Genomic DNA, 72,089 nt, shown 5'->3' on the forward strand with positions numbered 1-72,089 from the left:
TAACATAGTATAAATCACGGGGTCAGAGAAACCTCTTTGACTAAGAATCAAGCGTTCAATCTCCATACCTTTAAATTTAAGGATTTGAGATCCTGATGGAAAAAAAGGACCTTGCGACAGAAGGTCTGGCCTTAATGGAAGAGTCCACGGTTGGCAAGATGCCATCCGGACAAGATCCGCATACCAAAAACTGTGAGGCCATGCTGGAGCTACCAGCAGAACAAACGAGCATTCCTTCAGAATTTTGGAGATTACTCTTGGAAGAAGAAACTAGAGGCGGAAAGATATAGACAGGATGATACTTCCAAGGAAGTGACAATGCATCCACTGCTACCGCTTGAGGATCCCTGGATCTGGACAGATACCTGGGAAGTTTCTTGTTTAGATGAGAGGCCATCAAATCTATTTCTGGAAGTCCCCACATTTGAACAATCTGAAGAAATACCTCTGGGTGAAGAGACCATTCGCCCGGATGTAACGTTTGGCGACTGAGATAATCCGCTTCCCAATTGTCTATACCTGGGATAAGAACAGCAGAAACTAGACAGGAGCTGGATTCCGCCCATACCAGAATTCGAGATACTTCTTTCATAGCCAGAGGACTGTGAGTCCCTCCTTGATGATTGATGTATGCCACAGATGTGACATTGTCTGTCTGAAAACAAATGAACGATTCTCTCTTTAGAAGAGGGCAAGACTGAAGAGCTCTGAAAATTGCACGGAGTTCCAAAATATTGATCGGTAATCTCACCTCCTGAGATTCCCAAACCCCTTGTTCTGTCAGAGACTCCCACAGCTCCCCAACCTGTAAGGCTTGCATCTGTTGAAATTACAGACCAGGTCGGAAGAACAAAAGAAGCCCCCTGAACTAAACGATGGTGATCTGTCCACCACGGCAGAGAGTGTCGTACAATCGGTTTTAAAGATATTAATTGAGATATCTTTGTGTAATCCCTGCACCACTGGTTCAGCATACAGAGCTGAAGAGGCCGCATGTGAAAACGAGCAAAGGGGATCGCGTCCGATGCCGCAGTCATAAGACCTAGAATTTCCATGCATAAGGCTACTGAAGGGAAAGATTGTGACTGAAGGTTTCGACAAGCTGATATCAATTTTAGACGTCTCTTGTCTGTCAAAGATAGAGCCATGGACACTGAATCTATCTGAAAACCTAAAAAGGTTACCTGAGTCTGAGGAATCAATGAACTTTTTGGTAAATTGATCCTCCAACCATGATGTTGAAGAAACAACACAAGTCGATTCATATGAGATTCTGCTAAATGTGAAGACTGAGCAAGTACCAAGATATCGTCCAAATAAGGAATACCACAATACCCTGTTCTCTGATTACAGACAGAAGGGCACAGAGAACCTTCCAAAAAATTCTTGGAGCTGTATCTAGGCCAAACGGCAGAGCCACAAACTGGTAATGCTTGACTAGGAAAGAGAATCTCAGAAACTGATAGTGATCTGGATGAATCGGAATATGCAGATATGCATCCTGTAAATCTACTGTAGACATATAATGCCCTTGCTGAACAAAAGGCAGGATAGTCCTTACAGTTACCATTTTGAATGTTGGTATCCTTACAAAACGATTCAATATTTTTAGATCCAGAACTGGTCTGAAGGAATTTTCCTTCTTTGGTACAATGAAGAGATTTGAATAAAACCCCAGTCCCTGTTCCAGAACTGGAACTGGCATAATTACTCCAGTCAACTCTAGATCTGAAACACATTTCAGAAATGCTTGAGCCTTCGCTGGGTTTACTGGGACTGGAAAGAAAAAATCTCTTTGCAGGAGGCCTTATCTTGAAGCCAATTCTGTAACCTTCTGAAACAATGTTCTGAATCCAAAGATTGTGAACGGAATTGAACCAAATTTCTTTGAAAAAACGTAATCTGCCCCCTACCAGCTGAGCTGGAATGAGGGCCGCACCTTCATGTGGACTTAGGAGCTAGCTTTGATTTTCTAAAAGGCTTGGATTTATTCCAGACTGGAGATGGTTTCCAAACTGATACCGCTCCTGAGGATGAAGGATCAGGTTTTTGTTCCTTGTTGTGACGAAAGGAACGAAAATGATTATTACCCTGGAAAGAAAGGGAAAGCAGAGTAAACTTAAAAGACAGATCAGCATTGCAAGTTTTAAGCCATAAAGCTCTTCTAGCTAAAATAGCTAGAGATATATACCTGACATCAACTCTAATGATATCAAAGATGGCATCACAAATAAAAATATTTGCATGTTGAAGAAGAATAAAAATGCTAAGAGAATTATGATCTGTTACTTGTTGCGCTAAAGCTTCTAATCAAAAGATGAAGCTGCAGCAACATCCGCTAAAGATATAGCAGGTCTAAGAAGATTACCTGAACACAAGTAAGCTTTTCTTAGAAAGGATTCAATTTTCCTATCTAAAGGATCCTTAAAGGAAGTACCATCTGCCGTAAGAATAGTAGTACGCTTAACAAGAGTAGAGACAGCCCCATCAACTTTAGGGATTTTGTCCCAAAACTCTAATCTGTCAGATGGCACAGGATATAATTGCTTAAAACGTTTAGAAGGAGTAAATGAATTACCCAAATTATTCCATTCCCTGGAAATTACTTCAGAAATAGCACTAGGGACAGGAAAAACTTCTGGAATAACTACAGGAGATTTAAAAACCTTATCTAAACGTTTAGATTTAGTATCAAGAGGACCAGAATCCTCAATTTCTAATGCAATTAGGACTTCTTTAAGTAAAGAACGAATAAATTACATTTTAAATAAATATGAAGATTTATCAGCATCAACCTCTGAGACAGAATCCTCTGAACCAGAAGAACCATTATCAGAATCAGAATGATGATGTTCATTTAAAAATTCATCTGAAAAATGAGAAGTTTTAAAAGACTTTTTACGTTTACTAGAAGGAGGAATAATAGACATAGCCTTCTTAATGGATTTAGAAACAAAATCTCTTATGTTATCAGGAACACTCTGAGTATTAGATGTTGACAGAACAGCAACAGGTAATGTAACAGTACTAAAGGAAATATTATCTGCATTAACAAGTTTGTCATGACAAAACAGTACAAACAACAGCTGGAGGAACAGATACCATAAGTTTACAGTAGATACACTTAGCTTTGGTAGCTCCAGCCCCAGGCAGCGATTTTCCAGAAGTATCTTCTGACTCAGTTTCAACGTGGGACATCTTGCAATATGTAATAGAAAAAACAACATATAAAGCAAAACTGATCAAATTCCTTAAATGACAGTTTCAGGAATGGGAAAAAAATGCCAGTGAACAAGTTTCTAGCAACCAGAAGCAATAAAAAATGAGACTTAAATAATGTGGAGACAATAGTGACGCCCATATTTTTTTTAGCGCAAAAAATGACGCCCACATTATTTGGCGCCTAAATGCTTTTGGCACCAAAAATGACGCCACATCCGGAACGCCGACACTTTTGGCGCAAAAGAACGTAAAAAATGACGCAACTTCCGGCGACACGTATGACGCCGGAAACAGAAAAAAAAATTTTGCGCCAAAAAAGTCCGCGCCAAGAATGACGCAATAAAATGAAGCATTTTCAGCCCTGGCGAGCCTAACAGCCCACAGGGAAAAAGTCAAATTTTAAGGTAAGAAAAAAATTGATTTATTCATATGCATTATCCCAAATATGAAACTGACTGTCTGAAATAAGGAATGTTGAACATCCTGAGTCAAGGCAAATAAATGTTTGAATACATATATTTAGAACTTTATAAACAAAGTGCCCAACCATAGCTTAGAGTGTCACAGAAAATAAGACTTACTTACCCCAGGACACTCATCTACATGTTTGTAGAAAGCCAAACCAGTACTGAAACGAAAATCAGCAGAGGTAATGGTATATAAATAAGAGTATATCGTCGATCTGAAAAGGGAGGTAAGAGATGAATCTCTACGACCGATAACAGAGAACCTATGAAATAGACCCCGTAGAAGGAGATCATTGCATTCAAATAGGCAATACTCTCCTCACATCCCTCTGACATTCACTGCACGCTGAGAGGAAAACCGGGCTCCAACCTGCTGCGGAGCGCATATCAACGTAGAATCTAGCACAAACTTACTTCACCACCTCCATAGGAGGCAAAGTTTGTAAAACTGATTTGTGGGTGTGGTGAGGGGTGTATTTATAGGCATTTTGAGGTTTGGGAAACTTTGCCCCTCCTGGTAGGAATGTATATCCCATACGTCACTAGCTCATGGACTCTTGCTAATTACATGAAAGAAATGACAATTATGCAGGAATTATTCCACAAGAGGTATATCTTTATATGCTGTAATAAAAAGATTTTAGCTTAAAGAAAGGAAGCCTTAAATGTATTTATAGATGGAAAACTGTTTAGATTCACATGTAGCTTTACACTTTAATTAAAAAAAGAGTTATTTGTGTTGGAAGAAGAGAAAGAATATATTATTCAGCTGCAATGAGAGTAAAATCTGCCAATTGTAATGATACATTAGACAGAATTGTGTAGTTGTTAATTCTCAAAGCCTTACCAGTCAAGGTGATCACCAAATTTTTGCTTTTTACTGAAAGAATATTTCTGCCCAAAACATCGGCTTGGTATTGGCAGCTATAATTGCCAACAGATTTTTTGCTAATGCTGTAGACACCATGAGACAGAGAGGTCTGCGCATCAACATTTATAGACACTATTTCTTCCTCTTCAAAATAGATTTGGAAATGAGTGACAGAATAATGAGGCAATGCGGAGCATACAAGCTTAAGGTTGTCGCCCACAAGATAGATGGGAAAACCACTTTGTTCCTCAAGGTAAGGTCCAGGAAGTGGGTCTGAAAGAAAAATATTGATAATCTAAAACAAAAAAGCAAAATTAACATTTTATTTCAAAACAAATGGAAACATCTTTAATACATTTGGGTGTACACCTACCAATAACATTAACTGTGACAGGTGGACTTGGAAGAGACAGTATTTCCCTATTGGCATTGTTTATGCAGTAACTACATGAATATGTTGTTTTATCTTCATTTAGATAAGCAGATATTAGATATGGATCTTTCGTATGTATTATTTCCCCTTGCTTGAAAAATGTAAATCTTACTACTGTAGATTCCTCTGGCACAAAACATGTCACGCTAATATTTTCTCCTCTGATGTAAACAAGGTAAGAGGGATTTATGGAAATGGAAGGAGCAGGTGGAATGTCTGGAACACAAGTAAATGTGTGGTTATGACAACAGCTTGCGACTTGCAGACCTCTAGGGGCCAAACATGATCAGGGATACATTAAAGGGACACTAAAGCCAAAATTAAACTTTAATGATTCAAATAGAACATGCAATATTAAACAACTTTCTAATTTACTTCTCTTATCTTATTTGCTTTGTTCTCTTGGTGTTATTTGTTTAAAATGTATGTAGGATCAGGAACAGCAATGCAATTCTAATAGCTAGTTGCTGGTTGGTGGCTGAAAAAATATGCTTTTTGTCGTCATTGGCTCACTCAATGTGTTCAGCTAGCTCACAATAGTGAGCTGCTGTTTTTTCAACAAAGCATACCAAGAGAATGAAGTAAATTTGATATTAGAATTACAACAGAAAGATGTTTAAAATGGCATAGTCTATCTGAATCAGGACAGAAAAAAAATCAAGTTTCTTAATATTTAGTATGTCTTCTGTATGACTGAAGTTTAATGTCATAAAATATCTATTAAATCAAATAATTACTATGGTACAGTTTAAATAGTTTTCTTGTTTCTATCAATAGAAATGATATGAGCATCATGAGCACAATTTAATCATTAATCTAACAGACTTACCTACAACAGGCACCATGACAGGGAGGCTTGGTTGTGATTTTACGCTTCTTCCTTTATTTTTAACCCAATACACACAGAAATAGTTTTGAGCAGCATCCTGGTCAGCAGTGGATACGATATATGAATTTACTTCACAAGTTAAAACCTCCCTTTTTAGGTTGTGCTCCTCTTTGAAAAAACTGAATGTGTGGACTACAGATGAATTACCAGGAGGTAAACATCATAGTGTCACAGACTCCCCTTTAAAGGGTCAGTCTACACCAGAATTTTTATTGTTTTAAAAGATAGATAATCCCTTTATTACCCATTTCCCAGTTTTGCATAACCAACACAGTTATAATAATATAATTTTAACCTCTGTGATTATCTTGTATATAAGCCTCTGCAAACTGTCCCTTTATTTCAGTTCTTTTGACAGACTTGCAGTCTAGCCAATCAGTGCCTGCTCCCAGATAACTTCACGTGCACGAGCACAGTGTTATCTATATGAAATACGTGAACTTACACCCTCTAGTGGTGAAAAACTGTTAAAATGCAAGCAAGGTCTAAGAAATTAGCATATGAACCTCCTAGGTTAAGCTTTAAACTAAGAATTTCAAGAGAACAAAGCAAAATTGGTGATAAAAGTAAATTGGAAATTTTTTAAAATTACATGCTCTATCTGAATCCTGAAAGTTTATTTTGGTCTAGACTGTTCCTTTAATAATACAGATTCTAAAGGGCGGCAAGTGATTAAGGGAGAAGGTGGATGATCTATGAAACAAAGGGGACAATAAAATGAATGTAAAACTATTACAAATATTATAAAAATTGTGGTAAAGATGTATGAAGAGTTAAGTATAACCGTAACTTAAAGTGATAATAAATCGTAGGATTTAATGTCACTAAAAATAAAGGCACCATTATTCGTCAGTTTAAAAAGAAACAGATGAAAAGGTTTCTTTATTTCACAGCAGCTTCACTGCTAAGCCTAGCAGCCCTGGCGGCCCACGGCACTGCTCATTTTTTTCAATGAGGTGACGTTTCCACCTCTTAACCAATAGCTGTGCGTGATTGCAACATAATGCCCATCGGCCTACATGGCTATTGGCTAAGAGGGGGAAACATCACTTCATTGAAAAATTTAGCATTGCCGTGGGCCGCCAGAGATGCTTAGCTAAGCAGTGAAGCAGCAGCGAAATAAAGGCACCTTTTCATCAGTTTCTTTTTTTTTTTTAAACTGATGAATGAAGGTGGCATTTATTTTATGTGATAGTAAAATCCATTTATGAAATGCTAAGATTTACCGTCACTTTGATTAAAGCTAAAACTTAGCTACAGTTACCTCATTTTCATAATGCATATTGCATTAAATCAATTAAACAGTGTCTGTCTTTCTCTCTTGATAGTGTCACATTATCAGTGCAAAGCCCTCAAAGACAAAGCATGTGATGTAGCCTACTCCTACATAATGTAAAATATATTGGTGTTTAGAGCAAGAAATCTTTTGCAATATATTACAGCATAAACGTTTACATGAATGACACCAAGATCATGCTATTGATATCTTATTGTAACTGCCAAGATATCACAGAACATAATGTGACACATTTGCTTAGATTTCAGCATTGCTGAATATCGTCTTTGAAAATCAACAAGCAGTACATTAAGTCACATTTTGGGCACTTCCTTGTGACTTTGGATCATGAAAGCTCACCTGATATTCTATTAGGTTACATAATTCAATCTACCTGCAAAGTCTTAAAAGGACATAAAACCTAACATTTTTCTTTCATGATCCAGAAAGAGCATACAATTGTAAACAATTTTCTTATATTATCTAATTTGCTTTCTTCTCTTGGTATACTTGAAAGCATACCTAGGTAGGATCAGGTGCAGCAATGCATTACTGGGAGCTAGCTGCTGTATATTTACAGAAATACATGGAAGCAAAATATATGGCGCCAATTCAAAAGGAATTTCTGGTGACTGATTCAGTATTGATAATAAATGCCTTATGTGTTTGATTGCAGTTTGTTATTTACTTATATCAATGCTATCTAATTTGGGGTTTGCTCACAATTTATCAGCTGAGGCCTTTTCATCTCTTTTTCTGGTGAAAAGGACACTTTGGGGACTATCTATCAAGCTCCGAAAGGAGCTCGACGGCCCGTGTTTCTGGTGAGTCTTCACAAAGACCGCTGCTCCATAACCCTGTCCCCCTGCTCTGAGCAGGCGGACAGGAATCGCAACAATTCAACCCGATCAAGTACGATCGGGTTGATTGACACCCCCTGCTGGCGGCCCATTGGCCGCGAGTCTGCAGGGGGCGGCGTTGCACCAGCAGCTCTTGTGAGCTGCTGGTGCAATGTTAAATGCGGAGAGCGTATTTCTCTCCGCATTCAGAAATGTCTTGCGGACCTGATCCGCACTGTCGGATCAGGTCCGCAAGACATTTCTTAAATATGCCTCTTTATTTCAACACAATAACAATGGCACAATTTGTACTGCTTCCCACAGATGCAATAGGGTTATTGGCTCCCCGATTAAAGCCCTATTTTTAACATGGGGTCAAAAAGTTCTCAGCAATCATAATGCATTTTCCAGAGACTTTTCAAAACGTTTTTGAGACATTTTTCCTTTTCAAATTCGACACCTAAAAGCACTTGATAAAGCCCTTTTTGATATTTTTGTAAACATTAAAGCCTATTTGGAATCATTCTATTATGCGGCACATGTACAAGACTCTCAGAAATGGCTACAGGAGACATTTTAGATAGCATACGTGGTATTGATTCATTAAAGCTTTAGTCATTGTTTTTCTCTATAGTCCTTCAGCAGTGTCAAGGACACTCATTTACATATGTATATGAATTAACAACTTAATGTGGTTAGGACATTCCATTCCGTCATAACAGCACTGGGCTTTAAAGTTGTTAAAGGGACATTCCAGTCAAAATTTAAATGCACATAGATTTGTTACATCTTTGAATAGAAACATTTTTGCAATATACATGTATTGGAAAAATGCTTCTAGTAAAAATTATCACTCTTTGAGTATTAGTATTTTTCTCTGCACGTGCATGTGAAGCATAGCTTGATATTGTCACTGCACCCACATTTTAAATACTGCAGCTGCTCAGCTCATCAGTGGGGCTTGTATCATGTAAGCAATTAGCAAATTGAGTCATTACCAGATGGTAAAAGCACTTTAGGCTCTCTGAGCAAGTGAGATAAGGGGGTCGATCTAACAAGCAGCGGATTCTGCATTAACGAATTGTTGTTTTTAAAAATATAGATAATCCCTATATTACCCATTCCCCAGTTTTGCATAACCAGCAGAGTTATAATAATACACGTTTTACCTCTGTGACTACCTTGTTTCTAAGCCTCTGCAAACTGCCCCCTTATTTCAGTTATTTTGACAGACTTGCATTTTAGCCAATCAGTGCTTATTCCTAGGTAACTTCACGTGTGTAAGCTCAATGTTATCTATATTACACACATGAACTTACACCCTCAAGTGGTGAAAAATGGTCAAAATACATTCACATAAGAGGCGGCCTTCAAGGTCTAAGAAATTAGCATATGAGCCTCCTATGTTTAGTTTCAACTAAGAATACCAAGAGAACAAAGCAGAATTGGTGATAAAAGTAAATTTGAAAGATGTTTAAAATTACATGCCCTATTTGAATCATGAAAGTTTATTTTGCACTTGACTGTCCCTTTAAGAAGCAGCGGTCATAAGACCGCTGCTCCTTAACTTCTCCGCTACCTTTAAAGGGACAGTCAACACCAGAATTTTTGTTGTGCAAAAAGAAAGATAATCCCTTTATTTTACCTCTGTAATTACCTTGTATCTAAGCTTCTGCTGACTGCCCTCTTATTTCAGTTCCTTTGACAGACTTGCATTTTAGTCAATCAGTGCTCACTCCAAGGTCACTTCACGTGCATGAGCTCGATGTTATCTATATGAACACATGAACTAATGCCCTCTAGTGGTCAAAATGCATTTAGATTAGAGGCAGTCTTCAAGGTCTAAAAACCTTTATGAACCTCCTAGGTTTAGCTTTCAACTAAGAATACCAAGAGAACAAAGCAAAATTTGTGATAAAAGTAAATTGGGAAGTTGTTTAAAATTAAATGCCCTATTTATATCATGAATGTTTTTTTTGGATTTGACTGTCCATTTAAGGTGGCAGACTGAAATTATCCCAATCCGATTGGGATGATTGACAGCTCCTGCTAGCGGCTGAATGGCCACAAATGAGAAGGGGGCGGAATTGCACAAGCATTTCACTAGAAGTGCTTGTGCAATAATAAAAGCTGACTGAGTATGCTGTCGGCATTTAGCGAGGTCGAGCGGACATGATTCGCTACAGCGAATCATGTCTGCTCAACCTATGTTAAATCTACCCCCAGGACTCCATAAAATAGAAATTAAATGATGTGGAGCAATCTCTTTCTTTTAAAATTGAATTGTAAGGGCCTGATGATCTAAAGCTCTCAATTTTCTTGTCTTGTCAGTACTGCAAGATCCTTTAAAGAATTTTTGTTTCACAGCTGTTTATCTCACTATGCAGGGTTCAGGCTGGAAAGAAGAGATATCCAGATTACAATATAATGCTCAAAAACAGATTTAGGGCTAGATTAATAGTGAGGTGCTAATTTATCGTGCACCCGTAAATGGGCAAATTTGCCCGTTTAGGGACGCATAATAAATAACCAGCCATTACAAGTGGCTGGTAATTGCTACAGCGAGCTCGTGGTAGCAATTAGCTTCAGATCTCTGGTTAATTTTAAAAATGTCCCCCAATTGCCCCCAAAACAAATCAATTTGTAGGTTTTTATTAAAAATAAAAGTAGCATTTTTTTAAAAAACAATAACAAACTGCACAAACCCGTTTTTAGGGGTTAAAGTTAATGGGTGTGGGGTGTTAGAAATAAAATGTCACTGAAACGTGCCTTTACATTGCAGTCTATGTGGAACTGTGTGTTCTTTATAAATATATATGTATATGCTTATATACATAGATATTTATGTGTTAATATGTGTTTATACATATATATTTATGTGTTAATATGTTTATATACATATATATTTATGTGTTAATATGTGTATATACATATATATTTATGTGTTAATGTGTGTATATACATATATATTTATGTGTTAATATGTGTATATACATATATATTTATGTGTTAATGTGTGTATATACATATATATTTATGTGTTAATATGTGTATATACATATATATTTATGTGTTAATGTGTGTATATACATATATATTTATGTGTTAATATGTGTATATACATATATATTTATGTGTTAATGTGTGTATATACATATATATTTATGTGTTAATATGTGTATATACATATATATTTATGTGTTAATATGTTTATATACATATATATTTATGTGTTAATATGTGTATATACATATATATTTATGTGTTAATGTGTGTATATACATATATATTTATGTGTTAATGTGTGTTTATACATATATATTTATGTGTTAATATGTTTATATACATATATATTTATGTGTTAATATGTGTATATACATATATATTTATGTGTTAATGTGTGTATATACATATATATTTATGTGTTAATGTGTGTTTATACATATATATTTATGTGTTAATATGTTTATATACATATATATTTATGTGTTAATATGTGTATATACATATATATTTATGTGTTAATGTGTGTATATACATATATATTTATGTGTTAATGTGTGTATATACATATATATTTATGTGTTAATGTGTGTATATACATATATATTTATGTGTTAATATGTGTATATACATATATATTTATGTGTTAATATGTGTATATACATATATATTTATGTGTTAATGTGTGTATATACATATATATTTTTGTGTTAATGTGTGTATATACATATATATTTATGTGTTAATGTGTGTATATACATATATATTTATGTGTTAATATGTTTATATACATATATATTTATGTGTTAATGTGTGTATATACATATATATTTATGTGTTAATATGTGTATATACATATATATTTATGTGTTAATATGTGTATATACATATATATTTATGTGTTAATGTGCTTATATACATATATATTTATGTGTTAATGTGTGTATATACATATATATTTATGTGTTAATATGTTTATATACATATATATTTATGTGTTAATGTGTGTATATACATATATATTTATGTGTTAATATGTGTATATACATATATATTTATGTGTTAATATGTTTATACATATATATTTATGTGTTAATATGTGTATATACATATATATTTATGTGTTAATGTGTGTATATACATATATATTTATGTGTTAATGTGTGAATATACATATATATATTTATGTGTTAATATGTGTATATACATATATATTTATGTGTTAATGTGTGTATATACATATATATGTATGTGTTAATATGTGTATATACATATATATGTATGTGTTAATGTGTGTATATACATATTTATTTATGTGTTAATGTGTGTATATACATATATATTTATGTGTTAATGTGTGTATATACATATATATTTATGTGTTAATATGTGTATATACATATATATTTATGTGTTAATATGTTTATACATATATATTTATGTGTTAATATGTTTATATATAGTACATATATATTTATGTGTTAATATGTTTATATATAGTACATATATATTTATGTGTTAATGCTTATATACATATATATTTATGTGTTAAGATGTTTATACATATATATTTATTTGTTAATATGTTTATATACATATATATTTATGTGTTAATATGTTTATATACAGTACATATATATTTATGTGCTAATGCTTATATACATATATATTTATGTGTTAAGATGTTTATACATATATATTTATGTGTTAATATGTTTATACATATATATTTATGTGTTAATATGTTTATACATATATATTTATTTGTTTTATATGTTTATATACATATATATTTATGTGTTAATATGTTTATATACAGTACATATATATTTATGTGCTAATGCTTATATACATATATATTTATGTGTTAAGATGTTTATACATATATATTTATGTGTTAATATGTTTATACATATATATTTATGTGTTAATATGTTTATACATATATATTTATTTGTTAATATGTTTATATACATATATATTTATGTGTTAATATGTTTATATACAGTACATATATATTTATGTGCTAATGCTTATATACATATATAAACACATAAATATATATGTATATAATCATATACGTATATATTTAAATCTGCTGCCCATCGCTGCACGACTTACTCCATTCCCTGTGCTAGGTCGCGTTCACATTGCACCTAACTTGTAATACCAGCACAAATTTGTGAAAGTGATATTTTGCACTCCACTTGTAATCTGGCCCTTAGTGGAATTTCTTTCCATGCTGGGGAGTTTTTGATCATTAGGCCCTAAGTAACACATTGTTGTGTCACTATTAGTACAGGTAGCTCTGTGACCAGGCTTTCAAATGGAATCACACAATGTACATAATTACATTGATACCAATGGTTCTTTTAGTCGCTTTATGAACATCTTTTCTTTCATCCTCCTTCAAAAGCCTTAAACTTAATTCCATTGCCTTTATATAAACTTCTCTTTCTCCTACTCTTCCTTATACCAAAAAAAAAAAAAAGGCCAGGTACAGACAATATTTTGCACTACTGCAAGTAGAATCCCTATCATGAAATGAATAGGTTCATTATAACTTCATTTTCTCTTTCATTTTACTTTTTAACTTCATTAGACATAGAAAGATAAGGACAATGTCTATAAAGACTTACCAATGACAGTAACTGTAACATATGAGCTATGATGGGATTGTATATTTCTACCATACATGTTTATTGAGTATCCACAGGAATAATTTGCAAATGATTTTTGGTCTGAAGTAGATATTGTGAACATCTTTGTCTTGTGTGTGTCCACTTTGTATATTTCCTTTCCATTCCTGTAATACTGAATGCTTTTCAATGCAATGATACCAGGAATAGAACACATCAAATTGATAGTCTCCCTTCTGATGTAAACAGGGTGTGAGGGACTCAGTGAGATGGAAGGAGGAGCTGGAGGAACTAAAATAAAAGCAAGATAAAGTCTACTAAAACATTTGACAACTCATCTGATATTTGATAACTCATCTGATATTTGACAACTCATCTGACAAGTTATTGTGGCTAATTATATTCTATTGTAACGTTCCATATAAAGCTTAATAATATAATAGAAAAAAAGGATATATACAGAAAAATATAGGGCTATACCAAATCGCAAAACTTTTTTTTTTTTTAAATACACACATTTGGTTCTTGAGTTAGTGAGGCATTAAGCAAGGCTCAAATATGAGGCCCCCTCTACACAAAACAAAATAAGAACTAAAGAAATCTGAATATGAGTTGTTTTAAATTTCGCTGAAAGAGTAGAGTTAAATAGTAGAAAATGCGAAAATGGAGAGTGAATAAAGAGGGTAAAGAAAGGAGGAAGCAATAAGTGAGGTATATTGGAGCATTGGGAAAGAAGGAGAATGAAGAGAGATAAGACAAATAATAGTAATAGATGTATAGAGAAAAGAAGATAGAGATGGACAGAAAGAATAGAAAGAAAAAAACAGCAAAAGTTAATAGTGGAGAGAGAGAGAGAGAGAGAGAGAGAGAGAGAGAGAGAGAGAGAAAGAAGACAGTAAAGAGAAAGAGAGAAGAAGATAGTAAGAAATATGAAAGCAAGAAGGAGAGAGTGGAGAGAAAATGTTTGAAAAGAAAGTTTCTTCATCCTTCTGTAGTAGAGATATTGGTAGATTTCTTTGAATATATTTATGATAACACCAACTATGCCAGGAATTCCTTTGGAACTAGTGATTGAGTATGCTTGCATGTTTGATCCTAGAATTACACCGGTATAGTTGGATATGCCTACTTTTTACAAGCAATAACATTCTACAAACTGCCAAGTATACTGCTCAAGAAAAATGTTGAATTAAAATGAATAGGCAGACACCTTCACATTAACAGAACGGTAGTTTATGGTGAGACATTCCTTATTTGCAGTCAGGTATTTTTAATTATTTTTCTGTATAAAGTGAATCACTAATGCAGATGAGGTCAGCATTATTTATCATTGAGTTTCAGGAACTGATTGGTTGCATCAGGGCTGATATGAACAGTGGCAGTGGCAAATATATATATATATATATATATATATATATATATATATATATATATATATATATATATTCAATGGTTTGGCTAAGGTTCATTTTGTATAGGAATTCTCTATACACTTTATAGTAATTGGTGATTAAGACCTTATACATTCAGCACTGAATTTTAAATGCTACTAACGGCAGCACTTGATTTGTGTAAACATAAATTATTGATAGTGTGGAAAGTCCCTTTATTTTAGTAATACAAACTGTGGACAGTGACTTGTTTCCACTACATTTTATTGTTGTGGCATTTATTATCTATAATAAACATATTTTGGGAATTTTCTTTGTGCATGTTGTTTATCAGGGCATGGTTGAAAAGGGGTGGTTATCTTGAATCTGCTTGCCATAAAACCTAAATGACAGCATAAAGTCAGTATATGAAAATATATGGTTTTGTACAACCTAATTCCAAAAAAGTTGGAAACGAAGGCCCCGTACAGGTACACAGCTTAAGACATGCATAATGGATGAATGGGGAAAATTCCATTTGCTTAACTTCACCAACTGGTGTCTTCAGTGCCCCAACGCTTAAAAAAGTGTTATTAAAAGAAAAGGTGATGTTACACAGTGATAAACAGTTGACTGTCCCATCATTTATTGAGTGTGTTGCAGGTATTGGATTTGAAATGAGTGTCTATTTTCAAAAATACATTACATTCCCAAAGTAAAACATCAAAACGTGTTAATAATGTGTTTTCAATATAGTACAGGGTGAATTGAATTTTTAAATGACTCTTTTTGCTTGTTTTTTTTTTGCATTATCCATACTGCCCAAACTTTTTCAGAATTGGGGTTGTATATTAGATGAATTAATAATTTACAAAGAGACATTTTCCTTATAGAAATCCCACTACAATTAATTGGATACATGAAAGGAACAACTGGTCTCTATAAAACATAGATTTAATCATAGAATGATTAAATGCTAAATATTGATTAAAGCTAGAAGGATCCAATGCTACTTATTTATAGCTAGTTTTAAAGGACCACTCCATGCAGTAGAATTGCATAATTAACAAGTGCATAATAAAAAGACAAGGCAATAAACATCTACTCTGAATTTCATATAAGCAGTAGATGTTTTTTTCCTCCCATTTTTCGGCCCCCTGTATCATGTGACAGACATCAGCCAATCTCAGACTAGTATATGTATACCCTGTGATCCTGGGCACATGCTCAGTAGGATCTTGTTCCTCAGATAGTGTGCATATAAAAATACTGCAAAATTTTAAAATGGAAGTAAATTTGAAAGTGTCTTAAAACTGCATGCTCTATCTGAATCATGAAAGTTTATTTTGACTTGAGTGTCCCTTTAAGCATAATATAACTGTTTAATAAATTATGTTACCTGTCCCACCAACTCTTCCCTGTTTTTCTATCCATAGTATGGAAACCAGCAGCATTATACGGCTGGATATTAACCGAAAGTGTGATCTTGCGCTAAAGAATAGCTCACAATCTGGTATTACAAATATATGATAAAATGGTTTACCAGACATATTTAATGTGGCCGACATTTTTTTAATACTTTAAATGGCCTACGTAGAGTATACTATTATCTTTCATATTACAAGTGGTGAGTTAAGTGTTGCACAAAATAGAGCTGGAAAAATTAGTGATTTTGGAGACATCAAGTAAAGTGGTAACACTTGAATATAAGCATAAGAAAACACATGAACAAGATGTTCAAATAAAGAGCCTGATGATCTTAAGCTCTATGGGCTGGCCAGATTATTGAAGAATGCTCACCAGTACTTCTATTTCCCTGGTGAAATGATCTCAAAATCATACAAAATGAATAATTAAAACAGTCACTCAAAAATACTCAGGAAACAATTAATTCGTTAAGGTGCATCAAAAATTATAACAAAATTGTTCACGAAAAATCTGATTTTATCAAAAATGTAAAATTTGTATGCGAATTACAAAAGAATAAATCATATTAAATTTGCAAAGTGGATTGATGTAATGCAGCTTCCAAGGTGGGTGGAGCATGAGAAGATGTGCGTAGCTGGCGTCTCTGGCCTAAGATCTACGCCATCAACCACCTGCATCCAAACTGGGCTCATTAGTGGGAGAATCTTTGATCCCCAACGGGCAATTGCAAGAGGAACAACAACATCTATACCAAGGATTGGAGTCTCAGCACGGAGGTTGTTTAAAGCCACAAAGGGCCCAATCGCTGGGGCCGTGACCTGGAAAGCACCTGTGTGGCCTGAGCCAGATGGCAGACCAAATGCTGGAAAGGTGCGAATCATCCTTAAGGAGATCCAGTGTTGTGATAATACCATTGAAATCTCTAAGGCACAGAGGATTTACAACTCCAGCTTATCGACTATTGTCTTTATTACACCAGTCTCCGATAGCACTCCTAGGACCCCTATTTGTGGCTTGAGTGGAAATAGAGCGGCTATATACCGCAACTCTAGTCCATTCTCCCTTAAGATAGGAGAAGAAGTTTCAGACAGCTATTGTGCTCCAGTAGAAAGCTAAATTTTAGTTTACTGCTTGGAAGTCAGCAGACGGCTCGGTCTACAAGGAGATTTATTTTTCCACTCTTCTGAGACTTGAAGATCAACAATACTATTACAGATAAATACCCTGGCTCCTTTTCCTCTGCTTACATCTAGTGCTGGGCTATTAAGCCTAATTTTAAATGAGGTTTCCTCAGAGACTTTATATATACAGTATATATTTTGCTCTCTACTGTATTTAGCTGCATGTCCCCCTTTTGTGTTTTGTATGGGGGAAGATAGAGTTTTTATAAGTAGTAAAATAGATTGTATCCCTTTGTGTGTAACTTAAACTACACATGAATAATATTTGTGAAATACAAGACCCTTTTGAAATTTGGATCTTGTCTTGCCTTATCAGTGGGGATTTATAGTGAAAGAGGGAAGAGGAAAGGAAAATGCACAGCTGTAATATTGCTAGACTGTGAATTATCCAACAGAAGAAAATAGCTAAACGATTTTGCTATTGAAATAGACACTGCTATATGAATACATTGAGTCTCTATTTTTATGATCAGACTGTTTAAAGTGAATATTTTCATAATAGTCTCAAAATATTGTTCTTTGACATTGCTGAGGCAGGATTAATTAAAAGCTCAGCCTTATCCCATATCAATATAGATACAAATAACCTTGTTAAACAAGTCTCTGATATATGTATGCCACAATTTGATGGTTTAAAAAGAAATCTCATCTCGTTATCTAATAAAATAAATCAATTTGCAAATAGAATTACTGAAGTAGAAAGCAGAGTGTCTGATATAGAATCGAGGAAAACAATAGTCGGCACTCCCATAAAAACACTTTTGGTGTATTTATTCAACATAATGTGCACCATAATGCTCCGTGATTGAGACTTTTTACCTATGTGACTGTCTGATATAGAAGACACGTTAAATTCACAGCAAAACGAATGCAAAACATGGTGGTTCCAGAGGGTGGAGTCACGCATGGCGTGCTGAGCAGGAGCATGAAAGAGGGATAGCGCTGTTTGCTGCCCGCCTCAAGCTGTGTTTGGATCCTTGGTGGAAATTACAGCTTTTTCGCACAGAGACTGATATCGGAGTCCTAAGCTGGTTTACCACGACAGTGCCAACATTAGGCCATATTGCAAGGCTGTATCCTCCAGAAGCTTGAATAGGATAGGAGGACTGGAATAGGCGTAAGCTAGACAACTCTTTCTAACACACTCAGCATACACCGCAAGAGAGGCGAGCCGGTTCTGCAAGCAGTTACTTACCAAGAGTGTACTTCCAGGATCTCTGGTTGAGTCGAAAGGTGAGGTCAGCCAGGGATACCAGGTGCTTTGCCTACTCGATTCCCAGAGTAGAAGATACTAGGCATTCCGGCAAGGACCCTGGTCCAGAGGGATACATTGTGTGGTTAAGATTGGGAGTACCACGTCTTACGTCCGCAATACTAAGAGTATTAGTACTAATAAGAGTCACAGGTGGCATACTTCAGGAGATCCTTGAGAGCTACAGATCTGGAAGCTGACTGATAACAAGATAAGTGGTATTTTATACACTGTGTTTCCTAAAGCTATAGCATCCTGCTGTGAGAAGCCCTATGAAATGAAGTGAGTGGCTTATTATAATAGTGCAAAAGTGTCTATATATTTTTCTCTTGCCGGCAATTTGCTAGATGTGAAGGATGCCATAACCCAAATAGCTGCAAGGGGTAAACAAAGAAATCTCCCCGCTGGCTAAGTATAATAGTCAATATCAGATTATGACATTTACCATGATAGCCAGATGCATGATATTAGTGTAAGAAACTCTCCCTGTATAGGGTTACTGTAACAAATGGGTGCACAAGTTTCTTAGAGCAAAACCAAAAGACTGGTTGAATAAACTACATCATACAACTGTATGGTACTAGTGGAAGGAACTTTTCCGATACAGGGCCAAAGTATCAATGGGGTACTAAAGTTTTTTTCAGTAAAACCAAAGCGACTGGTTGTAGATACTACGGCATATAGCGGCCTGGCATCAGTGTAAAGACTCTTCTATATACAGAGATATAAAAACAACTGGGTGCAAAAAAAAAAAAAAAAGATTGGTTACATATACTACAACACATAGTTCCTTGGTATTGGTGCAAAGAACTTTTCCCCTTACAGGGGTATAGTGATAACTAAGTGTTAAAGATTTTTTTTTAAATTCAGCTAACGAAAAAAGATTGGCTAAACTGAAAGATATATAGCTGGACATTACTTGTAGAGTATAACACTGTATTATATTTGAGGTAGATTCTGGAACAGTACCAGGGGATATAATCAAAGGTTTAGTGTGTATATTTTCCGAAATATTGTCTTATATGCTATAATTGGAAGGAAATGAGGTAGGGTGGTATTAGGCATATATATATATATATATATATATATATATATATATAATATAAAGGGTAGAATAAGATCATAGGATATAAGTAGGGATGGGCGAATGTGTAAATTTTCGAATTTCGAATGTAGAACGAATGTTATTACCGAAATTCGAATTCTAAATCCGAATGTCGATAAGAACGAATATTCTTAAAAATTCGAAAATCGAATGTTATTTACAGTTTTCGAATGTCACTTTCGAATTCAAATGTTTATAATTATATCGAATGTCCACATTCGAAATTTCGAATTTAACATTCTATTTAACAAATACTATTCAGAAGTTCAATAGTTCATGTGGTAGGGCAGGAATTTAGTAAATTGATACATAATAGATACAAATATATCATTTCGAATGTTTCCATATAGAATATTGCATAATTCGAATATTACATTTAAAGAAAGCATTAGAAATACTATTACAAACATATAAATTCGAATTTTTCTAATTCGAATATTACATTTAAAGAAAAAGCATTAGAAATACTATTACAATCTAAATTCGAATTTTTCGAATTCGAATACACGTATTGCATAATTCGAATATTACATTTAAAGAAAAAGCATTAGAAATACTATTACAATCTAAATTCAAATTTTTCGAATTCGAATACACGTATTGCATAATTCGATATTACATTTAAAGAAAAAGCATTAGAAATACTATTACAATCTAAATTCGAATTTTTCGAATTCGAATATTGCATAATTCGAATATTACATTTCAAGAAAAAGCATTAGAAATACTATTACAATCTAAATTCGAATTTTTCGAATTCGAATATTGCATAATTCGAATATTACATTTAAAGAAAAAGCATTAGAAATACTATTACAATCTAAATATGAATTTTTCGAAAAGAATATTTTCGAATGTAATCGTAAAATTTGAAACCGAACATTCGAAAAACGAACGAATGTGTTAAAATTCGTGCCGTTTTTCGAATGTTGCAAAACATTCGCCCATCCCTAGATATAAGGTATATATTAGGATAACTGAGAACCCTGTTATTTTTTGCTGATCAACTCAATAAGCTAAAACAAGTTCTAAACATTAGGAAGACACAGAGATACATGATCCTAAAGTTAAGTAGACACAAAAGTCAAGTCTACATAAATAGATTGTGTTAGCAAAGAAGGTTGTTCATATTAAACTAATAGTATTGAATATTAAAGGTTCCCTCTTCTGGTACATTTTGCTGTTCTATGATAGGAGAGTGAAACTGCTTTATATACTGTTATATTATTAGCCAGATTGTCTGAGATTTAACAGAATTGTATAGTCTAATCGATGGGGAGCAGTTAGATATATTGTAAGAAAGTGTTCACCCTTATCTCTGTATTTTTTTGTCTGGTCCTTGATTTGTACTTTTTATATCTTTATCTTTCTATTTTTTTATTTTTTTTTTGCTTTACTTCATATATTGTATTTGCGGTACACATAGAGGTACACATTTTTTGAAACATAAGGTCTATGACACTATCTCTTTTCTGGGGGTTTTCGTTTCCCCTCTTATGACATACATGTACAGTCCGAAACTAGTTTAGATGAAGGAAAAAGGTTTATGCACATGTTTGATTGGTATGTTGCACAGCACAATTGTTTAGATAGCTTGATACACATAATAAAACTAATAAGAGAATCTTACTCTTATCTCAAACACGAATTCACATTAAAATGTAATATCTACACAAATGGACAAATATTTAAATAGTAACATAGGCAAATCTCCAGGGATGGCCCCCAAAGCTAAAGACAAGAAATCTAGAACCAATATAGATATCTCATCAGATAACATAACAGAAATAGCTACTTCTCAGACTATGAGGCATATTTAACAAATGTCTGTCGAACCTGATCCAACGGTGCGGATCAGGTACGACAGACATCGCTGAATGCCGAGAACAATATGCTCTCCGTATTCAGCATTGCACCAGCAGCTCTTGTGAGCTGCTTGTGCAAAACTGCCCCCTGCAGACTCGCAGCCAATTGGCCGCCAGCAGGGGGTGTCAATCAACCCGATCGTACTCGATCGGGTTATATTCTGGCCATTCCTGTCCGCCTCATCAGAGCAGGCGGACAGGGTTATGGAGCAGCGGTCTTTGTGACTGCTGCTTCATAACTGCTGTTTCTAGCGAGCCTGCAGGCTCGCCAGAAACACGGGCCCTCAAGCTCCATTCAGAGCTTGATAGATAGGCCCCTATATTTGACTTACAGAGGCCTATTCATGCAACAGTGCGGATCAGGTCCGACAGACATTGCTGAATGCGGAGAGCAATACGCTCTCCGTATTCAGCATTGCGCCAGCAGCTCTTGCGAACTGCTGGTGCAACGCCACCCCCTGCAGACTCGTGGCCAATCTGCCGCCAGTAGGAGGTGTCAATCAACCCAATTGTACTCGATCGGGTTGAATTCCGGCGATTCCTGTCCGCCTGATCAGAGCAGGCGGACAGGGTTAAGGAGCAGTGGTCTTTAGACTCGCCAGAAACATGGGCCCTCAAGCTCCGTAAGGAGCTTGATAGATAGGCTCCACAGATTCTAGTGAAGCAAATAATGGAGTCAATACTGCCTCAGTTTGACCATCTCAGGAAAGATCTTTGTTTTGATCTTGCAACAGAAGTGAGGCAACTTTTAGTCAGAATTTCAGAAGCAGAAGCTAGAATCTCAGATCTGGAAGATCTCCCAAATATACAGGATCATAGTATCAAGGAGCATGAACGTAAAATTCATCTTCTGCAGAATAAATTAGAGGAAATGGAGGACAGAGCGAAATGAAACAATTTAAGGGTTATAGGGCTGCCTGAGATCCCGGAGTTCAAAGATCTTTTACACTTTGCCGCAGTAACACTACCTAAAGAGCTAGGGATGCAGACACAGAATACCCCCATATTAGTAGAAAGAGCTCATAGACTAGGTACTCTTGGAGAGGAAGGTACAAATAAAACCAGAAAAAGAAAGGTCCTAATCAAATTCTTAAATTTCCAAGATAAAATAAATATTCTACAAAACTATAGAAAAATAACACCTTTTAACACTGGAGGAGAGAATATTCTTCTTTTTCGGGATTTCTCAATTGAGACATCTAATAGAAGGAGACAAATCTCACCAATATGTTCCCAATTAATAAAAAGGGGCTATCAGGCCACAAATATTTACCCAGCAAAACTCAAAGTAATTAACAATTCAGAGACTTTAATTTTTAACTCCTACCAGGAGGCAAAATAATTTGCAGATAAGCTAGAACAAAATAAGTAGGAATGTAAGCAGGTCTTAGTGTTGGTATAGAAAGATAGACATGCTAGAAGCAAGGTTATATGTTATCAGAGGTATATTTTTTTATTGTAATATTGTTGAAGTATACTTTTGTTTGTTTTATTTTTCTTTTTTTCTTCCCTCTCCCTCTCTATGTTCCTCTCTTTTCCTTGTTTATTGTCTCTCCCCTCCCCTCCTCCCCATATTTTGTTGTATTCCCTTCTTTAATAGAAGGGATTCTACTTAGCTGGATTAGAGAGACTGCATAAATATGGATAAAAAAGTTTTAAATATTATATCATGGAACGTGGGGGAAATAACCTCCCCGATCAAGAGAAAAAGGGTGGTAAGCCATTTGCAATGCTTACATCCTGATATAGCGTTTATCCAAGAAACGCATCTGTCTTCTGCAGAAATGGCAAAATTTAAATCTAGATGGATTGGGGAGGTTGTCTCCACTATATGTGATAGGAGGAAAAAAGGGTAGCATGGCTATTTAATAAAGCTTTAGATTACAAGATCATTTCTTGAGAGTTAGATGCTGGGGGACGATACATGTTTATACATTTTGAAGTAGCCAGTATACAGTATGTTCTATGCAATTTATATGGCCCTAACGAAACAGATACAGGATTCTGGGAAACATTATATTTAAAACTGTTACCATATGTCAAAAACAATTTAATAATAGCTGGAGACTTTAACATGACAATGCATGCCAAATTGGACAGAATGAACGTGATGTCTCTCAAATGTTATCAAATTTTTAGGCACATTCTGTAAAAGTCTTAAACTTAAGGATATCTGGCGCATTTATAATCCCTATGCTAAAGCCTTCACATGCGAATCAAAGTCCAATAGAACACTCTCCCGTTAGATTTTTTTTTAATCAATGAAAATATGTTGAAGCTAGATATAGGAACTAAGATACATGATATTTATTTAACAGATCATGCATGTATCTCACTTCAGATTAATAATAGAAACATGAGTAAAAGGGAATAATAATTTTTTTCCCCTAAATATATGGTAGATAATATTCAATTTCAACATGAGCTGAGAAGGTTATGGAGAGAATTCTTTAATAATAATAATAATAATAAGGCATATCTAAAGAAAATTAAAAAAAATTGGGAATCTGCTAAGGCATTTTTAAGGGGTGAGATTAAGGCCTTAGAGTCCTATCTATCAAGCCGTCAACTGTGCTGCATTCGCCAGGACCATTACGCTCGCCTAACATCGTTGCCGTGGACCTGAATACGCTCTCCTTATTTATAAAAAAAAGCTGTCAAAAAGCCGCTCACCACGTGCGGGGCGATGAGCATCGGGCTGTTGTTTACTGACAGTCATAGATCTTGCTGCTATTCGGCTTTTTCCCAACTTTATTTTAAGTTATTAACCCCTATCCCGCTGCTCGTGGAGCCCACCACAACTCTAATAAAGTTATTAACCCCTATCCTCCCGCTCCCAGACACCTACAAAACTAAATAAATGTATTAACCCCTAAACCACTGGCCTCCCACATCACTACCACTTACTAAACCTATTAACCCCTAAAACGCCAGCCCCTCACATTGCCATAAACTAAATTAAGCTATTAACCCCTAAACCTAACAACCCGCTAACTTTACATTAAATATTAACTCATCCCTATCTTATAATAAATGTAAACTTACCTTTAGAATTAAAATAAACTATATTTAACTACTAATTAACCTACCTTAACTATTATACTACAATTACATTAAACTATATTAAACTAATAATTAACCTTCCCTAACTATTATACTAAAATTACATTAAACTAACAATTAAATTAACTATATTACATATTTAAAAACCTAATCCTACTCAAGTTATTTAAATCTACTATAAAGAATTACTAAGTTACAAAAAAATAACAAGTAAGTTATACAAAATAAAAAACACTAAGTTACACAAAATAAAAAATGAATTATCAAATATTTAAACTAATTACACCTAATCTAATATCCCTATCAAAATAAATAAGCCCCTCAAAATAAAAAAAACCCTAGCCTACAATAAACTACCAATGGCCCTTAAAAGGGCCTTTTGCGGGGCATTGCCCCAAAGAAATCAGCTCTTTAACCTGTAAAATAAAATACAAACACCCCCGCAACAGTAAAACCCACCACCCATAAAACCAAACCCCCCAAATAAAAACCTATCTAAAAAACCTAAGCTCCCCATCGCCCTGAAAATGGCATTTGTTTGGGCATTGCCCTTTAAAGGGCATTTAGCTCTTTTTCAGCCCAAAGTCCCTAACCAAAAAATAACACCCCCCCCCCCAATAAACCCTTAAAAAACCTAACACTAACCCCCAAAGATCCACTTACAGTTTTCGAAGACCGGACATCCATCCTCATTCTAGAATTCTATCAGCCAATCGGAATGTAAGGGACGGCATCTTGGATAACATCATTTAAAGGGAAACTTCATTCTGCAACAGTCGTCGGAAGAAGAGGATGCTCCGCGCCAGATGTCTTGAAGATGGAGCCACTCTGTGCCAGATGGATGAAGATAGAAGACGCCGTCTGGATGAAGACTTCTGCCCCCTTGGAGGAAGACTTCTGCCCGCTTGGATGAAGACTTCTGCTGGCTTCGCTGAGGACTTCTGCCGCTTGGATGAGGATGGATGTCCGGTCTTCAAAAACTGTAAGTGGATCTTCGGGGGTTAGTGTTAGTTTTTTTTTTAAGGGTTTATTGGGTGGGTTTTATTTTTAGGTTAGGGACTTTGGGCTGAAAAATGCCCTTTTAAGGGCAATGCCCATACAATTACCCTTTCCAGGGCAATGGGGAGCTTAGGTTTTTTAGATAGGTTTTTATTTGGGGGGTTTGGTCGTGTGGGTGGTGGGTTTTACTGTTGGGGGGGTGTTTGTATTTTATTTTACAGGTAATAGAGCTGATTTCTTTGGGGCAATGCCCCACAAAGGCCCTTTTAAGCGCCATTGGTAGTTTATTGTAGGCTAGGTTTTTTTTTTGTGGGGCTTTTTTATTTTGATAGGGCTATTAGATTAGGTGTAATTAGTTTAAATATTTGATCATTTATTTTTTATTTTGTGTAACTTAGTGTTTTTTATTTTGTGTAACTTAGTTGTTATTTTTTTGTAACTTATTAATTCTTTATAGTAGATTTAAATAACTTGAGTAGGGTTAGGTTTTTAAATATGTAATATAGTTAATTTAATTGTTAGTTTAATGTAATTGTAGGATAATAGTTAGGGTAGGTTAATTAATAGTTTAATATAGTTTAATGTAATTGTAGTATAATAGTTAGGGTAGGTTAATTAGTAGTTTTATATAGTTTATTTTAATAAGGTAAGTTTAAATTTATTATAAGATAGGGATGAGTTAATATTTAATGTAAAGTTAGCGGGTTGTTAGGTTTAGGGGTTAATAGCTTAATTTAGTTTATGGCGATGTGGGGGGCTGGCGGTTTAGGGGTTAATAGGTTTAGTAAGTGGTAGTGATGTGGGAGGCCAGGGGTTTAGGGGTTAATACAATTATTTAGATGCAGAGGGGTCCAGGAGCGGCGGGATAGGGGTTAATAACTTTATTAGAGTTGCGGTGGGCTCCGGGAGCGGAGGGATAAGGGTTAATACTTTTATTTAGTTGCGGTGGGCTTCGGGAGTGGCGGGATAGGCGTTAATACATTTATTCAGTTGCGGCGGGGTCCGGGAGTGGCGGGATAGGGGTTAATAACTTTATAAGAATTGCGGTGGTCTCCAGGAGAGGAGGGATAGGGGTTAATACTTTTATTTAGTTGTCGTGGGCTCCGGGAGTGGTGGGATGGGGGTTAATACATTTATTTAGTTGCGGTGGGGTCTGGGAGTGGCGGAATAGGGGTTAATAACATTATGTAGGTGGCAGCGATGCTAGGGCGGCAGATTAGGGGTGTTTAAACTCAGGGCTTATGTTAGGGTGTTAGGTGTAAATGTAATTTGTTTTCTACCATAGAAATCAATGGGATATTTGGCAGCATCAAACATAAGCTTTCACTGCTTTCAGACTCCCATTGATTCCTATTGCATCCGCAGCCTCCAGGGTGACGGATTGAATACCAGGTACCCTAGGCCGGAATAGTGGCGAGCGTACCTGTTAGAAGTTTGATAACTTGCAAATATAGTGCCAAATTTGTATTCGGAACATCTGTAATGAAGTAAGCATCGATCTGTGTCAGATTGAAACTGGCGGATCGTATGTTACGTCACAAATTTCAACTTTTGCCGGTCTGTAGGCTTTGATAAATGGGTCGAATCAAGCTCACCACAATTACGCTGCGTAATTCCGGCGTATTTGCGGTTGATGGCTTGATAAATATCCCTCTTAATGTCTAAGTGGAAAAAGGTCTCTAAGACTAGAGAATTACAACTCACAAACTCTGTAAGAAATGCCTATTGGAAATATATTGAGAACTCATTCAAGATCTTGGCAAAAATATCAAGAAACTAACGGCTAGATTTAGAGTTTGGCGTTAGCCGTCAAAACCAGCGTTAGAGGCTCCTAACGCTGGTTTTGGGCTACCGCTGGTATTTAGAGTCAGTCAGGAAAGGGTCTAACGCTCACTTTGCAGCCGCAACTTTTCCATACCGCAGATCCCCTTACTTCAATTGCGTATCCTATCTTTTCAATGGGATCTTTCTAACGCCGGTATTTAGAGTCATGGCTGAAGTGAGCGTTAGAAATCTAACGACAAAACTCCAGCCTCAGAAAAAGTCAGTAGTTAAGAGCTTTCTGGGCTAACTCCGGTTTATAAAGCTCTTAACTACTGTGCTCTAAAGTACACTAACACCCATAAACTACCTATGTACCCCTAAACCGAGGTCCCCCCACATCGCCGCCACTCTATTAAAATTTTTTAACCCCTAATCTGCCGCTCCGTACACCGCCGCCACCTACGTTATCCCTATGTACCCCTAATCTGCTGCCCCTAATACCGCCGACACCTACATAATATTTATTAACCCCTAATCTGCCGCCCCCGCTATCGCTGACACCTGCATATTTTTTTAACCCCTAATCTGCCGCTCCGTACACCGCCGCAACCTACATTATACCTATGTACCCCTAATCTGCTGCCCCTAACACAGCCGACCCCTATATTATATTTATTAACCCCTAATCTGCCGCCCCCAACGTTGCCTCCACCTACCTACAATTATTAACCCCTAATCTGCCGACCGGACCACACCGCAGGGGTCAGCGATAGCGGGGGCGGCAGATTAGGGGTTAATAAATATAATATAGGGGTCGGCGGTGTTAGGGGCAGCAGATTAGGGGTACATAGGGATAATGTAGGTTGCGGCGGTGTACGGAGCGGCAGATTAGGGGTTAATAATAATATGCAGGGGTCAGCGATAGCGGGGGCGGCAGATTAGGGGTTAATAAGTGTAAGGTTAGGGGTGTTTAGACTTGGGGTACATGTTAGGGTGTTAGGTGCAGACTTAGGAAGTGTTTCCCCATAGGAAAAAATGGGGCTGCGTTAGAAGCCGAACGCTGCTTTTTTGCAGGTGTTTTTTTCAGCTCAAACAGCCCCATTGTTTTCTATGGGGATATCGTGCACGAGCACATTTTTGAAGCTGGCCGCGTCCGTAAGCACCGCTGGTATCGAGAGTTGAAGTGGCGGTAAATATGCTCTATGCTCCCTTTTTTGTAGCCTAACGCAGCTCTTCTGTGAACTCTAAATACCAGCGGTATTTAAAAGGTGCGGGGAAAAAAAAGCATGCGTAGCTAACGCACCCCTTTGGCCGCAGAACTCTAAATCTAGCCGTAAGAAAGAAAGGGATAGCTATTTACATCAAAAAGAGCAGCAAATGGAAATAAAAAATAAAGCTTCTTTTTCAAATTTTAATGGCTTGCCCATATAGTCAAAGTGCGTTAAAAGAAAAACTATATAGTGGCTATTAAAAATAAAAAGGTAGATTTGTGTCCAGTGATGATATAATTAAAATATTTCATACCTTTTTTCAGGAAGTATATACCTGTACTGGAGAGAAAGATAATGAAAAAGATACTTTCTGGGGAAAAAATAGGGTGCCCAACTGCCCATGTTATCGAAAGAGAGTGCAGATTTTTTTTTTATTTTTATTTTTTTTAATCAAAGTTTTCTATTAAGGTATTGAGAAGTACACCAATCAAAACATTGATATCTGAGTATCATCTACATATCATAATAATAGATATTTATAATAGTTTAAAGACAAATAAGAAACATGCAAAAGTGGTCTTGAGGGTAACATAGCACATCAAAGAAACATGACTAAAGAATATAAAATTGTTACACTTATATAAACAGGTCCTAATATGCACAAACCATCTCGGAAAACCACATCTTAGGTCAGATATAACATACCATAATTCTAGTACATCATATCTATTTATAATTCAGATTTTACATTGATACCTTAAGATTTTTACCTTTATTTATTTTTACTATAGTACCTCTCTATTATGGAGTTCTGTCTAATAGAATGATACTTTAATCTATATAATTTAGAACACAAGCCAATATTATGGGGGGTACAATTCTCTAGTATCTAGTCACTATTCTCACTTGTCAAAGAAATAAATTTGAACCTAACAATATTGTTGATGTAGAAATATAGTATGAGGTTGATGAAAATACATATAAACGATAGATTACAAAGATGTGATCATAACATTCTAGAGTGAGAGCAAGAACAATGATACATGAACCAGCAAATGATAATAGTAAAACACCAATATAAGCAAGGTACCCTTATATACCCATCTCAGAAAGTCTCTAAAATAAGTTAGGGGACTTTTGGGGATTAAAGTGGAAGGTAGAACTAATACGGTAGGTATTAAAAATTATCTGTCTTAGTTTCATCACTGTGTCCATATTGCCCAGGACTCGACTATAAGAATCTACCAGAGCAAGCCTGCTGCTCTCCCTGACTAATATATGTTCCCATAAGGGTCAACATTATTGAAATCCCCACTTCTTTCTCACATACAAAAACCTGGACAGGCACATGTACAACTTATATAGATCCTCCATCCCTATCCTTCATGAATTTACAAGATTTTTAGATTATAAAGGAAAGATGGACTGTCCAATCTTAAAGGAGGGTATGTGTTTTGGCCCTAAGTACTCAAGCATAGAAATGTATATATAGTAGATCACTTTTTAATAAGCCTCAAGGACTCTAAGCCAAGGGATTCTAAACTATGGCATTTAGACTCTCTGCCCCGGCCGCAGACAGAGTAGCCCATAATAAGCGAAGCATACTCCATAGTCTCCGCTTGCTTTCTGAGTACACTATATTTTAAGGATAAGTCCTCTGATTAGCTAATGCAATCTATAGTCTATCATTCATTCCTATAGCTCACTCAAATCCCAGTGACAGTTTTCAATTAGTAAAAAAAGGCAGCCATAATACAGTACTCAACTTCCTAAGAGCTTACAATGTTTGGGCTAAAAATTGTCAGGAGGTTACATACAGAGCTTAGTATTAAAAGTGTCTTCACCAAGTTCAGCACAACACTTTACCATAAAAAACATAAGCAAATTTATTTTTCATACCTTGTCCCAAAATATAGTGACATCTCCCCTATTACCTGGTATAACATAATATGTGTAAACTATGTCTAAGTAGAACCATACTATGAACCTATCTACATACATATGAAAACATTGGGTTAACATACTTAATTGTTTCAGTACTGTTAGTATAGCTCACTGGGGCATGGTAAAACCGCAGCAGACAACAAAATTTGCAACCCCTGTCCATTGCTGCTCTCACACTTCACTAGTGCAGGAGTGTGGCCGTTATGCAGCATCTTGCAATTGGACCGTGCTGAGAGTTCAAATAGAAGCAGAGCAAGCGGGTTCAACTTGCGTAGGTAAGCTTGCTGTCCACTGGGGTTAGAAATTACAGGAGCGACCGCTACCATGACTCGCAGGGATACTGGATTAGCGCCATTGTCCTGTCCAGGAGTGCATGTGTTCTGCATCTGTTGTAGCGGGGAATTCCTTACCTCCGATATTAAGGTATGATCTCCTCTCGCCGTCTCCACCTTGGCATGTGTTTCCCCGCTAATCCTGCGTATCAGTGAGGGATTCTCTGTATTATCTGCCCGAGTAGCGTATCTGAGCTCTGATGTCAGAAGGGCCATGTGGGAGTCAACCCGTCTCACAAGCTCGTCTTTTAAGTTATTTAGAGTAGTCATCATGACGATTATATAAAGATCGTTTAGGCTACCTTACAGATATTTAAATGCTGGTATTAGTAAGTAAAAGTTGAATGCTGAGAATATTGGCAGATTAATACTGCCTACCTTGGTTACACAGGCAACCGAGGGGGTTCTATGTGCATGTCGTAAAGTTGAGGCCTTCTTCCATAACTAACATATTTAGAGTTTGCCATATGCAATCTTAAAAATGAAGGTGTCTTCCAGTTCCGGGACTTCTCCTCTGTGTATGTCCTATGTTATATGGCAAGATAGCTGGTTATTAAGAGGATATACCACTGAATGCTATAATAACTTGAGGAGCTATTCCATTATGCTTCCGATCATGGCCTTGTTCAGGACACGCCCCCCGAGTGCATATTTTTTTAAATGCTCCAATTATGCAGGAAGAAATTATTGAAGGGATTCAACGCATGGCATTAAACAACCAGTTGCCTGCAGAATTTTATAAAATATTGCAAGACTCTATTTCATCAGTCTTACAAGGTCTCTTTAATGAGTATTATATACAAAATAAAATGTCTTCCCCGTATTTTTCTTCATCTATAATAACACTGATACTTAAAAAAGATAAAGACCCAGAATGTTTGGACGTTTATAGACCTATCTCTCTACTAAATAATGACTATAAATTATTAACAGCAATAGTGGCCAACAGACTTAAATCCATCTTGGATCCTCTCATACATACAGACCAAGCTGGATTTATGTCAGGTAGAAATCCTACAAAAAATATGCAAAGAGTATTTACAGTTATTGAGCAGATCTGGGTTAAGATCTTAAGAGATAATAAAGAAGCAGCAATAATTACAATTGATGCTGAAAAGACCTTCGATTCTATTATATGGGACCACCTATTCACTTCTATAGATACATTTGGCTAACAGGGCATTTTAAAGAGTTTGTTCAAATGATATATACTAATCCAACATCAATACTCTCAATCAATAGACAATATTCTCCTAAGATAAATATTTCTAAAGGTACAAGGCAGGGCTTTCCTTTATCTCCCTTACTCTTTAATCTTGCAACAGATTCGTTAGCGATAACTTTAAGAAAATATCTAGAAGGTATTTTTTGGGAGGAAGGAAAGTGGTATTATCACTTTATGTGGATGATTTATTAGTGTTTATAGGAAACTCCCAGAAAAACATTCCTATTTTAATAGATATTATGCAGCATTATAATATGTTCTCTGGCTATAGGATTAACTTCACCAAATCTGAAATTCTTTGGCTACATAATTAGGTAGAAGAGCAGATTAAATACCTAGGTATTATCTTAATTAAGAACCCAGCTAATTGGTATGACAAATTATAAAAAAAAGTATGGGCATCTCTAGCAAGAGATTTACAGAAATGGGAGGTTCTGCCTCTCGGTGTCTAAAATCCATCTGATCAAGATGATTCTCCTCCCCAAAATATTATTTCTTTGTCAAAGTCTACCGTTATTTATAAAAAAGAAAGATCTTAAAAAATTTCATTCAAATTGTTTACAATTTCTCTGGAAAGGATGGAAAGCACATATAGCGCTGAAGAGACTAATGCAGAAAAAAAAAATATGGAGGACTTGGGTTTCCAAACATTAAACTTTATAATAGAGTATTCATGGTTAAGATTGCATGTGACTGGCTGTTAGAGAAAGACTTATTGGCCCATTTATCAAGCTCCAAACAGAGCTTGTGGTCCCGTGTTTCTGGTGAGTCTTCAGACTCATCAGAAACAGCAGTTATGAAGCAGCAGTCTAAAGACCGCTGCTCCATAACCCTGTCCACCTGCTCTGATGAGGCGAACAGGAATCGCCGGAAATCAACACAATCGAGTACGATCGGGTTGATTGACACCTCCCTGCTGGCGGTTGGCCACGAGTCAGCAGGGGGCGGCGTTGCACCAGCAGCTCTTGTGAGCTGCTGGTGCAATGTTAAATGCGGAGAGCGTATTGCTCTCTGCATTCAGCGAGGTCTTGCGGACCTGATCCGCACCGTCGGATCAGGTCCACAAGACCTTTGATAAATAGGCCCCATTGTCTCTTACTCACAGCTAGAACATAATCTGATATACCCACTTTCATTGAGAATAGTGTATCCAGGCGCCAACAAATGGAGGCTAAGGTTAAGGTTTATCAATATTTATTCAAGATAATTCTTCTCTTATATACAGTTTAGTTAGTTAAAAACTTGTTAAGACAATTTAAAACAATAATATGGTGATTAAAATCTATCAGAGACGCATGGATCCACGCTAAAAAATTAATTTAAAAAATTAAATTAAAAAACAATACTCTATAATCTTAAACTTTAAGCAGGGTATAAATTTCTAACAGTGTGTGTTATTTAAACAATTAGGTGTGATGGTGTGTGTGAGCATCTGCTCTACACTGTAATTGTGATACGAAATCAATTAGTGAACATTTTGTCTTAAAAGACAATAAAATAACAAAAAATCAATAACAAAAAATCAATCCTGTGAAAAAAACAATCAGCGAACAGTTCTGTGAGCAAAAAATAGTCCTGTGAACAAATAATAGTAGTAGTATATGGGCAGTCCTGAGCAAAAGAATAATAATAATCCTGTGCAGTTATAAAAATAAAAATGGAAATCAGTTCAGTGGAAACAAAAAACTCGCTCCTGTGCGAGAGAAAAAAACACTTCTGTGTGGCAAATATCCAAAAAAACGTGATGTGTGTATCAAAAGAAAAATGTTGGAAAAACAATGCAAGGAATGAAATGATAAAAAACAGTGCTCTGTGGAGACTGGGCTCCAAGTTCAAAGTAAAAACAATTTGCTAGAAGTAACAAACAAATATGCCGATCGATAAAAACCTGTGGGGAAAAAAATAGATACAATGTGTAGATAATTTTTCAATCGTACCCTCCTAGTGGAATATAGCTTACCAGGTCTACGCGTTTCGGCCTTGTCTAGGCCTTTATCAAGAGTCTTGATAAAGGCCTAGACAAGGCCGAAACGCGTAGACCTGGTAAGCTATATTCCACTAGGAGGGTACGATTGAAAAATTATCTACACATTGTATCTATTTTTTTCCCCACAGGTTTTTATCGATCGGCATATTTGTTTGTTACTTCTAGCAAATTGTTTTTACTTTGAACTTGGAGCCCAGTCTCCACAGAGCACTGTTTTTTATCATTTCATTCCTTGCATTGTTTTTCCAACATTTTTCTTTTGATACACACATCACGTTTTTTTGGATATTTGCCACACAGAAGTGTTTTTTTCTCTCGCACAGGAGCGAGTTTTTTGTTTCCACTGAACTGATTTCCATTTTTATTTTTATAACTGCACAGGATTATTATTATTCTTTTGCTCAGGACTGCCCATATACTACTACTATTATTTGTTCACAGGACTATTTTTTGCTCACAGAACTGTTCGCTGATTGTTTTTTTCACAGGATTGATTTTTTGTTATTGATTTTTTGTTATTTTATTGTCTTTTAAGACAAAATGTTCACTAATTGATTTCGTATCACAATTACAGTGTAGAGCAGATGCTCACACACACCATCACACCTAATTGTTTAAATAACACACACTGTTAGAAATTTATACCCTGCTTAAAGTTTAAGATTATAGAGTATTGTTTTTTAATTTAATTTTTTAAATTAATTTTTTAGCGTGGATCCATGCGTCTCTGATAGATTTTAATCACCATATTATTGTTTTAAATTGTCTTAACAAGTTTTTAACTAACTAAACTGTATATAAGAGAAGAATTATCTTGAATAAATATTGATAAACCTTAACCTTAGCCTCCATTTGTTGGCGCCTGGATACACTATTCTCATTTGATTATATCTAGGTGGCAGCTAGGTACCACCATCATCCGGGCACACAAGGTATAGTTGGCGCTGAGATATACGTACACATACCCACTTTCATTGAAAGGTTTATTACACCTTAATCTTAAGAATATACCTAAAGAAATTGTCAAATTGAAAACAGTCTATAATGTAGTTGTTTCTTGGATCAAGTATAGTAAAGGGTTGGATATTAATAACCGGGTATCTCAGCATCTTACTATTCGAGAGAATCCAGATTTTTCACCCGGGCTTGAGGAAGGCATTTTCAAGAAATGGGAACAGAAGGGTCTGATTTATATAGCCCAACTTAAAGACATAGAACTACAGACAATTAAAACATTCAATGCATTAGTACAGGAATTTGCTCTATCTCCAGAAGATTTCTATGCGTACTTACAGGTTAGACACTTTTTCTTTAACCTAAAAGAAAAACATGGGTACAACTGGACATTGGGAGTAATAGATTCTAGCTTAAAAATATATCAAGCTGGGCTGAGTTCAATATCGATCTGGTACAATTTAATGATGCAGAAAACTGAACAGGACAATTTAGAAAAAATAAATAGCGTCTGGCGTAAAGAGTTTAGAGAGACCTCAGTAGTAAAGATTACACAGAGTATTAAAAGAGTACACAAAGCTACTGACTTAATCAGTTGGAAGGAATCCCATGTGAGAACTCTATATAAGGCATATATGACACCAGCAGCTATTGCAAGGTGGTCCAATCGAGATAAGTCGGGCTGCTCTAGATGCAACTTTACAAATGCTGATATTAGTCATTGTTTCTGGCCATGTCCCAAAATTCAAAAATTCTGGAACAGAATTAATTATTGGGTCAATAGATTCACAGATAAAAAATGTAAATTAGAGGCACAACACATATTTTTCTTACATCCAAATGTAAAAGATATAGAGAACACAGCATTAATCAACACGGCTATTATGATTGGGCGTAATGTTATATTGAAAACTTGGAAATCTAAGCATAGCCCAAGGATGGAAGAATGTAATAAAATATTGATACAGATGAATATAGAACAGTTCACCATAAATATAACACAGGAGAAGAGAGTGACTCTTTTTTCCCAGAAATGGTTTAAAGTACTACTGACATTCCCAGATAGGGTTAAAAGGCAGATAATATATCCCTTCAGGAAATCTGATTACTTCAGTATAGCTCTATTATCCGGTAATTTTCCAGAGTTCTGGGGTGACTGAGGGATAAGAAATGGGGGAAAGGGAGGAGAGTGTATATCGAATGTTTTTCTCTTTTTTGTTGCTGTTTTGTTTTGTTGTGTTCTGTTGTGTTTTTATTAGTTTTGTTGTGTGGTAATGAGCCTCTTAGTATTGCCAAAATATGTTTTTTATATATAGACTATGGGGAATTATTTTGGAGGTTGTATGTATTGTATTGTTGTATGTCTATGAAGTTGAAGAAAAGGGATACAAGTCCTGTATATATGTTAAGTCAACAGGTTTTTTTCCTTGTTTTGGTTATTTTTGGGGACTGCCCTATACAGGAAGGATTTAGTTTGGGGCGTGGGGGACATTCTTTTAGTATAATTTGGAACCCGATGTTGTATGGATTTATATTGTGCATGCATATAATATTTAAGTAAGCATGGAGATATTTATTGTTTGAACGTTTGAATATGTAATTAATGATGTATTGTGTTTCTTTTTTCTGTCTTTTTTGTGGATACAACCTTAATAAAAAATATTCACATCAAAAATGCTTTTAAAAACACAAAAGCATAAAATTCAGCTTCTGAAAAATTGTTCAGATGAATTAGAAGATACATTCTCTCTCTCTCTCTTTTTATATATTTATTTATATATATATATATATATATATATATATATATATATATATATATATATATATATATATACACGCCCCCTTGAGTGACTCCAGACTGGTTGGTTGTTACACGCTGCCTGTAAATAATCTGCTCACATCCATCATGCAATGTGCTGTACCTTTTCACTACATAACACTTCTGAAGTAGCGATATATACACATACGATAACAGTCCTTTGAGATGGTGTTTTGGACTGGAGCTGATTTATGAAGATACTCTCCACGTTAAGGGGCAAGACACGCTGAGGACTTCATATCCAGAGACATCACTTTTTATACCCTGGGAATCGGTGGACCAATAAAATGCTTGTCCTTACCTCATATTGATTGAGGGTGCTGAAGTAAGTGCACAACCAGTGGGGCGTGAAGGAGTCACCATCTGGTGTGGTTTATTTGTGGATTCCACTTTACTTTTTGATTGCACATCACTTATATGAACTTTTCATGAATTTTAAAAGAACTTTTTTGCATTTCTTTTATGAACTTTTCAGGATCATTCTATGAATATTAGATGCATTTATGAATTGTTTATGCATTTCTGATATTGTTGTTGTTGCTATTAATACTCTTATGTAGATCGATCTATTTATCAATATATATTGATTAATTAAAAAAAAATATTTACAGCAATTGCACTTTAGCGCCAGCTCATACCTTTGTTTTAATTTTTACTTGTATAAATAGATGTGAGGTTTCTCTCTTCATTTTGGAGTAGGGCTGCTTTTTGGTGCAATATCTATGTATATATTTCTGACTGTAACTGTCACCCATCCCTGCATATAAGCGCTGGTGGGGCTTGTCAGAGATTTTTCTCTGCCTTTCTACTTGTATATATATATATATATATATATATATATATATATATATATCCAAAACACCAGAACTCGCCCACAAAGGAAAACTGCCTGGGTGCAATTTTGTAAAAAATATTTAGCCAGGAAAAAATGCACTCTCAGGACTTTCACAAATAAGTAACTTTTATTTCTGTAACGTTTTCGGAGGTCTTGCCTCCTTCATCAGCATAGTTAAAATACAAACAAACCAACTTTTAAATAGTGACATACTCACTCCAAACCACTTCAAACCATTGCATTCACTGGCGCCAAATTATCGGTGTTGGACCGCATACTGCGTTCCAAGTGTGCTACGTACCGGAAGTCGTATGCCAGATTACTTCCGGTTGTCAAATTTTAAGCCGTAATTATTCGGCTTAATCTTTATTAATTCCACAATCAAAAAATTATTGTGACATATACAGGGAGTGCAGAATTATTAGGCAAGTTGTATTTTTGAGGATTAATTTTATTATTGAACAACAACCATGTTCTCAATGAACCCAAAAAACTCATTAATATCAAAGCTGAATAGTTTTGGAAGTAGTTTTTAGTTTGTTTTTAGTTATAGCTATTTTAGGGGGATATCTGTGTGTGCAGGTGACTATTACTGTGCATAATTATTAGGCAACTTAACAAAAAACAAATATATACCCATTTCAATTATTTATTTTTACCAGTGAAACCAATATAACATCTCAACATTCACAAATATACATTTCTGACATTCAAAAACAAAACAAAAACAAATCAGTGACCAATATAGCCACCTTTCTTTGCAAGGACACTCAAAAGCCTGCCATCCATGGATTCTGTCAGTGTTTTGATCTGTTCACCATCAACATTGCGTGCAGCAGCAACCACAGCCTCCCAGACACTGTTCAGAGAGGTGTACTGTTTTCCCTCCTTATAAATCTCACATTTGATGATGGACCACAGGTTCTCAATGGGGTTCAGATCAGGTGAACAAGGAGGCCATGTCATTAGATTTTCTTCTTTTATACCCTTTCTTGCCAGCCACGCTGTGGAGTACTTGGACGCGTGTGATGGAGCATTGTCCTGCATGAAAATCATGTTTTTCTTGAAGGATGCAGACTTCTTCCTGTACCACTGCTTGAAGAAGGTTTCTTCCAGAAACTGGCAGTAGAACTGGGAGTTGAGCTTGACTAAATCCTCAACCCGAAAAGGCCCCACAAGCTCATCTTTGATGATACCAGCCCAAACCAGTACTCCACCTCCACCTTGCTGGCGTCTGAGTCGGACTGGAGCTCTCTGCCCTTTACCAATCCAGTCACAGGCCCATCCATCTGGCCCATCAAGACTCACTCTCATTTCATCAGTCCATAAAACCTTAGAAAAATCAGTCTTGAGATATTTCTTGGCCCAGTCTTAACGTTTCAGCTTGTGTGTCTTGTTCAGTGGTGGTCATCTTTCAGCCTTTCTTACCTTGGCCATGTCTCTGAGTATTGCACACCTTGTGCTTTTGGGCACTCCAGTGATGTTGCAACTCTGAAATATGGCCAAACTGGTGGCAAGTGGCATCTTGGCAGCTGCACGCTTGACTTTTCTCAGTTCATGGGCAGTTATTTTGCGCCTTGGTTTTTCCACACGCTTCTTGCGACCCTGTTGACTATTTTGAATGAAACGCTTGATTGTTCGATGATCACGCTTCAGAAGCTTTGCAATTTTAAGAGTGCTGCATCCCTCTGCATGATATCTCACTATTTTTGACTTTTCTGAGCCTGTCAAGTCCTTCTTTTGACCCATTTTGCCAAAGGAAAGGAAGTTGCCTAATAATTATGCACACCTGATATAGGGTGTTGATGTCATTAGACCACACCCCTTCTCATTACAGAGATGCACATCACCTAATATGCTTAATTGGTAGTAGGCTTTTGAGCCTATACAGCTTGGAGTAAGACAACATGCATAAAGAGGATGATGTGGTCAAAATACTCATTTGCCTAATAATTCTGCACTCCCTGTAATGTGTGGATAGTTTTTGAAAACTAAATGATAAAGTGCAAAACAAATGTGCATATACAGTGAATAATAAGCGTGACGGCCGCCCATCGTCATGGCAACCTAGCAAACAGTACAATGTATCCCTGTCTGAAACAGGGAAAAAGACTAACAGTAACAATCTTCGAAAGTGTATCACAGAGTATGTTGATGCAGGTAATATATCCTGCTAAATTGTGTATGTTGGAAAGTAAATAGATCTAAGGGTCTACTTGTGAATAACGCAAGATAATGTGCTGCAATATATACGCCTTACTGTGTTAAGATATATAGCGGACACCAGACTAGTCTACTTCTTACTTTCATGTTCCCAGTATTTACTGAGGGGTCTCATGTAGAGATGCATAGCTATGATGTACTACCCTTAATGCGTAAATAACTATTATGCTCAAAAAGTCGTATGTAAGAGATCTCCCCATTGTCATGGGCTATTCACGTGCATGCTATTCGCACCATTGAGCAAATATCTTATTTACATTTTGTTGTATTTTTTAGGGGGGATTTGTACAACATAAACATCCCTTAAAGTGTAAGGGGGTCATATGTTAAGAGCATACTCTACTTCCATATTGAGACTAACGGTACTCCCACTTCATCATCACTCTGAATACCAATCACTCAAATTGTATTTGAACTTATTACTAAAGAAGATTGAAAAAAAACATATAAAAACAATTGATATAACGGTCTTTCAGTTCACTGCAACAATATCCCAAACGGGATTGATCTAGCTCCAAAAGTCCAAGATTCGCATGTATATATTACAAGGAGCGCCAAGTTGTTTGCTTCTGAATCTCTGCAAAATGGCTCGCTCTTTGTTTAATTCTATGCATTCTTCCGTGTCTATGGTTACAACCTTATCTCATAGATTGAAATAGCCTGTAGTTCGAATGCCTTATATGCACTGTGATTCCCTGGTTATTCAACGATCCAATCATTATTTTTGTTGTAATATTCTTTAATGATCTTCATCTGGTGCTTTCTTCTCCTTCCTGACATGCTTTACGACCTAATAACCAACTTAGGAAATATGTAATGACATATAGGCTGTGTGTGTTAAGAACCTGGTAACTCCAAGGAACCACTATCTGACTTCCACACAGGTATTAGAAATACCAAAGACTCCTAAACCTGGTGCTGTATGCCAACATGGTTAGGAGATCCCCTATGGCGAGGCACGCAAACCATATGGCCCACAGAGTCATGATAGTCTAGGTGCCGTACCCTGAGATTGTGTCACACTTTATAGCCACATTACATCAAAGCCTTAAAGTCAGGGGTAGTGTTAAGCCCACCTGGGTAGATGGTACCTAGTCGGTACATCCACTGGGCCTCTCTTTGTAGGAATATTTTACCTCTGTCTCCTCCCCTATCCAGTGGGGGTACATGATCAATAAGTGTGTATCTTATTGATGCCACCGAATGTTTGTGTTCTGCACAGTGTCTCGCTACTGGTTGGTCAGAATCTCCGGACTTGTGAGCCGACCTTATGGCATGGCGATGATTGGCCATCCTTTCCCTCAGGGTACCTGTCGTCTTACCAACATAGCAACGAGAACATGGGCACACCAATAAGTAAATAACAAACGTGGTCGTGCAGGTGATCGAATGCCGTATACAAAACTGCCTGTTGGTGTGGGGGTGGTGAAATGTTTTGGTACTTATAAGTCCATTACAGGTGGTGCATCCTAGGCATCGATAGGATCCTCTGATGTTTGTATGTATCCTGGGTTTATAGCTTGCCTTCGAGTCAGTCCTGACCAATAGGTCTCGCAAATTTGTGCCCCTGCTGTAGCCAACCATGGGTGTGAGATGTTTACTAAACTGTAGTTTTGGGTCAGTGGAGACGATAGGCCAGTGTGTCCTTAGAGAAAGTCCAGCATTTCTGGTACTAGGAGAAAATGTAGTAGCCAGTATAATTTTGTCATCACTGGTCCGTCTAGGTTCTTTTGCCAATAATTGTGCCTGTGTGACTTGTGACACTTCCTTCATCATCTGACTGATGTGCTGTGTCTTATAACCCCTCTCTGCAAATTTTGCACCCATTTCAGACAACTGGGAGGCTCCCACCTTAGGGTCAGAGTTATTCCTCACTGTTCTGATAAGCTGCGATTTCAGTATGCCTTTCAATAATGCTGGGGGATGACAACTATCAGACCTCAGTAGAGAGTTCCTATCCGTAGGTTTGCTAAATAGTGTACAGCCTAAGCCCTGTGTAGTTTTATACACTTTGAGGTCAAGAAAGTTAATGGACTGTAGATCGGTCAAGATCTTAAACCTAGCCGTGGTCTGTGTACTATTGAATAGCTCAAACCACTCATGTAGGTCAACCATGCCCCCTCTCCAGATCAGAAAAATATCATCGATATACCTACGGTAGAAAATGATAGATGAATCACATTTACCCCATAGGTATAGGTTCTCAAAATGGGACATGAAGATATTTGCATAGGAGGGGGCCATGCATGACCCCATGGCTGTTTCTGCTATCTGTAGAAAGAATTTGTTTTCAAATCTAAAATAATTCTTGTGCAAACAAAATTCAACAAGAGATAATAAGTATTCAATAGGTGGTCCCTCATAGAGGGGGTTGTTCATGAGATGTGCCCTGACAGCTTCTAATCCTTCCCTGTGGGGAATGATAGCGTATAAGCTGTTCACGTCCATGGTGACCAAAATATCACCAGGCTGGACATGCACAGCCCCCAATAGTCTAATAAATTCGCTGGTGTCCAGCAAAAAGGATCGTGTTTCCCTGACAACCGGCTGCAATAGCAGATCAATATACTGCGACACCGGTTGGCACAAGGAATCCACTGCCGACACAATCGGACGACCCGGGTCGTCCGATTGTGTCGGCAGTGGATTCCTTGTCCAGGGAAGGATTAGAAGCTGTCAGGGCACATCTCATGAACAACCCCCTCTATGAGGGACCACATATTGAATACTTATTATCTCTTGTTGAATTTTGTTTGCACAAGAATTATTTTAGATTTGAAAACAAATTCTTTCTACAGATAGCAGGAACAGCCATGGGGTCATCCATGGCCCCCTCCTATGCAAATATCTTCTTGTCCCATTTTGAGAACCTATACCTATGGGGTAAATGTGATTCATCTATCATTTTCTACCGTAGGTATATCAATGATATTTTTCTGATCTGGAGAGGGGGCATGGTTGACCTACATGAGTGGTTTGAGCTATTCAATAGTACACAGACCACAGTTAGGTTTAATATCTTGACCGATCTACAGTCCATTAACTTTCTTGACCTCAAAGTGTATAAAACTACACAGGGCTTAGGATGTACACTATTTAGCAAACCTACGGATAGGAACTCCCTACTGAGGTCTGATAGTTGTCATCCCCCAGCATTATTGAAAGGCATACTGAAATCGCAGCTTATCAGAACAGTGAGGAATAACTCTGACCCTAAGGTGGGAGCCTCCCAGTTGTCTGAAATGGGTGCAAAATTTGCAGAGAGGGGTTATAAGACACAACACATCAGTCAGATGATGAAGGAAGTGTCACAAGTCACACAGGCACAATTATTGGCAAAAGAGCCTAGACGGACCAGTGATGACAAAATTATACTGGCTACTACATTTTCTCCTAGTACCAGAAATGCTGGACTTTCTCTAAGGACACACTGGCCTATCGTCTCCACTGACCCAAAACTACAGTTTAGTAAACATCTCACACCCATGGTTGGCTACAGGAGGGGCACAAATTTGCGAGACCTATTGGTCAGGACTGACTCGAAGGCAAGCTATAAACCCAGGATACATACAAACATCAGAGGATCCTATCGATGCCTAGGATGCACCACCTGTAATGGACTTATAAGTACCAAAACATTTCACCACCCCCACACCAACAGGCAGTTTTGTATACGGCATTCGATCACCTGCACGACCACGTTTGTTATTTACTTATTGGTGTGCCCATGTTCTCGTTGCTATGTTGGTAAGACGACAGGTACCCTGAGGGAAAGGATGGCCAATCATCGCCATGCCATAAGGTCGGCTCACAAGTCCGGAGATTCGGACCAACCAGTAGCGAGACACTGTGCAGAACACAAACATTCGGTGGCATCAATAAGATACACACTTATTGATCATGTACCCCCACTGGATAGGGGAGGAGACAGAGGTAAAATACTCCTACAAAGGGAGGCCCAGTGGATGTACCGACTAGGTACCATCTACCCAGGTGGGCTTAACACTACCCCTGACTTTAAGGCTTTGATGTAATGTGGCTATAAAGTGTGACACAATCTCAGGGTACGGCACCTAGACTATCATGACTCTGTGGGCCATATGGTTTGCGTGCCTCGCCATAGGGGATCTCCTAACCATGTTGGCATACAGCACCAGGTTTAGGAGTCTTTGGTATTTCTAATACCTGTTTGGAAGTCAGATAGTGGTTCCTTGGAGTTACCAGGTTCTTAACACACACAGCCTATATGTCATTACATATTTCCTAAGTTGGTTATTAGGTCCTAAAGCATGTCAGGAAGGAGAAGATAGCACCAGATGAAGATCATTAAAGAATATTACAACAAAAATAATGATTGGATCGTTGAATAACCAGGGAATCACAGTGCATATAAGGCATTCAACCTACAGGCTATTTCAATCTATGAGATAAGGTTGTAACCATAGACACGGAAGAATGCATAGAATTAAACAAAGAGCGAGCCATTTTGCAGAGATTCAGAAGCAAACAACTTGGCGCTCCTTGTAATATATACATGCGAATCTTGGACTTTTGGAGCTAGATCAATCCCGTTTGGGATATTGTTGCAGTGAACTGAAAGACCGTTATATCAATTGTTTTTATATGTTTTTTTTCAATCTTCTTTAGTAATAAGTTCAAATACAATTTGAGTGATTGGTATTCAGAGTGATGATGAAGTGGGAGTACCGTTAGTCTCAATATGGAAGTAGAGTATGGTCTTAACATATGACCCCCTTACACTTTAAGGGATGTTTATGTTGTACAAATCCCCCCTAAAAAATACAACAAAATGTAAATAAGATATTTGCTCAATGGTGCGAATAGCATGCACGTGAATAGCCCATGACAATGGGGAGATCTCTTACATACGACTTTTTGAGCATAATAGTTATTTACGCATTAAGGGTAGTACATCATAGCTATGCATCTCTACATGAGACCCCTCAGTAAATACTGGGAACATGAAAGTAAGAAGTAGACTAGTCTGGTGTCCGCTATATATCTTAACACAGTAAGGCGTATATATTGCAGCACATTATCTTGCGTTATTCACAAGTAGACCCTTAGATCTATTTACTTTCCAACATACACAATTTAGCAGGATATATTACCTGCATCAACATACTCTGTGATACACTTTCGAAGATTGTTACTGTTAGTCTTTTTCCCTGTTTCAGACAGGGATACATTGTACTGTTTGCTAGGTTGCCATGACGATGGGCGGCCGTCACGCTTATTATTCACTGTATATGCACATTTGTTTTGCACTTTATCATTTAGTTTTCAAAAACTATCCACACATTATATGTCACAATAATTTTTTGATTGTGGAATTAATAAAGATTAAGCCGAATAATTACAGCTTAAAATTTGACAACCGGAAGTAATCTGGAGTACGACTTCCGGTACGTAGCACACTTGGAATGCAGTATGCGGTCCAACACCGATAATTTGGCACCAGTGAATGCAATGGTTTGAAGTGGTTTGGAGTGAGTATGTCACTATTTAAAAGTTGGTTTGTTTGTATTTTAACTATGCTGATGAAGGAGGCAAGACCTCCGAAAACGTTACAGAAATAAAAGTAACTTATTTGTGAAAGTCCTGAGAGTGCATTTTTTCCTGGCTAAATATATATATATATATATATATACAGTATATATTGTATGTTTGTGTATGTATTTGTACATATGTATGTAGTGTTTTAAACTTATATTGCAATATAAAACAATAGTTTAAAAGTAAGTGAAGAACTCCACTATCTGACCTTCAGATTAGAGCACTTTCTGTTTATCACACCTTCAGCTTAGAGCTCAGGTTGACATAAGTTTTTTAGTGTGAGAGATTTGGCGCACCCAAGCTATTTGACATCCAGATGTTAGCAAACGATAGACTTTCCCTTAGAGAACTAATATGTCACTTTTAACTTGTAATATAAGCTCAAAAATAGAAGCACTATTAATTTGTGAGATGTCCGCACACAATAGCAATATTTTCATGCTCCACTTGTAATCTATCTATATGTCTGCCAGATTCCCCATGAACAAACGCATGCCCAGATTTGTGGCTGTCACTCCTGTTCTATGGTAAGGCATATCAGTTATTAGGTTTAGGAATTGGCATTAAGGCCAGGGATAGTGCACTAATAAAATGATCTATGTTTTTTTAAACTTGTAAGGGACATTAAACTGTCATATGAGAGGCAGGGCTTTTTTTTTAAAGGGGTTGGGTCTAGCGCCCCACCACATTCAAAATTCACCAGCCATCACTGGTTATAAGACTTTTTTTTTAATGGAGACTGAATGTGAGAAGAGAATTCTCTTACAGGAGCACACTGAGTATGTGCGAAGTGCTCTCAGGCTGGACAGATTTCCATAAACAACCTTAGATCTTGACAGCATTTTCTATCAATGTTTTTTTTTTTTACTATAAGCTTTTTTATTATTATTTTAAATTAACCCACTTCCCCACCCACTCCTTAAAAAACCTCCTGAAAAAGACCCAAAATAAAAACCTAAAGAAACCTAGTAACCTTACACCCACCTCAAATTGGCATTGTATTTATTATTATTTTTTATTATTTTGGTTGGGTGCTGCCTCTACTGCCCCTATGGAGGAGCATCCACTAAATAAGACTAGAAATAAGGTTAGTCACATCCAATTCCATTGTTTCTTTCACTCACCTGCGTTGCTGAAATAACCAATGTAACTAAAGTATTGCCCTGTATTGCTTTATTATTCCACATCTGTTTTATGAATTAATTTAATGGGAGCCTTATACAGGAGTAATGAAAATCTAATGTAGCCTCAAATTATATAGCGCTAAAATAAAAATAGGAATATCTGGCACATTATTTTAAACAAAACTGCAGAATGACAGCAGGAGCTACCTAGAATTTTTTTTTTTTTTTAATTTCTGATATTTTTATTTGGATCCACCATGTTTAGAATTAACATAATTTAAATAAATGGGTAGTCATTTTTATCTGGTGAGCATAACTCCAGTCTGTTCTGATCCCACCTTCTCTCTCACACAATACCATACAACAACAACAAAAAGCAATTAATTTAGCTAGAAACATAGAAACATTATACAAAAATATGCAAATTATGGTAAAACAGCTGGAACCACTTTAAATCAGTCATGGGCTTGTTGATTATTTTAGTAATATTATTTATTTAATATTTGCCTGATTTAGTCTACAATAAAGAAAGATAGGAATGCTTACCAATGACAGTGACAGTAATGTTGGAGCTTTGGTGGGATTGTATATCTCTCCCAGCATTATTTATCCAGTAGATACAGGAATAATTCACAGATGTTTCCCTGGATGTTGTAGTCACATCAAATGAGACATTTGTATCACTTGTGTCCTTTCTATATATTTCTTCCCCCTCCATGTAAAACTGGATTCTTTTCACTGCAAACTCACCAGGAATTGAACATGAAAACGTTATCACCTCCCCTCCAACATAAACAGAATCAGGGGGGCTCAGAGAGATGAAAGGAGGTGATGGACAATCTGGAACACAAGTACAATAATAAAATAAAATGTATATTAAGGCCTCCAAGTGAATAAAATTCCAGCCTATTGACATCATAGACTATATTGAAAGAGTTTTTTTGTTTTTTTAAATAATGTAACTTTAATCCAACCAGAAAGGGGACAATACTGAGACATTCTCTATAATTCTCTATTAATATTATTAACTTTACCAGAATATGTGAATGCATATGTTATCTTTTTATAGGTATCAGTGGGAAAAAATATCTTATGTAGGATTCAATGTGATATTATAGACATATTAAACATATTACTTTGTAGAATTACAAGTACAGATATAGCAATAGTGGTATTGAGCAATGAAAAATCTGCTTCTCAGATGTGATTGTATCCAAAAGAGAGGGTTTTCACTGCAACTGATATAACACATTGCCTTTAACTGTGAATTATTAAACCATATCACTGGGAGTAATTGAAAAAACGCAATATTTTGAGTTAAATTCAATATAAGGTTAAAAAATAACTTGTGACGGAGAGCAAAAATATTAGCACTATCGTACATTAATATCACGTGAGCACCATCAATAGCGCGTCTATTTTAAAACGCTTCTAAGTCCTACATTTTGGGGGGTTTCGCTTGAATGATAGACTAGGGCACATTAACATCTGCATGTCAGATAGGGTGAATTCACCAAATCACTCACATAGACAACTATGGGTCTTGCAGACAATTCATGTTAGATATTGTTCAAGCACTGAAGGCTAGATTACGAGTGGCACACCATGTTTAGTCTTAACATAATTTAAATAAATGAGTAGTCATTCTTATCTGGTGAGCATAACTCCAGTATGTTCCGATCCCACCTTCTCTGTCACACAATACTATGTAAAAAATAAAAAACACATACTAGGAAATGTATTAATTTAGCTAGAAACATAGAAACATAATAAAAAATATATGCAAATTATGGTAAAACAGTTGGAAACAATCTCTAAATCAGTCATGGGCTTATTGATTATTTTAGTAATATTATTTATTTAATATTTGCCTAATTTCATCTACAATAAAGAAAGATAGGAATGCTTACCAATGACAGTGACAGTAATGTTGGAGCTTTGGTGGGATTGTATATCTCTCCCAACATAATTTATCCAGTAGCTACAGGAATAATTCACAGATTTTTCCCTGGATGTTGTAGTCACATCAAATGACACATTTGTATCACTTGTGTCCTTTCTATATATTTCTTCCCCCTCCATGTAAAACTGGGTTCTTTTCACTGCAAACTCACCAGGAATTGAACATGAAAACGTTATCACCTCCCCTCCAACATAAACAGAATCAGGGGGGCTCAGAGAGATGAAAGGAGGTGATGGACAATCTGGAACACAAGTACAACAATAAAATAAAATGTATATTAAGGCCTCCAAGTGAATAAATTCCAGCCTATTGACATCATAGACTATATTGAAAGAGGTTTTTTTTTTTTTTTAAATAATGTAACTGTAATCCAACCAGAAAGGGGACAATACTGAGACATTCTCTATTATTCTCTATTAATATTAATAACTTTACCAGAATATGTGAATGCATATGTTATCTTTTTATAGGTATCAGTGGGAAAAAATATCTTAAGTAGGATTCAATGTGATATTACAGAAATATTAAACATATTAAATTGTAGAATTACAAGTACAGATATAGCAATAGAGGTATTGAGCAATGAAAAATCTGCTTCTCAGATGTGATTGTATCCAAAAGAGAGGGTTTGCACTACAACTGATATAACACATTGCCTTTTACTGTGAATTATTAAACCATATCACTGGGAGTAATTGAAAAACCGCAATATTTTGAGTTAAATTCAATATAAGGTTAAAAAATAACTAGTGACGGAGAGCAAAAATATTAGCACTATCGTACATTAATATCACGTGAGCACCATCAATAGCGCGTCTATTTTAAAACGCTTCTAAGTCCTACATTTTGGGGGTTTCGCTTGAACGATAGACTAGGGCACATTAACATCTGCATGTCAGATAGGGTGAATTCACCAAATCACTCACATAGACAACTATGGGTCTTGCAGACAAATTCATGTTGGATATTGTTCAAGCACTGAAGGCTAGATTACGAGTGGCACACCATGTTTAGTCTTAACATAATTTAAATAAATGAGTAGTCATTCTTATCTGGTGAGCATAACTCCAGTATGTTCCGATCCCACCTTCTCTGTCACACAATACTATGTAAAAAATAAAAAACACATACTAGGAAATGTATTAATTTAGCTAGAAACATAGAAACATAATAAAAAATATATGCAAAATATGGTAAAACAGTTGGAAACAATCTCTAAATCAGTCATGGGCTTATTGATTATTTTAGTAATATTATTTATTTAATATTTGCCTAATTTCATCTACAATAAAGAAATATAGGAATGCTTACCAATGACAGTGACAGTAATGTTGGAGCTTTGGTGGGATTGTATATCTCTCCCAGCATAATTTATCCAGTAGCTACAGGAATAATTCACAGATTTTTCCCTGGATGTTGTAGTCACATCAAATGACACATTTGTATCACTTGTGTCCTCTCTATGTATTTCTTCCCCCTCCATGTAAAACTGGGTTCTTTTCACTGCAAACTCACCAGGAATTGAACATGAAAACGTTATCACCTCCCCTCCAACATAAACAGAATCAGGGGGGCTCAGAGAGATGAAAGGAGGTGATGGACAATCTGGAACACAAGTACAATAATAAAATAAAATGTATATTAAGGCCTCCAAGTGAATAAATTCCAGCCTATTGACATCATAGACTATATTGAAAGAGGTTTTTTTTTTTTTTTAAATAATGTAACTGTAATCCAAACAGAAAGGGGACAATACTGAGACATTCTCTATTATTCTCTATTAATATTAATAACTTTACCAGAATATGTGAATGCATATGTTATCTTTTTATAGGTATCAGTGGGAAAAAATATCTTACGTAGGATTCAATGTGATATTACAGAAATATTAAACATATTAAATTGTAGAATTACAAGTACAGATATAGCAATAGAGGTATTGAGCAATGAAAAATCTGCTTCTCAGATGTGATTGTATCCAAAAGAGAGGGTTTGCACTGCAACTGATATAACACATTGCCTTTAACTGTGAATTATTAAACCATATCACTGGGAGTAATTGAAAAACCGCAATATTTTGAGTTAAATTCAATATAAGGTTAAAAAATAACTAGTGACAGAGAGCAAAAATATTAGCACTATCGTACATTAATATCACGCGAGCACCATCAATAGCACGTCTATTTTAAAACGCTCTAAGTCCTACATTTTGGGGTTTTTTGAACGATAGACTAGGGCACATTAACATCTGCATGTCAGATAGGGTGAATTCACCAAATCACTCACATAGACAACTATGGGTCTTGCAGAAAAATTCATGCTGGATATTTTTCAAGCACTAAAGGCTAGATTACGAGTGGCGCACTATTGTTTGCGTGCGAGTGGCACAAAACACATAAAAAATACAGTTAAAAGTACAGTTACACTTATAACACTATCTAATACAAATTATTTGAAAAAATTGCAAAAAAAAAGTTATGAGTTTAAAAGATATGAGATAAGATGAATGTGAAAGTGTTAAGTGTTAGAAAAAAATGGTGTCCAAAAGTGCTTTTACCTAGTGATCCATAGAAACACATGTATAAATAGATGTATGAGCACAAATAAAGCACTCGCGGGAGCTCAAATTTGTGCTCCACTTGTAATCTAGCCCTGAGTCAACGGTGTCTAAAGCCGAAAGTGCAATAAGCTGATGGTGCACAAATAGTAGAATTCATTTTTTATGTGCTATACTATTAATTATAATGGTTTACGTCAGGTCTTAAAGGGACTAAACTTGAGCGCAACACTTAACTTGCTACTTGTAATATGAGTGCAAAGCGCGTGCTAATAGCCTTCACTGCGCTACCCATTAAAAGTAAGGGATGAAAAAAATGTTTGGCTACATTAAGATGCTTTGCTTAAAATATTAATCCATCCGCTTGTAATATCTGATTGTGTATTATTCTGTGTGAGGTTGTTCACACCCTGCACTAATAATAAATCCAGCGCTACTGATTGCTCACCACTTGTAATCTAACCATTTAGGGAGTTACATTTTGAGTTTAATTTCTTTTAAGTATTACTTGTGTAGGTTTGTGTCATTAAACGTTTGGCCACAAGAACCACCAGTAAAATCTCTGCATGTTGCTTTGTGGCATTTCTGGACAAAACAAGATATAGCAAATTCAAATGTTGCTTGGTTTACAATTTTGATTCTATATTAAATATAGCAAAGAAGACAATTATAAATTGAATCTATACATATGTTTATTCACGTATTTACTGGTATATCAAAAACACAACGTTTTTTTTTCCGTTTTTTTAATAGTACATGTAAGAAAACAAGATTACGCATGTACAATTTAAATACCCAAGCAGTTTACCATGTTACGTTAGTCTTGGAGTGTCATGTTGTTGATGTAAGAAGGCATTTCTTGTTTAAAGTTTTATCCTTATTCAAATTGGAATGCAAACAAGATCATTCTCCGCTCTCAGAAAAATGTCTGTTTTAGCTTCTAGCTCAATGTGGTGCCCACGTTTGATATTTGACATTGTTAGAGTGAGTGATTTAATTAAAAAGTACTACAGTATTGTATTCAGTTTGGAATTTTAATTTTTTTTGAAGAATTCATGAGGTAATATTGAAATTAGCATCCGAATATGAAACACGAATATTCCGAAATGGTAGAAAAAAGAAACATACTATTATGCAAAACCAGAAAATAATAATATTTGGATTATTAAAGTTGATTTAAAAAATGTATAATAAAATATTGAAGAGAGACACACATTTCATACTGTAATATTGAACAGTAGATTATTTATATTTAAATTAGTGATGGCCACTATAAAGATGTTTTTAGAATGCTTAAAAGTTTAATGCAATGTTTTATTTGAAGAAGTAAACATACACAAGCGGGAAATATTATTTATTTAAAGATACATAAAAAAAATTTTTTCTTCATGATTCAGATAGAGTATACATAAGTTTGTTGGAGCAGCAATGTACTAGTGGGAGATAGCGGAATACATTGGTAAGCCAATAAAAAGAGGCATATATGTGCAGCCACCAATTAACAGCAAGCTCCCACATCATGAGCCTACTAAGGTATGCTTTTCAAGAAAAGATACAATGAGAACTTAACAAATTAGATAATAGAAGTAAATTAGAAAGTTGTTTAACTTTGTATATCTGAATGATGGAGGAAAAAAATGGATTTCATGTCCCTTTAAGTGTAGGTGTTTTTAGATAGATACAAAACGATTGTAATCATCCTGTCTAGAACACACTTTTTTTTTATTTTTCTATCAGCATCTATTACCTATTGTGTTCCCAGCAATCTCCTATTGCATGTACAGCATGTCTATTCTCTAGTCCATGATGTTGTGATATCAACCAAAGGCTCTCAAACAGGACAATAAGAAGAAAGTATACATCTTTTATGCATGAGATGATAGAATGTACTCACCTGTTACATGAATGGCAACTACATTGCTTATTGATGAACTGATAAGTCTTCCATGTGTTTCTTCCCAGTATACACAGGAATAATTTCCAGCAGCATCGTGGGCAGATATAAATGTTACATTTGCAGAAACTGTGTTTAGTAGATCTTCTGTGAGAAAGGGTTTTCCTTCCCTATAATACTGAATCCTTCTAAATTTAGAAACATCAGCTGGGGTACACATCAGTGTGACAGATTCCCCAGTAATGTAAATGGGATATGAAGGGTGAAGGGTGATGATAGGAGAAGCCGGATGCTCTGAAATATAAAGTACATTTTAAGATGAATCATATCTATCTATCTATCTATCTATCTATCTATCTATCTATCTATCTATCTATCTATCTACCTATCTACTATATTAACAAAAGTATGCAGACAACCCTACTAATTATTGAGTTCAGGTGTTTCAGCCTCACCCATTGTTAACTGGTGTATAAAATCAAGCACATAACCATGAACTCTCCATAGACAACCATTGACAGTACAATGACTCATACTGAAGAGTTCAATGACCTTCATAGGAAGACACATTTGCATTGTTAGTTTGCTAAATTTCTACCTTACTTGATATGTCCTGTTAGCTGTATTTGCTATTATTTTAAAGTGAAAGTGACTAGGGGCAACAGCAACCCAGCCAATAAGTGATAGACGCAGGTAGAGTGTAAAAAAATGCTTATCACATGTTGCAACACTCACTACACAGTTCCAAACTACCTCTAGAAACAATATCAGCACATAAACGGTACATTGGGATCTTCATGAAATCAGTTTCTGAGTAGCTGTAGACAAACCTACATCAAAATGCGCAATGCCAAGTGTCAGACAGTGTGGTGCAAAGCACGCTGCCACCGGACTCTGGAACAATGGAAATATGTTCTCTGAAGTGATGAATCACTCTTCACTATCTGGCAGTCTGATGGAAGAATCTGGGTGTGGCTTATGCCAGGAGAGCGGTGTCTACTGGAATCCATAGCACCTACTGTAAAGTTTTAAGTTGAAGGGATAATGGTCTGTAGCTGTTTTTTAGGCTTTGGTATAAGGCCTTTCCTTCCAGTGAAAGGTCATCTTAATTGTACAAGATGCAAATACATTTTAGACAATTGGGTGTATTACAACATTGTAGAAACAGTTTGGGAATGTCCTTTATGTTCCAGCATAACTGTGCTCCTGTACACAGAGGGAAGTCCACAAAAACATAGTTTGATGAGTGTGGAGGAAATCAAGGTGCATACAGGGTGCCCTTACCTCAAACCTATTGAACCCCTTTGGGATGAATTGTAACACAAATTGCAAGCCAGACCTTCTCATCCATCATCAGTGCCTGATCTCACTCCCACAGACACACTCCAAATATCTTTTCGAAAGCCTTTTCAAAAGAGTTGCTTCTGTTATAGCCACAAAGGGGGAAAACTTCATATTATGATGTCCAACAAGCTCATATAGGTGTGATGGTCAGATGTCCACATGCTTTTGGTCATATAGAATCTCATGGCAGATATTTGAAAATAACCAGTTACAATCTGCATTGGAATTATGCTGGGAAGACCAGTATTATATGAAAATCAGAAATGCTATTAGGATGTCTGAGTTTATTTTTAGGGATTGATAATAGAAGTAAACTAGTACTCTTTTTTAATTCTACTCTCTGATTTATTAATGTTTAATATTAATTTCCATGTCCCTTTAAGCCTAGGTTAGATACACCAACTTAAAGGGACAGTCTACTCCACAATTTTGTATTGTTTAAAAAAGATAAATAATCCCTTTATTACCCATTCCCCAGTTTTGCATGACCAGCACTGTTAGATTTAATCCAGTTTTACATCTGTGATTACATTTTATCTGATCTTCTGCAGGCTGCCCCCTTATTTCAGTTTTTTTGACAGATTTTCATTTTAGCCAATCAGTGATAAATTAGTGCTGTCTAGCTGTAACAAAAACTGTAAAAATGCACTGAGATAAGAGGCCGCCTTCAAGGTCTTAGAAATTAGCATATGAGCCTACCTAGATTTAGTTTTCAACAAAGAATACCAACGGAACAAAGCACATTTGATGATAAAAGTAAATTGGAAAGTTATTTAAAATTGCATGCCCTATCTGAATCACGACTAGAAAAAACATAGGACATCAAAAGGACATCTAGGGAGCGTGAGAAAAACACAATTTTAACAAAGAAGCAAGAGGTGTTTAATGTTGCTTTAGTAATTATTATCTTACCTGTGATGGACAAGTTGACAGCCTCACTTATATCAGATTCTATATTTGTCCCATTAGATTCTGTCCAGTATCTACACTGATATGATGCAACATCTTCGATTGTTATGGAATCCAGTTTATATGTTGCACATCTGTCTTCAGAGACTGGAGATGAATTAATCTCTGAACCATTCTTGTAAAACCTGAATTCTTGATTTATAGTAAGATCAGTGTTGCAGCAATTGAGATCTACCTTATCCCCAAATAAATAAACACCAAGTTGTGGTTTTAATTCAAGAGTAGGAACAGCTGTAAAAATAGGCATAAAATTCATTAAAACCATGAAGAATCAAAATGAGATATATTGGTAATAGAGCATTTGAATATATAGTAACTCTGTATTATCATAACACTTCAAATCAATTACAAACAATCACCTAGATTACGAGTTTTGCGCTAAACAGGGTGCGATACCAACGCCAAAAAAATGCGTTATTGCACTCTCCTTAGCGCTGCCATTATGAGTTACTGAAAAACCTCCTTATGCTGTGCGTTATGGTGCTTTAAGCTCCATAACGCACAAAAGCCAAAGAATTGAGTTTACGTGCTCGTGCACGCTTTCCCCCATAGACATCAATGGGGAGAGAGTGTAAGAAAAAAAAAAACTAATACCTGAAGTGCGGAATGGCGATCGCCGTAACGTAACCCCATTGATGTCTATTAGGAAAAGAAAGTTACATTTACACCTAACACCCTAATATAAACCCCAAGTCTAAACACCCCTAATCTGCCGCCCCCAACATCACCGACACTAATAAAAGTTATTAACCCCTATTTCGCCGCTCCCCGACATCGCCGACACTAATAACATTTTCTAAACCATAATCTGGCGCTCCCCAACATTGCCGACACTAATAAAAGTTATTAACCCTTATTCTGCTGCTCCCCAAAAATCGCCGACACTAATAAAAGTTATTAACCCCTAATCCACCTCTCTCCCCGACATCGCCAACACTAATAAAAGTTATTAACCCCTAATCTGCCACTCCTCAACATCGCTGACACTAATAAAAGTTATCGCCCCTAATCTGCCGCTCCCCGACATTGCCGACAATAAATATAATTATTAACTCCTATTCCGCCGCTCCCCGACATTGCCAATACCTTAATAAACATATTAACCCCTAATCCACCGCCCCGCATGGCAAAACACTAAATTAAACTATTTACCCCTAAACCTAACCCCCCTTAACTTTAAATTAAAATTACAATATAACTATATTAAAATAAATAAAAACTTAGCTGTGAAATAAAAAAAACTAAGTTTAAACTTTATATTAACCTAACATAACTATTCTAATAAAATTAAAAACACTATTAATTAAAAATCTAAATTACAAATTTGAAAAACCTAATACTACGAAAAAATTAAAAAAATCTAAAATTACAAAAAATAATAAACACTAAATTACGAAAAATAAAAAAACTCTAATAGTATAGTTTTTTTCCTACCGCTGCTATTACGAGTCTTGTAGGTACAGCTGTCCCGCACACTTTTTTGGCCTCATCGCAAATCAACATACGCATTTTGCATATAGTCTTTTTTCAATGGGACTTCCATAGCGCCGGTATTACAAGCTTTTTTTTGTTAGGCCAAAAAGTGAGCGGTACAGCCTATCCTGCAAGATTCGTAACGCATTCTAAAGTCAGTAGTTATGAGTTTTACACTACAAAGCTGTAGCAAAACATACAGTGGGAAAAAAAGTATTTGGTCAGCCACCAATTGTGCAAGTTCTCCCACTTAAGAAGATGAGAGAGGCCTGTAATTTTCATCATAGGTATACCTCAACTATGAGAGACAAAATGTGGAAACAAATCCAGACAATCACATTGTCTGATTTGGAAAGAATTTATTTGCAAATTATGGTGGAAAATAAGTATTTGGTCACCTACAAAAAAGCAAGATTTCTGGCTCTCACATACCTGTATCTTCTTCTTTAAGAGGTTCCTCTGTCCTCCACTCATTACCTGTATTAATGGCACCTGTTTGAACTTGTTATCAGTATAAAAGACACCTGTCCACAACCTCAAACAGTTACACTCCAAACTCCACTATGGTGAAGACCAAAGAGCTGTCGAAGGACACCAGGCTGGGAAGACTCAATCTGCAATAGGCAAGCAGCTTGGTGTGAAGAAATCAACTGTGGGAGCAATAATTAGAAAATGGAAGACATACAAGACCACTGATAATCTCCCTCGATCTGGGGCTCCACGCAAGATCTCACAATGTGAGGTCAAAATGATCACATGAACGGTGAGCAAACATCCCAGAACCACACAGGTGGCCTAGTGAATGACCTGCAGAGAGCTGGACCAACGTAACAGAGGCTACCATCAGTAACACACTACGCTGCCAGGGACTCAGATCCTGCAGTGCCAGACGTGTCCCCCTGCTTAAGCCAGTACATGTCCGGGCCCGTCTGAAGTATGCTAGAGAGCATTTGGATGATCCAGAAGCAGATTGGGAGAATGTCATATGGTCCGATGAAACCAAAGTAGAACTGTTTGGTAGAAACACAACTTGTTGTGTTTGGAGGAGAGAGAACACCATACCTACTGTGAAGCATGGGGGTGGCAACATCATGCTTTGGGGCTGTTTCTCTGCAAAGGGAACAGGACGACTAATCCGTGTACATGAAAGAATGAATGGGGCCATGTATCGTGAGATTTTGAGTGCAAACCTCCTTCCATCAGCAAGGGCATTGAAGATGAAATGTGGCTGGGTCTTTCAGCATGACAATGATCCCAAACACACCGCCTGGGCAACAAAGGAGTGGCTTCGTAAGAAGCATTTCAAGGTCCTGGAGTGGCCTAGCCAGTCTCCAGATCTCAACGCCATAGAAAACCTTTGGAGGGAGTTGAAGTCTGTGTTGCCCAGCGACAGCCCCAAAACATCACTGCTCTAGAGGAGATCTGTCTGCAGGAATGGGCCAACATACCAGCAGCAGTGTGTGACAACCTTGTGAAGATTTACAGAAAACGTTTGACCTCTGTCATTGCCAACAAAGTATATATAACAAAGTATTGAGATGAACTTTTGATATTGACCAAATACTTATTTTCCACCATAATTTGCAAATAAATTCTTTCCAATTCAGACAATGTGATTGTCTGGATTTGTTTCCACATTTTGTCTCTCATAGTTGAGGTATACCTATGATGAAAATTACAGGCCTCTCTCATCTTCTTAAGTGGGAGAACTTGCACAATTGGTGGCTGACTAAATACTTTTTTTCCCCACTGTAACTAAAGTGCTAAAAAGTACACTAACACCCATAAACTACCTATTAACCCTTAAACCGAGGCCCTCGCACATCACAAACACTAAAATAAAATGATTAACCCCTAATCTGCCGCTCTGGATATCGCCTCCACTATAATAAACATATTAACCCCTACACCGCCGCATTCCCGCATCGTAAACACTAGTTAAATATTATTAACCTCTAATCTGCTGTCCCTAACATCGCCGCCACCTACCTACATTTATTAACACCTAATCTGCGACCCCAAGTCTAACCATAACACCCCCTAACTTAAATATAATTAAAATAAATCTAAATAAAACCTACAGTTAATAGCTAAATAATTCCTATTTAAAACTTAATACTTACCTGTAAAATAAACCCTAAGCTAGCTACAATATAACTAATAGTTACTTTGTAGCTAGCTTAGGTTTTATTTTTATTTTACAGGCAAGTTTGTATTTATTTTAACTAGGTAGAATAGTTACTAAATAGTTATTAACTATTTAATAACTACCTAACTAAAATAAATACAAATTTACCTGTAAAATAAAACCTAACCTAAGTTACACTAACACCTAACACTGCACTACAATTAAATAAATTACCTAAATTAAATACAATTAACTAAATTAAATACAATGATCTAAATTACAAAAAACAAACAAACACTAAATTACACAAAATAAAAAACAAATTACAAGAGATTTAAACTAATTACACCTAATCTTATAGCCCTATCAAAAAAAAAGCTCCCCAAAATAAAAAAAACCCTAGCCTAAACTAAACTACCAATAGCCCTTAAATGGGCCTTTTGCAGGGCATTGCCCCAAAGAAATCAGCTTTTTTACCTGTAAAAAAAATTCAAACAACCCCCCAACAGTAAAACCCACCACCCACACAATCAATCCCCCAAATAAAACCCTAACTAAAAAAACCTAAGCTCCCCATTGCCCTGAAAAGGGCATTTGGATGGGCATTGCCCTTAAAAGGGCATTTAGCTCTATTGCAACCCAAAGCCCTAACCTAAAAAATAAAACCCACCCAATAAACCCTTAAAAAAACCTAACACTAACCCCTGAAGATTCACTTACAGTTTTGAAGAGCCGACACCCATCCTCAACGAAGCCGGGAGAAGTCTTCATCGAAGTGGAAAGAAGTCCTCAATGAAGCTGGGAGAAGTCTTCATCCAAGAGGGGAGAAGTGGTCCTCCAGATGGGCAGAAGTCTTCATCCAGACGGCATCTTCTATCTTCATCCATCCGGCGCAGAGCGGGTCCATCTTCAAGACATCTGGCGCGGAGCATACTCTTTTGCCGACGACTACCCGACAAATGAAGGTTCCTTTAAGTGACGTCATCCAAGATGGCGTCCCTTAGATTCCGATTGGATGATAGAATTCTATCAGCCAATCGGAGTTAAGGTTGAAAAAATCCCATTGGCTGATGCAATCAGTCAATAGGATTGAACTTCAGTCCTATTGGCTGATCCAATCAGCTAATAGAATGCAAGCTCAATCCTATTTTTTTTTCAACCTTTATTCTGATTGGCTGATAGAATTATATCTGCCAATCAGAATCTAAGGGACATCATATTGGATGACGTCACTTAAAGGAACCTTCATTTTTCGGGTAGTCGTCGGCAGAAGAGGATGCTCCGTGCTGGATGTCTTGAAGATGGATCCGCTCCGTGCCAGATGAATGAAGATAGAAGATGCCGTCTGGATGAAGACCTCTGCCCGTCTGGAGGACCACTTCTCCTGGCTTGGTTGAAGACTTCTCACGGCTTTATTGAGGACTTCTTTCCGCTTCGATGAGGACTTCTCCCTGCTTCATTGAGGATGGATGTCGGCTCTTCAAAACTGTAAGTGGATCTTCAGGGGTTAGTGTTAGGTTTTTTTAAAGGTTTATTGGGTGGGTTTTATTTTTAGGTTAGGGATTTGGGCTGCAATAGAGCTAAATGCCCGTTGAAGGGCAATGCCCATACAAATGCCCGTTTCAGGGCAATGGGGAGCTTAAGTTTTTTAGTTAGGGTTTTATTTGGGGGGTTGGTTGTGTGGGTGGTGGGTTTTACTGTTGGGGGGTTCTTTTTATTTTTTATTTTTTTTTACAGGTAAAAGAGCTGATTTCTTTGGGGCAATGCCCTGCAAAAAGCCCTTTGGGGGGGCTTTTTTATTTTGATAGGGCTATTAGATTAGGTGTAATTAGTTTAAATCTCTTCTAATTTGTTTTTTATTTTGGGTAATTTAGTGTTTGTTTGTATATTGTAATTTAGATAATTGTATGTAATTTAGTTAATTGTATTTCATTTAGGTAATTTATTTAATTGTAGTGTAGTGGTAGGTGTTAGTGTAACTTAGGTTAGGTTTTATTTTACAGGTAAATTTGTATTTATTTTAGTTAGGAAGTTATTAAATAGTTAATAACTATTTATCAACCATTCTACCTAGTTAAAATAAATACAAACTAGCCTGTAAAATAAAAATAAACCCTAAGCTAGCTACAATGTAACTATTAGTTATATTGTAGCTAGCTTAGGGTTTATTTTACAGGTTAGTATTTAGTTTTAAATAGGAATTATTTAGTTATTAATTGTAGGCTTTATTTAGATTTATTTTAATTCTATTTAAGTTAGGGGGTGTTAGGGTTAGACTTAGGTTTAGGGGTTAATAAATATAGTATAGTGGCGGCAATGTTGGGGGTGGCAGATTAGGGTTAATGAATGTAGGTAGGTGGCGGCGATGTTAAGGGCAGCAAAATAGGGGTTAATAATATTTAACTAGTGTTTTTGATGCGGGAGTACGGCAGTTTAGGGGTTAATATGTTTATTTTAGTGGCGGCAATGTCCGGAGTGGCAGATTAGGGGTTAATAAGTATAATGTAGGTGTCGGCAATGTCGGGGGCAGCAGATTAGGGGTTAATAAGTGTAAGATTAGGGGCGTTTAGACTCGGGGTTTATATTAGGGTGTTAGGTGTAAACATAAAATGTGGTTCCCCATAGGAATCAATGGGGCTGTGTTACGGAGCTTTACGCTGCTTTTTGCAGGTGTTAGGCTTTTTTTCAGCCAGCTCTCCCCATTGATGTCTATGGGGAAATCACGCATGAGCACTTTCAACCAACTCACCGCTGACTTAAGCAGCGCTGGTATTGGAGTGCGGTATGGAGCACAATTTTGCTCTTCGCTCACTTCTTGCCTTTTAACGCCGGGTTTCTAAAAATCTGTAATACCAGCGCTGTAGGTAAGTGAGTGGTGACAATAACGTGCAAGTAGGCACCACACCCCTCGTAACGCAAAACACGGAATCTGGCCGTAAGATTACAAAAAATAATAAACAGAATTATCAAAAATAAAAACAATTACACCTAATCTAATAGCCCTATAATAATAATAAAAAGCCCCCCAAAATAAAAACACCCCTTAACCTTCAATAAACTACCAATAGCCCTTAAAAGGGCCTTTTGTAGGGCATTGCCCTAAATTAAACAGCTCTTTTACATGGCAAAAAATGCAAAGTCCCCCAACAGTAAAAACCCACCACCCTAATAATCTCCCAAAATAAAAAACCTAACTAAAAAAAAAACCTAAGCTAAAAAAGGGCATTCATCTCTTTTTCACTGCCTTTAAAAAGGCATTCAGCTCTTCTTTTTCACTGCCCTTAAAAGGGCATTCAGCTCTTTTACACTTTCCTCAAAGCCCTAATCTGAAAAAAACACCCCAAAAAATAAAAATAACACCTAGCACTAACCACACAATATCTACTCATGGTTCCTGAAGTCCGGACATCCATCTCCATCCAGGAGGCGAGAAGTCTTCATCCAGACGGCGACATCTTCATCCATCGTGGGGGCGTCTTCTATTTTCATCCCGTCGGCTCGGAGCGGAGCTATCCTGGACCTGTTTTGAACAGCCAATAGGATTTTAGAAGCAATCATCCTATTGGCTGATTTGAATTTGAAGAATCAAATCAGCCAATAGGAATGCAAGGTACGCCATTTTGAAATGGCTACCTTGCATTCAACTTCAGTTTACGACGGTGACCGTATGAAGAGGACGCTCCAGGCAGGATGTTATCGCTCCGTGCCGCCAGGATGAAGATAGAAGATGCACCCACGATGGATGAAGATGTCACTGCCTGGATGAAGACTTCTCGCTGCCTGGATGAAGACTTCTCACCTCCTGGATGGAGATGGATGTCCAGACTTCAGGAACCGTGAGTAGATATTCTGGGGTTAGTGTTAGGTATTTGTTTTAGGGTGTTTTTTTTTCAGATAAGGGCTTTGGTCAAAGTGTAAAAGAGCTGAATGTCCTTTTAAGGGCAGTGAGAAATAGCTGAAAGTTCTTTTAAGGGCAATGCCCATACAAATGCTCCTTTAGGGGCAATGGGTAGTTTAGGTTTTTTTTAGAGTTAGGTTTTTTATTTTGGGGGGTTAGTTGGGTGGTGGGTTTTACTGTTGGGGGAACTTACTTAACTTAGGGCAGTGTCCTACAAGAGGCCCATTTTTGGGCTATTGTTAGTTTATTGTTCGGTTAGAGGGTGTTTTTATTTTTGGGGGGTATTTTTATAGGGCTATTAGATTAGGTGTAATTGTTTTTACTTTTGATAATTTCGTTTATTATTTTTTTGTAATCTTAGTGTTTTTTTATTTTTCGTAATTTAGTGTTTATTATTCTTTGTAATCTTTGATTTTTTGTTAGTTTTTTTTGTAGAATAATTTTTATTTAAATTTGTAATTTAGTTTTCAATTTTTTTCGTAGTGTTAGGTTTTTTTTAATTTGTAATTTAAGCTTTTAAATTGGTATTTTTTTTTAATTTTATTAGAATAGTAATGTTAATTTATAGTTTAATGTTAGGTTTATTTTTATTTCACAGGTAAGTTTTATTTATTTAAATATAGTTATATTGTAATTTTAATTTAAGTTAGGGGATGTTAGGTTTAGGGGTTAATAGTTTCATTTAGTGTTTTGCGATGTGGGGGCCAGTGGAGGTTTACAGATTAATAGGTTTATTTAGTGGTGGCGATGTGGGGGGCTGGAGGTTTAGGGGTTAAAAGGTTTAGTGTCAGCGATGTCGGGGAGCGATGGTTTAGGGGTTAATATATTTAATTAGTGTTTTGGCGATGTGGGTGGGTGGCAGATTAGGGGTTAATAACTTTATTTAATAGTTGCGATGTGGGAGGTAGATTAGGGGTTAATAGGTTTAATATAATGTTTGGGATGCGGGAGGGTGGCGGTTAAGGGCTTAATAGGTCATTTATGGGTGTTAGTGTACTTTGAAACAGTTTAGTTATGGGTTTTGTGAAACATTTCTGTTTCGTAAAATCCATAACTACTGGTCTCAGGTGGCAGTATGGATCGTGTCGGTAACGCAAGCATTTTAGACTAAACGCACAACCTGTAATACGGACACTATGAAAATCCTGCACTCAAATGTCATTTTTTTGAGTGCGGAATGGACGTTGCGTTACAGGCTAAAATGCTTGCGGTATAGCTATATTGCCGCGACTCGTAATATGCGTTTTTTTTCAGCATTAAAAGCCGTACTGCAAAACTTGTAATCTAGCTGATAATAAAGAAAGGCTATTAGGAAAATATGTATGAATTTGAAAATGATATAACAAAAAATTACAATCAAGCATATAAAAAAGTGAAACAAATAGAAACATATAATGGGGTTTTCAAGTAGGTTTTTGAAACTTTTAAAGAAATAAAAGATATGTACACAAAGCAAAAGTAAAACAAAAGAAAATTCTGTATAGTTAAGCATTAATGACGGTTTTCATACTGGGCCAGATTACAAGTGGAGTGCTAATTAACGCACCTCAAGTGCTAACTGAGCTAGAAATTCTGCTTTTTGTGCTCGTCGGGTTGCTCTTGTATTATGAGGTAAAAGTAAACTGTTTCGCTTTCGCGCTAACCCGATGAACACAAAAAGCCGGTTATAATATTGTGTGCGTTTTCATGTAGTTCTTTATAGAAGTTAATGGAGCAAAAAAAAAGGGGGGGGAACAAATACCCAACTCGCGCAAACCCAATTGCATATTCTCATGTGCACTGACCCGAAATAAAAATATGAATATTTCTCATTTCAATATTCTTCAATTTATTCATAAATACATATTTCTACATTTATCTGATGGTATTTTGGTACATATATATATATATATATAGTCTTTATCCAATAAGGGACTGCACTCGCTGGGTTTAGTTCAAAGAACCTTTTAAGTCTTTAGTACGGTAACGTTTCGGGGTTTGTACGTATATATATATATATATATATATATATATATATATATATATATATATATAATATTATATATAGGTATAGATTATCTTTTTCCTTGGATATCTCAGCATACGTAAGGATATAACGATACTTTTTTACTAGTATGGATGAACCACCGCAAGCCAGTGGTCAACAATTTGGTGTACAAGAATTGGGAGTAGAAGATGGTATTTTTGCATTTACCGATGAAGATGCTGCCCGGATCCTGGAACTGTGTGAGTCAGAAACGGTTGAGGAAGTACCTATAAACATCTATTATAAGATACTCAACCTTCAGAGAAAAGAGGTTGATTACAAATTACATGCAAACTATCTAACCAACTATTTCAAGAGGAAAATGATTCCCCGTGGCTTCAGGGTCAGAAATTTGCCGACCATAGGCAGAAACAACAATGAGTTCTGCCGCAAGTGGTGCTACATAGCAAATAAGTGCTCATTTGATTGGATCCTCTTAGTCATAGAGGAGGTGACACGACTTAAAAACAGGTAGTGGATGAGCTGACAGCCGTCACTACAACCAAAGAGAGGATACTCAGAGATGACAGCAGCGAGGACTGGCTTAATAAGCTTAGCACACAACTGGATAAATACAAAAAGGAGCTCATCAGTTTCAAGAACAAGAAATTAAACTCAGTTGAGATGGACTACAGGGAGAAAAATGTCTATCAGTGGCTCTCTGGTAAGCATAACCCCTACAGACACAGAAGATACGAGCGCAGACCAAATTCCTTAGCCAACACGGTAGATACAAGTAAAGGTGAGTCCAGTGGCTCTGATAATACTGCAGGAGCAACACATAAACCAGAATACAATGATAGGGTTCTGTCATATTTTTATGACTGGTCTTGTTCTTTAAGTATCGTTTGTTTCCTCTGCTCTTGCACCTATATCGACACACCTACTTTTCAACTTCCTATAAAGGATGAACTTACCCTTATCTAATTGCTTGGTATTTGTGCCGCCTACTCTCAGCAGCTGCACTCAAGCTTCAAGCCATTCTTCGATTCGGAATCTCTCTGAAACTACCGCTCCCAGCACCTATCGTGTGACGTCACACGCCACCGGAAGTGCAATCGACAACGTCTCACTGCATAGCTACTAGCCGCAACTCGCTCCAGGCAAACTTACAAATTATAACTGGACTTCATCCCTCACACTAACTTCGTCCTTACCGGTAAGCGACCTAACAATGTTATACTCAGAAGTCATACCGGAGCTCAGGTGAAATAATAAACTTTACTTGGGGAATCATTCTGCATATCATTTTAAACGGTTGTAACTGGATATTAGATGTGACTAAATAACAACATTCTATAACATAATTGTTAACCCACATAATTGACAAAGAGTTCTCTCCTATGTTAGTAAGGAAGTCCTAGGATGCAGATAGACTAAGTTACTTTGCTAGCAAGTACTATAGGGCTTCAATGCTTTATGTTTTTGTTACCTTAACCAATTACTCAATTACCGGTTAAGCTGTTTTAACCCTGTGCAAAGAAGTAATATTCTTCCATCTCAGATGTGAAAACAGCATTACCGCATATTATCTGAAAGGGGATTGTAGAGACACTACAGTTAACACATTCCTATTCCACCTGTGTGGGATGTGCTCTCCATCTCCCATCATACACATAAAATTTAACCTGCAGCTGAGGTCCTTACATTCCTTTCTTTCTCTCTAATTTAGGGGAAGAATTAATCATTACACTAATACCAAGCCTATTGAACATGGACCCAGCAGGATTAATCACCCATGTGGAGGCACTCACACTGACTGTAGAGAATTTAACTAAGGGAATGACTGCCTTACAAACAGAGAACACATCTCTTAAACAGTACATTAACGACAAAATTGACACACTTAAGGTCACTTTAAGTACCCACGAGCCACAGCCCAACCCCCCTCAACCTTTTTCAGGTAACCGCAACGAATTTAGAGAATTTAAAAATTCTTGCTACCTATACTTTCAGTTAAAACCAAAAACCTATCCCAATGACCACTTAAAGGTTCTCACCACCATTTCTTATTTACGTGGAGAACCTCGCATATGGGCTAATTTTTTCTTTGAGACGGATGACCCATTACTTTATTCACTTGAGCAATTTTTTAAGGCTATGGCACAACTCTATGACGACCCTTTTAAGCAGCTCTCAGCTGAAACAGCCATGCGCTCCCTACGCCAAAATAAGAGACAGGTCGAGGAATATATAACGGACTTTAAAAAATACTCCGCTGATACCCTCTGGAATGACTTGTCCTTGCGAAACCAATTTCGCTTGGGCTTGTCTGACGCCCTAAAGGACGAACTTGCCAGACAACCACTACCTGACACCCTTGACCAACTTATAGATCTATCTATAACCTTAGATAGACGTATTAGAGAACGACGATCTGAAAGACGTTACTCAGACACAGTACAAAAACACCCACAAGTCTACCACACTCCCACAGTGCCATCCAAATCTACCACCAAGTCATCATCAGTTCCAATGGAACTTGGCTTTATAAGAGGACCCTTAACCCCACAGGAAAAACTCAGGCGTAAGGCTAACGACTTATGCATGTACTGTGGGGGATTAGACCATACCATCAGAGAATGTACCCAACTGCAACGTAAGAATGGTAAGCATAGGAAGGTACAAATATGTTTTTCCCTAAAACATTCACAAACTAACCATTGCTCTCTACCTATTCTGTTTCAGTGGGAACATCAGCGACTGCAGACCCAAGCAATACTTGATTCTGGTGCCAGCCACAATTACATTGACCTAGACTATGTACACTTAAATAAAATACCATTACTTAAAAAGTTAAACCCAAGTCTCCTTCGTTTTGTAGATGGTAAAGAAATTTCCACTGGTCCGATAACACATCATACTATTCCACTACGCATAACCACTGATACACATCATACCGAATTTGCCACTTTTGATGTAATAACATCACCCCTTTTTCCTGTAATTTTAGGGATTCAATGGTTCAAAAAACATGATCCCACTATTATTTGGTCTAACTCAACCGTCTCATTTAATTCCTCCTATTGTAAGGACAATTGCCTCTTCCATGAACAGTTACTTCTCACGGAACCTGTCACTGTACCTCAAGAATATACTCAATTCTCTGACGTTTTCAGCAAAAAAGACTCAGAGGTTTTACCACCCCATAGGGCATATGACTGTCCTATAGACCTACTACCAGGCGTAGACATACCATATGGCCATATAAAACTTAGAAAAAGGATTCATACGTCCCTCTACCTCTCCTGCAGGTGCGGGGATATTCTTTGTTAGAAACAAAGACCAATCTCTCAGACCAATCATTGACTACAGGGAACTAAACAAACGTACCATAAAAAACAGATACCCCCTACCCTTAATTCCTCAACTAATAGATAGATTAAAAGACGCATCCTTCTACACTAAATTAGACCTCAGAGGTGCCTATAATTTAGTTCGAATCAAATAAGGACATGAGTGGTTGACAGCTTTCCGTACTCGCTATGGTTTATATGAATACACAGTAATGCCTTTTGGTCTATGTAATGCCCCTGCCACTTTTCAATATTTTATCAACGATATATTCAGAGACTTACTAGATCTCTTTGTAGTCATTTACCTCGATGACATTCTGATATATTCTCCTACTCTTGAGGAGCATATAAAGCACGTCAAAATTATCCTGACACGTCTTAGAGAAAATTCCCTGTATGTGAAATTAGAAAAGTGTATTTTCCACTCAAAAAGGATCAATTTCCTGGGTTATGAAATCACCCCAGATGGTATACAAATGGAAGGTAATAAGGTAGCTGCTATCCTCAAATGGCCACCTCCGACAACAAAGAGGGATGTTCAGAGGTTCATGGGCTTTGCTAATTTCTATCGCAAATTTGTAAAAGATTTTGCTGCCCTAACCAGACCACTAACTAACCTCACTAAAAAGGAGGGAAGGTTCATATGGAATCAAGAATTACAACAAATTTTTGACTTCTTGAAATCCGCATTCACATCAGCTCCAATTCTAAGATATCCCGATCCTAAACTCCAGTTTATTCTTGAGGTGGACGCCTCAAATTATGCACTTGGAGCTATATTGTCCCAAAGACAAACTAGCACCGAACCCCTACATCCAGTTGCCTTCTATTCCAGGGTTATGACCCCTCCTGAATTGAACTACCCGATAGGGGATAAGGAACTATTGGCAATTAAGGCATCTTTGGAACATTGGAGACACTTACTCGAGGGTACTGAAATACCAATCTTGATATATACTGATCACAAAAATTTGGAGTACCTCAAAAGCAATCGGACTCTCTCTTCACGACAGGTACGTTGGAATTTATTCCTTGCCCGTTTTAACTATCTCATCACCTATAGACCTGCTTCTAAGAACAAAAAGGCTGATGCTCTTTCTCGCCAATTTCCTCAACCACATATACATCCTGAAGAATCTTCTTTGATCCCTCTGGAACGTTTTATAGGACTCTCTGTAACCCATGTTAAGCTTTTCAAAGATGAACAAATGAAAGATGCCACCCTACCCAAATCTGCCTTGAACCAATATTCCGATGGGTTATACTATCATCATGACAAGGTTTACGTACCCCCTGTCCTTAGGGAACAAGTCTTAAGCACACTTCATGAGTCACTACTGGTTGGACATCCAGGCATCAACAAGACTCAAGAACTCCTTTCTCGCTTTTTCTGGTGGCCCAATCTCTTGTCAGATACAGCCAATTTTGTGAAGACTTGTAAGGTTTGTGCTGTCTCAAAATCCTCTAGGACCTCACCTACGGGGAGATTAATACCCTTACCCACTCCGGAACGTCCTTGGTCAGAAATTGCCCTCGATTTCATTGTCGATCTACCAATTTCTAGGAAACAGAACACTATCCTAGTAGTTGTAGATCTATTTAGTAAGATGGCTCATTTCATACCCTTTCATAAACTACCTACTACTCTTGAAACGGTCACCTTGCTCCTCTCTCATGTCTTCAAGTTACATGGACTTCCTACTACTATAACCTCTGATAGAGGGACTCAGTTCACCAGCAGGCTGTGGAAGGAATTATGCCGCACTCTACGTATCACCAGCCGCCTCAGTACTTCATTTCACCCACAGACTAATGGTCAAACAGAAAGGACTAATCAATGGATTGAGCAATACCTCCGCTGTTTCATATCAGCTCGACAGGACAATTGGGTTGACCTGCTACCTTCTGCTGAGTTCGCTTTCAACAACAATTACCACAGTTCCACCAAAGCTTCACCGTTTTTTATCAACTACGGATTCCATCCCACGTTTCATTGGCAGAACTCTAACCAAAACACCTGTCCAGTGGTGAATGAACTGGTAAACACTATTTCGGATGCTTTTTCCTTAATAACTGAAAATATAAAGCTTGCCAAGGAGAGATATAAACGTCACTATGATAAAAAACATTCACCATCCCCGGAATATCGACTGGGTGACTACGTTTGGCTTTCTACTCGTAACCTTCGTCTGCCATTTCCCTCCAAGAAGCTTTCCTCCACTTATATAGGACCATTCCCCATTGCTAGAATAGTGAATGCAAATGCTGTGACTTTAACATTACCACCTCATATGAGGACTCATCCTACTTTCCATGTTTCCCTCCTCAAGCCCTATCGCACTCTCCGTTAACATTCTGTGCGAGATCTTCATCTACCTTCATTACCTCTGCCTCCAGATGAATATGAGGTCCACAGTATCCTTGACTCCCGTCTCCTCAGAGGCTCTCTGCAATATTTGATACATTGGAAGGGTTACCCCGACTGTGAGGATTCTTGGGAACCAGCTGCTAACCTCTCAGCTCCCGACTCCTTGCCCAGTTTCATAGCCGCCATCCTGACCGCCCTGCTCCTGATCCCCAGAGTTGATCATTTGGGGGGGGATCCTGTCATATTTTTATGACTGGTCTTGTTCTTTAAGTATCGTTTGTTTCCTCTGCTCTTGCACCTATATCGACACACCTACTTTTCAATTTCCTATAAAGGAATTGCTTGGTATTTGTGCCGCCTACTCTCAGCAGCTGCACTCAAGCTTCAAGCCATTCTTCGATTCGGAATCTCTCTGAAACTACCGCTCCCAGCACCTATCGTGTGACGTCACACGCCACCGGAAGTGCAATCGACAACGTCTCACTGCATAGCTACTAGCCGCAACTCGCTCCAGGCAAACTTACAAATTATAACTGGACTTCATCCCTCACACTAACTTCGTCCTTACCGGTAAGCGACCTAACAATGTTATACTCAGAAGTCATACCGGAGCTCAGGTGAAATAATAAACTTTACATGGGGAATCATTCTGCATATCATTTTAAACGGTTGTAACTGGATACTAGATGTGACTAAATAACAACATTCTATAACATAATTGTTAACCCACATAATTGACAAAGAGTTCTCTCCTATGTTAGTAAGGAAGTCCTAGGATGCAGATAGACTAAGTTACTTTGCTAGCAAGTACTATAGGGCTTCAATGCTTTATGTTTTTGTTACCTTAACCAATTACTCAATTACCGGTTAAACTGTTTTAACCCTGTGCAAAGAAGTAATATTCTTCCATCTCAGATGTGAAAACAGCATTATCGCATATTATCTGAAAGGGGATTGTAGAGACACTGCAGTTAACACATTCCTATTCCACCTGTGTGGGATGTGCTCTCCATCTCCCATCATACACATAAAATTTAACCTGCAGCTGAGGTCCTTACATTCCTTTCTTTCTCTCTAATTTAGGGGAAGAATTAATCATTACAGGTTCTTACTAGATCTCAGCGAAGGCCTCCCTTGCTTTCAAAAAACGACGAAGGACACAAGAAAAAAGACACAGGCCAGCAACAAGGAGAGGAGGTCAGTGGAAGAAAACCGTCAAGAAGCTGAATATGAGTGAGGGTGTCGTAATCAACATCAGTAGTCCCTACACCTAAAA

The 72,089-nt window shown here is 36.8% G+C and overlaps 1 protein-coding gene across 1 annotated transcript; it reads right to left on the minus strand.

Annotated features, from left to right (window-relative positions):
* Nucleotides 1-4,450: 4,450 nt before the first annotated feature.
* LOC128647111 (Fc receptor-like protein 5) lies at nucleotides 4,451-55,889 on the minus strand. The gene is made up of 8 exons (XM_053699928.1): nucleotides 55,568-55,889; nucleotides 53,312-53,605; nucleotides 50,172-50,465; nucleotides 48,808-49,101; nucleotides 47,444-47,737; nucleotides 13,640-13,930; nucleotides 5,106-5,209; nucleotides 4,451-4,855 (listed from the first exon to the last, which is right to left on the minus strand). Exons 1-8 carry the CDS (start codon nucleotides 55,887-55,889, stop codon nucleotides 4,451-4,453), a joined length of 2,298 nt encoding a protein of 765 aa, XP_053555903.1.
* Nucleotides 55,890-72,089: the final 16,200 nt, after the last annotated feature.

This window comes from Bombina bombina, chromosome 2, assembly GCF_027579735.1.
Source record: "Bombina bombina isolate aBomBom1 chromosome 2, aBomBom1.pri, whole genome shotgun sequence".
NCBI lineage: Eukaryota > Metazoa > Chordata > Amphibia > Anura > Bombinatoridae > Bombina > Bombina bombina.

Coding starts and splice junctions, on each gene's coding strand:
- LOC128647111 (XM_053699928.1), bottom strand. CDS start 55,889: ATGGTTTTAATGAATTTTATGCCTATTTTTACAGCTGTTCCTACTCTT. Junction 13,931..47,443: donor CATTACTGTCACTGTCATTG/GTAAGCATTCCT, acceptor CTTTTATTTTAG/TTCCTCCAGCTCCTCCTTCC. Junction 5,210..13,639: donor TGTTACAGTTACTGTCATTG/GTAAGTCTTTAT, acceptor CTTGTGTTCCAG/ACATTCCACCTGCTCCTTCC.